The sequence below is a fragment of the Ammospiza nelsoni genome, chromosome 4 (genome assembly GCF_027579445.1).
Source record: "Ammospiza nelsoni isolate bAmmNel1 chromosome 4, bAmmNel1.pri, whole genome shotgun sequence".
In the NCBI taxonomy this organism is placed as follows: Eukaryota; Metazoa; Chordata; class Aves; order Passeriformes; family Passerellidae; genus Ammospiza; species Ammospiza nelsoni.
Genome location: NC_080636.1, coordinates 44,427,243 through 44,499,331, shown reverse-complemented (window position 1 = coordinate 44,499,331; position 72,089 = coordinate 44,427,243). Strand labels below are relative to the sequence as shown.

At 39.3% G+C, this 72,089-nt stretch overlaps 2 long non-coding RNA genes across 2 annotated transcripts; both read right to left on the bottom strand.

Annotated features, from left to right (window-relative positions):
- Nucleotides 1–34,859: 34,859 nt before the first annotated feature.
- Nucleotides 34,860–42,687, bottom strand: LOC132071970 (uncharacterized). The gene is made up of 4 exons (XR_009418273.1): nucleotides 42,619–42,687; nucleotides 37,006–37,071; nucleotides 35,257–35,344; nucleotides 34,860–34,967 (listed from the first exon to the last, which is right to left on the bottom strand). It is a non-coding gene; the product is annotated as an uncharacterized LOC132071970 (long non-coding RNA).
- Nucleotides 42,688–58,719: 16,032 nt separating this feature from the next.
- LOC132072834 (uncharacterized) lies at nucleotides 58,720–64,459 on the bottom strand. Its single transcript, XR_009418407.1, has 3 exons — nucleotides 64,403–64,459; nucleotides 59,345–59,477; nucleotides 58,720–59,087 (listed from the first exon to the last, which is right to left on the bottom strand). It is a non-coding gene; the product is annotated as an uncharacterized LOC132072834 (long non-coding RNA).
- Between the last annotated feature and the right edge of the window lie 7,630 nt (nucleotides 64,460–72,089).

Here is a 72,089-nt window from a genome sequence, read left to right as displayed (position 1 = left end):
TATATATATTTATAAAACTGCTTGATTTCATTCAAAATAATGAATAATAAATAATTAAATAATGAATAATAAGTAAATAAAATAATAAATTATAAAATTTCATTATGTTATAATTTTGTCTGACAATGCTCTGCAATGTGAAACATAAATAATTTTAATATATCCTTTAAGTCATGATAATTTTAATTTACCTTTTCTACATTCAAAAGATCACGTTTTGTTGCAGTGCACTGAAAATAGTTTCCTGCTGAGCTGAAAAATGTGAACAAGTGCTATTTAACCTTTGTTTTCATTTTTACTCTAAACAAGCCTTTCATCTTCCTGGTGAGTTTAAAAATGATGACTAATACTTATTAAAAAATGGGATTTCTTCCAAGTTACAGTGCTGCTGGTCATTTCTTTTTGGCTTGACATGCTACACTTCAAATAATGCTCAAGGTTCTGAATTAGTCCTTGGTAAATCATACAAACTTGAAAGTAAATCAACAACACATCCTAGAACAACCCTGCAGAATGTCAATTTCTGGAAAAGAAAAAAAAAAAAAAAAAGAGAAAAAGAGGAAAAGGAAAAAGATAAAAGAGACTTCCTCTCCCACATACTTTTGTCCAGCCTGGTAAAATTACCATGAACTGAAATCCATCTCTTGGCTTTAGTCCACCTGAGAATTAGCAGTGTTTGTCACCTTGCACTTACCTGTTCAGCCTGGGGAAAAGATGGCTCTGGGAGGACTTTAAAGTTCATTCCAGTACCTGAAGGGACACAAGAGAGCTGAAGAGGGACTTTTTACAAAGACACTGAGTGACAGGATGAGTAGAACAATGGGGAATGGCTGGAGAATGTAAGCAGCAATGTACCAGTTGTTGTCATTCCTATGGAAGACATTCTCCAGATCAATTATAGCCTTCCTGTTAAACACTTTTAGTCCATCTGCTCACTTAAATAACACTGGCTACATTTTTAGGATGTGCAGAAATATGTTATTTTTTTTCATAAAGGAAAATGTTTGCTTTTGTAACACAGCCCTATCAGCACAACACATGATTTACTTTGTTGTTTGATAGGGAGAGGAGGCTATTGGTAAAATGTTTAAAAACAGTAGTTTGAAGAACTCAAGTGGTCTAAATACACCTCTTTGAGTGTAGAGAAATGCTGTTTTTCCAAGTTAAAACAGCACTGCAGATTTTGTTGAGATGGTCATTGAGGACTTTAAAATACAACAGAATAGAAAAGGAGGAGGAACATTTGGGTTTAGAGGAAGAAACAACTCCTCAAGTCTGCTCTGTGTGGATGTGGAATATAAAACCAGCATCTTGGTAGGGCTGCCTCATTCAGTTTTCACTTTTCTGCTATAGTAACTTATTCTGACAATACTTTTAAATTATTTTACGGCTTTAATTTCCACAAATTTTGGAAGGATTGCTAAAGAAATTACAATCTAGAAAGTATAAAAATGGAAAAAATCAGTGATATGAAATTACTATTGTAACATGAAAAGCATAGCATTGGTTTCAAGACTATTAGATCATTAGAGTCACAAACTCTCAAATGAAACTGAAAAATTTGCCTCAGAAAAAACTTATGCCCAAATGTATGGGAGAATTCTGTATAACACAAGTGGGAAAAGTAACACTGCTGTTTTACACAAACATTATTCTGTCTGACAAATAATTTTGTTACTATGCAAGCACTTTATGTACCTACAGTTTCTGCAGATGTGCAAACAACAGCCCAAGATGAAAGGCAACATCACACAAAATTTCCAGCCATTCTGGATAGCAATGGAAATGTTCCAAATATATTGACTATAGACCTGGTATCAGAGCAGCCTCACTAGATTTAAAGTCCTGCCTACACCTACATGCTTACTTAAAAACAAGAGAATTATGTGGGGGACACTGATTTAACTGTAAACTGAATACTCCAGACTAGTTTTGGACCAGGTTTGTTGGCAGGTCTTCTTCTGCTAGCTGTCTGAAACTGTTTTTCTCATATTTGTTTTGCTTTTGTAAGTGCATCTCTAGGAAGAGCTTTAAAAAGTGGTTTTAAGATATCAGAGAGTAAAATTAATCTCTTGACAGTATTGGCTCCCAGAACATCATGATTTGTTGCTATATTTTACCATCAGTTTGGTAGGGAATACAATTGCTGTCTTTCCTCCTCTCAGAAACATGTAGTAGATGAATTAAGGCTTTTTAAATGCAGAAAAAAAAAATTAACAAAAAAGTAACAAAAACATAAAGGGAAATTGTGGCTGTTGGTAGTCTTAACAACAACCAAAAAAGGGGAAAAAAGTCTGTCAGCATTTCTTAATGTCTACATTTCTATGAATCCAGTGGGTTAGAGGAAAGGCCATATCCACTTTCATATCCTCTGAGTGCCACCCTGCGCGAGGGCGTATTTGGCCCGAGTGTCCGGCTAGCCGCTGTTACGAGGGAGGTGGCCGACACCCCCGGCGCATATACTTCCAGCCCCCCTTGGCGTCTTGGCCTCGGGCTGAGCTGGCTACGCGGAGCGGGCAGAAGCGCGACGGAACGAAGTCAGAGGTGACCACAAGCTGGGGGCTAACTCCGATTTATTGAAGGTTCGGTGACAGGAACAGGTAGGGAGGGTGCCAACCAGCAAGTGGCCCGGAATGAGGGGGGAGGTACAGTTTTAAAAACAAGGGGTGGAGAGAGGAGGGGAGCCCAACTAGCCAATCGGGGAAGGGTACAAACATAATTGGCAAGGAAAACGAACCAATAAATACAACATAAAGGAGGAGTCCCGGGACCACAGCCAACCACAGCCCCCAGAGAGGAGAAGATTCTGGAAACCTGGGAGGAGTGGGGGGTGATTGACTGGGCCCAGGGAGGAGGAAAAACTTACTTATAAGGAGTGTAAGGGAGGGGTGATTACATAACAAGGGGAGACTGGCAGTTGAGGGGGAAGGGGGTAACCAAGGAGACCAACAGTCAGGGGAGGCAGTGGCGGGAAAATCAGGGGAGGGAGGAACCATTTTACAGAAAATTGGGGGGAGAATACATAAAATGGGGAAATAACTGAGGAAATTAAACAACACACAACAACATCTCCCCGTTTCTTAACAAATAAAGAAAAGGAACAAAAGAGTCCATATAAACTTAAACTTCGAGGACCCGCGGCTGGTCCGGCCAATCTTCGCTTTCTTCGAGCTGGGGCTCGTCCGCCCATAGGTGGTCAGCGGGCGGCACGATTGACCCCTCCTCATCCGCAGCTACTTCGGCCTCCGAGGAGAGGTTCCCCAGCTCGATGTGCTCCTCTGCGGGCATTGTGGCATGGTTGACACTGGGCGAAGTGGCTTTTGATATCAGTCTTTGGACCAGACCACGGATCACCATGATGAAAACTGAAAAAGCAACCAAACTCAAAACAACCTTAATAATAGATTCAAAGCGGGGGCCATTAGGGAGATGTAACTGAAACGACAAAGAAAGGTGAGAGTATATCAAAACTATAAATATGGTTCCTCCCCGAAAAGCCAACTTAAATAAAACATACGAGGAGATAAATCAGGGAGAGGGGGAGAACAGGTGGAAACATGGAGGAGAAGGTCCAACGGTGGAGGAGAGGCCGGAGGGGAAGGCTCTTCCTCTACGGAGGGGAGATCTGGAGGAGCAGATGACAGATGGTGGGGTCTCCTCCGTCGCCGCCAACACGCCTGCCGAACTTGCGGTACAGTTCCTGCTTTTGTCCCCTGCTTCGGGACGAAGGGCCTTACCCACTTGGATGGAACCCACTTGGGACCTGAGGGAGTAGACACACAAGCGTATCCCCTCCCCCAGGTCACCAAGTCGAAGGGACCCTCCGTCCGCCAGGTCTCCGGATCCTTAACTAGAACCGGAGGCCTGACTTTGGGCTGCAGCTGCTGGTGGCTGCCGAAGTGCCGAACCACTGGAGGATTTTGGCTGTCGAAAGAGCAATTAAGGAAGTTCAGGGTATACAATGCTCTCGACAGCCGGACGTGGGGGGTCTCCACCTTCATCGCCGGTTGTTGTCGGGACAGGGTCTTCTTAAGGCTCTGGTGGGCCCTTTCCACCATGGCTTGGCCTGTCGGGGAATAGGGGATGCCGGTCTTATGGACTATTCCCCATTGCTGCAGGAAGCTCCGCAGCTCCTTAGAAACATACGCAGGGCCATTATCGGTTTTTAGGGCCCTAGGGATGCCCAAGACAGCGAATGCCTGAAGCAGATGCTTCTGAACATCCGCTGCCTTCTCCCCTGTGTGGGCAGAAGCGTAGATGGCACCGGAGAAGGCATCCACTGAGACGTGGACGTAACACAACCGGCCAAAAGATGGAACATGTGTTACGTCCGTCTGCCACACCTCACAGCTCGCCAGGCCTCGAGGATTAGCCCCCGAGACCACGGTGGGCATTTGATCTCGCTGGCATTGGGGACATGTGGCCACAATCGCCTTGGCCTGGTCCTGCGTCAGATTGAATTGCCGAACCAGGCCGGGCGCATTCTGATGGAAGAGTTGGTGGCTGATCTTAGCCTGGCCGAACACATCCGGGAGAGGGCCCTGCGTCACAGCAGCCGCGGCCAAAGAATCGGCACGACGGTTGCCTTCTGCAATAAACCCAGGCAGATCTGTGTGTGATCTAACATGCATAACGAAGAACGGATGCTCGCGGTGGGAGACCAACTCGACGAGCCTATTCAGTAAATTAAATAAATTTTTGTTAGAAACCTCCTGAAGAACTGCACACTCAGCTCTTGACACTACACCGGCTACATACGCAGAATCTGTTACCAAATTAAAAGGTCCTGGGAATCTCTGGAATGCCCTGACGACTGCGTCCAACTCAGCAATCTGTGGAGAACCCTCCACAACAACAACATCGGTCTCCCACTGCTGAGTCTGAGGATCCTTCCAAGTCATCACTGACTTGTGGGATGCTCCAGACGCGTCAGTAAAAACTGTCACGGCATCCAATGGTTCCCTACTTTGGACCTTTTTGAGAGACAATTTGAACTCCGAATTAAATAATTTGTGGGCCGGCCGATCAACCGCGATGCGCCCAGTGTAGCTGTCGAGTGCAAACTGAAGGTATTCATTTGTTTGCAGCAATTCTTCGAAGGTTCTCAATTTTAATTGGCCCGATTCCAATTTAATTGGGATGTGTATGCATGAAAAATCACACCCTGCCAACTCCCTGATCCTCGATCTTGCCTTGAGGATCAGTTCGGCTACCAACTCCTGTGGCCGTGTCATCCTTTTGGACCTGTTGTGGCTGAGGAACACCCACTCTATAATTAAGAGGGGGTCACCCAGGCCCTGGTCCTTTAGGTCTTGGTCCCACTGGTGTATTATGCCATGGAGGTGTGGCAGCTTTCCCAGTACAATAAATTTGAATGGCAGGCCCGGATGGTACCGATGGGCCTGCCTGGCCGAAATAGTCTTTTGTACCTTCTCCAGAGCCACCTCTGCCTCTGGGGTGAGAGTCCTAGGGGAACTAAGCCCCTCTCCCCCTTTCAACAAATTGAAAAGGGGGGCTAGGTCTTCGGTGGGGATGCCTAGCCAGGGTCTCACCCAATTTAAAGATCCACACAGTTGATGGACATCCGCTAGGGTCTGGACTTTCGTCCGAATAGCCAATTTTTGCGGAACAATGGTCCGCTTTGTGATTTCGAGGCCCAGGTATTTCCAAGGTGGCATCCGCTGAATCTTATCCTGCTGGAGCTCGAACCCTGCAGCAACCAACGCATTGGTTGTCAGGTCAAGCGCATGGGCAAGTAGACTGTGGTCGGCCGCACACACGAGGATGTCGTCCATGTAATGATGGATGATGACGGCATCCCCGAGGGCTGTACGTAAAGGTGACAGCAGCGAAGCGACGTACCATTGGCAGATCACAGGGCTGTTCTTCATGCCCTGTGGTAATACCCGCCAATGATAGCGCTTGGCCGGGGACTCACGGTTGATTGACGGCACCGTGAAAGCAAAGCGCGGGGCATCGTCCGGGTGAAGGGGAATTTGGAAGAAACAGTCCTTTATATCAATGACGGCCAGATTCCAATTTTGGGGGAGCATTGCTGGGGATGGCATCCCTGGTTGGAGAGATCCCATGTCAACGATTATATCATTAATTTGGCGGAGGTCGGTCAGGACCCGCCACTTATCCTTATTGGGCTTTTTGATAACAAAGACCGGGGAGTTCCATGGAGACATGGACTCCTCGATGTTGCCCTTCAGTAGCTGCTCCTGCACGAGCTCGTGGAGCGCCTTTAATTTCTGCTTGTTAAGTGGCCACTGTTGGACTTGTACTGGTTTATCCGAAAGCCAATCCAGCTTCCAAGTCCGGCGCTCCTCAGTGGCCACTGCCCGAAAAACCTGGGGAGCCTTTGGCAGGTCAATTCTGGCCCCCCACTGGGCTAGCAGATCTCTCCCCCAGAGAGGCTCGCTGTAATCCAAAACAAACGGGCGTACTGAAGCCAATTGCCCGTCTGGCCCCTTAATTTGTACAGTGCTCCTTGATTGTTTGGCCAATTGTAGACCCCCGACACCAGAAATCGTGCCCGCTGCACTTTGCAAATCCCAATGTGACGGCCACTCCCGAGAGGGAATGATCGTCACATCTGCACCCGTGTCCAAGAGACCCCTGATGACCTTACGATCCCCGCCCAACGAAAGCTGGCATGTCAGGCGGGGCTTCTCCCTCCCTACGAGCTGCGCCCAGGCCACCGACGGAGGCGATGTCCTCTCCGCGCCGCTATCCCAGTGGTCTTGGTCAGGAACGGGGATGGCCTGGGCGATGACCTGTCCCTTGGGAAGGAGAAGTGGGGGTCGGACACAGTACAGCCCTACCGCGAAACGATCCCGGTCGGTAGTGACCAGCCCGGGGATAATGTGCACGTCTCGCGGCGTGTGCTTTGTGTCACCGATGACAGTCCACCTGCAACGTCCTAGTTTCCTCCAGCGACCCGGATGATGGAGGTCGACAGACACCAGCTGGATATTACTATTAGGGATGTAGAAATCCCTAGTTAGCTGCAGCCTGTAAGGGGAAGCAGAGGACAAGGTGTTAAGCGCAGGAACTGCACCAAAGGTATTTGTCACGTCCGATAGTTGCGTCAAGTCCGGCAAAGCGAAAGTTGACGGCGGTCTCTCCTCTCCTCCCTCCCCGCTTGATGTTGTATTGCCCGCCGTATTTCTGTCCGCGCGCAGGGAGGGGCTGCGCTCAGGGCCTAGTTTTTTTGTCCCTGCTTCTCTTTCTCCCTCTGCCTCCTGAAGTTTAGGTAGTCCGCCCTCATGGGACACTGGGGCATCCAGTGCCCCATCTCGCCACATAAATGGCAGGGGTGGGTGTCTGTCGTTCTTCTGCTGGGCCCAGGTGTCGGTGGCCCAGCAGCGGGGGCAGCCTCCAGGTCGAACGGCTCGGGCTCTGGGAGGTCGGCAAAGGCTACGGAGCTTCGGCGTGGGCGCGCAGAGAGTGGAACGTGAGCCCTTACCGCCTCCATCATTGCCTCCACCGTGGGCTGGGGGGTCCGGGGGAGAGTGCGAATTGCCTTTCGGCACTCCGCATTGGCGTTGTAATATGCCATTTTTCTTAGCATGCACTCTCTCTCCCGGTCCCCAGACACCTGCGCTTCCACGAAACGGTAGAGGCGTTCGATGAAGGCTAAGTAGGGCTCCTGCGCGCCCTGCCGCACTTCGTCCTCCTCCCATTGGGAGGTGACTACTGCCAGCCTAAAGAAGGCTCGCTCCGCAGCCTGAGCCGTCTCCACTAGGTGTTGGGGGAAAAGAGCCCGAGCCTGGGCTGCCCCATTTGCCCATTGCCCCTCGCCCAGCAGGTGTTCCTCCTGCACTATCTGACCATCCGCATCGTGAGATGTGGCAGGATTCCCCCAAAGGTTTGGGAGAACCTCCAGAATCTCCCTCTTCCACTCCGCCACCCATATCCGGAATTCCATAGGGCCGGTCAAGCTGGAGAAGAGAGCCCTAAGGTCAGCGGGCACAAGATCTCCCCGTGCAAGGGCATCTCGGAGCAACCCCCGGAAGTATTCAGACTCCCGGGAGTAGTCCTTCTGCGCCTTGCACAGTTCTTTGATCCTGACCGGTGCTAAAGGCACCCACTGAGCCAAAGAACTCCCCTCTCCGCTGAGGGTGTACGAAACCGGGGCAGCTTCCAACAAGGGCGCTTGTCCCAGCCTCCGGTCATCCACTCCCCCCCCCCCGGAACACAAAGCGTGGGAACCGGAAGGGAGGGCGTGGGAACCGGAAGTGGAAGAGGTTGAGGCGGGGCCAGACAGTGAGGCGGGATGAGGGGGCGGGCACAGCACACCACCCCTTTCCGCCCCCGGGGTGGAACATGGGGGCGGAGCGAAACATGAGGGCGTGACAGAGGAGGGGTCTGAGGGGGGCTGGACTGGGGGAGGAGTTACAGGAGGAGCAGAGGGGGGAGCCAACGAAATAGGAGGGACAGGGGCGGGATCAGCAGAGGGTTGGACCGTGGGCGGGGGAACATAGGGGGTAGAGGGAGGAGCTGAATATGAGGGAGGGGCAGCCGGAAATGAGGTGTGGTCAGGAGGGACAAAGGGGTTGGGATTAGGGAGAAAGGGGTTCTGGGGAAGAGAAGGGGCCCTGGCGGGAACGGCCATGTGGCCGGCGCCATTTTGGGCACCCTGGGAGCCATCTTCATAACTTTCAATAAACCGAACTTTGGGTCTAACAACTGGGGAATTGGGGGTTGGAACAGAGGGGTCGGGAAGAGGAGAAGCCTGGCCAGGGCTCCTCGAAAGGGAAGGCCGAGCAGGTCGAGGGGGAGCAGGGGCAGGTGGAACCCCCTGCTTCTTTTCGGCCTTTAAAATCCCCCTCGAGGGCTCCTGCCTAAGGGATGAGGGAGCGGAATGAGGGACAAGGGCAAGCGAACGAGGGGAACGGGGGGACAAAACAGAACTTGTGGGCCCTTTCTTCGGCTCCCCTACTGGGCGGAGAGTGGCAAGCACAACTCCAGCCCAGTACGCCACGTTAACCAACTTTGCCTCTCCGGACTTCACTGCTTCGTTCAATTTTGCTACAACGGCTGTCCAAAAACGTGGCTGCTTAACAACTTCCGAGGAGGCATTGGGGAACTTCGAAAAGACCCATCTAACTAACAACTTTAATTCTGGTTTGGGCGCCTTGTGCCCACCAGTCAACAGTAAACCCTTAACATAATAATAAACCTCTTTTTGTTCCTTTCCCAAGCCTGCACCCATGGCACCTTTCTAGCAGCAAAAAAAAATTTTACTACTAGAAAGGGGGAAAGGAAACCGATGGCACTCCCCTCTCGCCCGGGGAAAACGCAAACAAAAACAACAAACCGCCACCAACAAGCCTTCGCCCTCCCACCGCCCCGAAGTCCGGGGGAAAGGTGTGAGGAACAGGGAATTAGGGTGGTGGGTCCGGCCCCCGCGTCCGGGGAGAGTCCGGCTCCCACGGGAAAGTTAAAACAACAAAATCTGGGTGATGGGGAAAAGGGTGGGAGGCAGGTCCCCAGAGCAGGGCCCGTACCCCTAGGGAAGCGTTTAAAAAGGCGAAGGGGGAAGCCCGGGAAGTCCCCAGGGAGAAGGGGCCCGGACTTACCACACTCGTTGGGGCGGAAACACAAACCGAGGCGAGGGGGTCTTCGTTCCAGGAGTCGTCCCGAAGGGTGCCTGGGAGTCCCGACTCCAATCCCCAGGGAGCGCTGCCCTAAAACGGGCCTGCTACTACCTTGGGGTAGGCTGACGGCCAATAGGATTTGTAAGTCCCACTCCGAGGGGTCCGGTCCGTGGTCAGCTGTCCAGTTGTCCACTTCACAGGCCCCACGTTGGGCGCCAACCTGCGCGAGGGCGTATTTGGCCCGAGTGTCCGGCTAGCCGCTGTTACGAGGGAGGTGGCCGACACCCCCGGCGCATATACTTCCAGCCCCCCTTGGCGTCTTGGCCTCGGGCTGAGCTGGCTACGCGGAGCGGGCAGAAGCGCGACGGAACGAAGTCAGAGGTGACCACAAGCTGGGGGCTAACTCCGATTTATTGAAGGTTCGGTGACAGGAACAGGTAGGGAGGGTGCCAACCAGCAAGTGGCCCGGAATGAGGGGGGAGGTACAGTTTTAAAAACAAGGGGTGGAGAGAGGAGGGGAGCCCAACTAGCCAATCGGGGAAGGGTACAAACATAATTGGCAAGGAAAACGAACCAATAAATACAACATAAAGGAGGAGTCCCGGGACCACAGCCAACCACAGCCCCCAGAGAGGAGAAGATTCTGGAAACCTGGGAGGAGTGGGGGGTGATTGACTGGGCCCAGGGAGGAGGAAAAACTTACTTATAAGGAGTGTAAGGGAGGGGTGATTACATAACAAGGGGAGACTGGCAGTTGAGGGGGAAGGGGGTAACCAAGGAGACCAACAGTCAGGGGAGGCAGTGGCGGGAAAATCAGGGGAGGGAGGAACCATTTTACAGAAAATTGGGGGGAGAATACATAAAATGGGGAAATAACTGAGGAAATTAAACAACACACAACAACACCACCCTGCTGCTTCTTTGCACCTTTGTTAAATTACCCTTTGTCACCGTCAGGTTTTCTGGAAAAATCCTCTTGCCCAGGATTGTTCTCCTGGGAAGATGAGAAGCCTCAGAGAAAAATGAAAACAGTAATTATCTCATTTTCTTCTCCTGTGTTTTGCTGCTTTGGAATGTGGCTTGGAGAGTGCTTATCCAACTGGTCATTGTTTGATTGGTTTCATGTGAATTGTTTTAACTCAATGACCAGTCACTGTCCAGCTGTGTCAGGGCTCTGGAGAGAGTCACAAGTTTTCATTATTATCTTTTAGCCTTCTGTAAGTATCCTTTCTCTATTCTTTAGTATAATTTAGTATAGTATTCTTTCATATAATATAGATCATAAAATAATAAATTAGCTTTCTAAGAACATGGAGTCAGATTTATCATTTCCTCCCTTCAACGGGGGTCTCAGAAAATACCATAACCCTCCTCTGCCCATAGAGGACACCCTATGGATGTCCCTGGAGTTTAGGCCCAGATAAATCAGCATTATTTATATTCACTGCACATTTTCACATGTGCTCAGGTTTTCTCCTGCATTATGCATCGAGAAGCAAGCTGGAACTTCAACCCAGAGAGAGATTTGCACTTGATTTTGGGGTGCCAGAGAGAAGAGAAGTGCTCTGTTAACACCTTTGTGCGCTCCAATGCTGCTTGCCATTGGAAATGACTGGAAGCATGACTTGCTTACAGTGTTCTCTGGTGTGGCAGCAAAGTTACTTTTTCTTGACTCTTTGAGTTGCTAAATACTGGAAATCCCAGGAAAGCTGATAAATTGTTTCTTACTGGAAGAACAGGAAAAGATAAAATGCTTCCCAACAATGAAGGTCTTGCATTCCATGAAACATGCCACAAACCTTATTAACAAATAAACCCAAGGAAACTAAGGCTTCTGAGTCTCAGTTTCTCTCTCTCCCTTTCTGTTTTTCTCACATGTACCTTCTTTTATCATCACATACACACATGCCTAAATCTCATTTTAAGGCAGATTTTTCTAGGGATAATATAAGCAACATCACTCATCCACAAAAAGACAGACAATTTTCCGCTCTGAAGTGCAACTCCAGCTGCAATATTTGCACCTGCTGGTACATAAAAAAAAAGTTATTCTGACTACCTTTTCTATGCAAAGCTACTTAGCTTGATATAGTACTTTTTTAACAGGAAAGGTATTCTGAATGTTTACTAAATGTTCACACAATAAATTCAGTGTAAATTTGCCATTTATGCATGAGTTCACAGAATACATTTATTCCTAGAAGCAACCAAAGACCTATTTGAACTGTTTTACTGTGTTTCATTCTGCAAATTTGAAAAAAAAAGAAAAAAAAACCACAAAATCATAGACCCCCCCAAAAAAAGAAATAAAAAGCCCAAACTCAAAATCTGTGATCGTTACATAATTAAAAAGACAAAAAAACCCACCAAAAACTTCCTGTGCATCTTATTGTACACTTGACAACCAAATTAATCTATTCAGATTTCATTTCAGAAGGTTTTTCATTAACCATAGAACCAGCATTTCCAGAGTACTGTTTTACACACTGCTCTCATCTTGCTTCCAGTATTATAATTCATAAAACAAAAGACAAAGCTGCAGACAATATGAATGCCTTTTTTTCTCTGCATTACTGCTGACATCAAGTGTATTAATAGGAAGTAAATTACAAAGAAAGAAAAAAATAAATTCAAAGTATTCAAATCATTTGTGTTTGGAGCTCTAAAAATAACTTACAGTGGAGCAAAAGGACAGTTCAGTTGACTGATAAATATTTTGGGTCAAAATCTCTTTTTCAAACCATATTCCAAATATGAGGAATAACTAGGCAAAAGAGATCCTGTGGCTGAGCAAGGAAATCATAAGTCTAGAAAGCTTGAAAACAACATTATTTCAATTTCCCTTACAATAGGACTGTATGACTTTTAAGTTTCCAGAAGAAAGGTTTATAATCTCTTATAAGGGTATAAATAACAAGAAGTCATGGAGCTAAGGAAGGAGTAGCAGGCATGAAGGAGAGTGCAGAGTCTGGACATGGAGAGGATGGATGGATGGATGGATGGATGGATGGATGGATGGATGGATGGATGGATTGGATGGATTGGATGGATTGGATGGATAACTTGTCTCCTTCAGTCCAAACCTTCTAGGACCCCTCACTCCTATGAAAATGTCCAAGTGTTTATCTAGCTTACCTGGAGGAAGTTCTCCTGCCTAGGGAATCTTGGTTCTTTCCATACAAAGCAAAGCAAAAGCAAACCCTGGCCTCACAGATTTCTTACACAGGGCACTGAATCAGAGAATGGATCAATGCTTGGGGCTGAGCACTCACCTGTGCCTGCACAGGAGAACCCTGCCCCTGTGTCTGCAATTATTTTGGTAGGAGAACATGATGGAAATAATTTTTTAAGTGCAAACTGTTATTTCAGAGTGTTTGAAAGAGAGGTTTGCAACAGGAAGAGTTACGTTTACATATAAGATCCCAAACTGCATAACCTGAAACTTACTGTTAATTAAAGTGGATTCTGCTGTAATTGCTGTAACTGCATGTGTCATAACAAATGGCTTGTTATGTGATTTCTAACACACATCTGGTTACTGAGTTAGGATCTTAATACAGTTTTATGACAGGTCCACTGATTTGTACAAGAGCCTTGACGTCACTCCCAGCAGTAGTGACATAAGGTGAGAGTTACAAACCTCTCCACAATGTGGTGACTTAATATAGGCACAAGGAACCTTAAGCTGCTTATATGATACTGGTTACAAAGACCATAACAAAAGGCTTCATCTGTAAGATTATCTATATCATGCAGATAAACGACACAGCTGCCTGTTCTGCACACCAGCTTATCCTAAGGGCAGAGTTTAAGGACAAGGGAATCTTTAGATAGGATGTCCATTTTTAAATATGTGTCAACCTAGCCCCCTCAAAGTGTCAATTAATCACATCTGGCAAACTACTTGTCCTCCTCAGCAAATAGTCAAGAGTACTCACTCTAAAAGGGGCTATTTAGCAAAAGGAACATTACTGAGTGCCTTTTATACCAAGCTAAGAAGCTTGGTTTTTCTAGGTTTCCTTACTCAATTCATCCAGTTCAAGCCTATTTACGACTTCAAGAAATTAATATGTCCACTAATATCAGCCTCTGAAACCAGTGTTTCTTGATGGTCAGTTTCCTGTATGCCTAAAGTCAGAAAGAAATAACTAGAGGACGGATTTAGCTTGATTACTTTAGGGCAATAGAAGTTTGACACATTTCTTTTTAGTATCTTAAAATCATACAGATATGAATCACCACTGTAGACATAAAATGACATCATTATAAATGAATAAATTCAATCCAGAATAAAAAAGCTCATAAAATCAAACTGGAGCAGTCAACTTTTAGCTCCTGATAGAGACACTTGTAGTATTTGTTGTTTGTCCCTAATGGTTACTTCTGTCTGTACAGCTACTAACCTTGTAATTTTAGTGGTTGCAAGTTCATTTGTAGAGTTTAAAGTGTCTTCAAGTGGATGTTCACTTTACAGAGTGATGTCTAGTCATGACAGAGAAGTGTTGTTTCTCTTCCAACATTTTTGCCATGGAAATCTTTCCTTACCACCCATATCTTTCTCCACATCTATATCTGAACTTTGATATTAAAGACATTTTTCAGAATTTTCAGCATTTTGTCTTGGAATTTCAAGGCTCAGCTATTTCAATTACTAACACATCATAGCATGAAATACAACAGTGCTGCAGGAAATTATGTTTGCAAGATGCTGCTGGTCTGTGGTGCAGCCAGTGCTGAGCTCAGTACTCAGACTTCCCATCTAAGTGCCTGTTTTCCAACTACAGCAAAACTCAATATTTGTGCATGGAGCTCCTTCCCATGTGCACTGTGGACGTTGCCTGTTGCTGCTGGGCACTTCACAAGGACATAATGGATGAGATTGCTCAGCTTCCAGTGCTCTCCCAGTCTGCACAACTGCTGTGTCACTCTAGGCCAGTTCTAACCTTTATAGCTCTGACTGACCTCAGTTTCCAGTTTCCATGGCAGAGAAGTGCCAAGGGAGAATGTAAGAACTGCTGAGCTTAATCTATATAAAGTGTGAGCTCTTAAATAACAATTTTTAGGCCTGTCCTGCAGCAGTGGAAAATAACATTGCATAGTAGAAATTAAATCTTTATTCTCTCCTACTCCATCACCTCTCCACTCATATAGAGGATATAATTTTCTGCCCTGTTACCTAAAATATTCAGCATTTTTAGAAATGATATATAAATCAAATGCACTCCATTTTATTTGGCCAAAAGAGAGAAATGTAATTTCCCATGCAAATGAGTAACTGGACTCACATCTGAAGCTTCAGACCTCAAAGAGAAAAGAAAATCACAAGCCCCTTAGCTAATGTAAATAAAACTTATGCCAATTTGCAATTGTTTTTGATCCATTCTTACCATACCTATTTATTTAATGGCTATGCACAATATAGCATTGCACACACATTGTACTGATGTTTTTCCTGCATTTTTTTTCTTCTCCTACGGCAAATTAATGAATCCAAGTATTCAGACTTGATCTGTTTCAGATTGGCCATGCTACAACTACAATGAATTTTAGGCCTGGATATTTATGAAAGATACTTTAACAATAAACTTTCTTAATCATCTAAACCTAAATGCAAAATATGTCTACATCCTGTAGGAGTCAATGAGCCTCAAATTATGTGCTATATTTGTACTAAGGAAAATCTTTGTCAGGTACAATAAAGGAAGTTGGACTATCAAGTTTCTTACAAGTTTATAATCAATTTGAGTCTTAAAAAGGATGAGGAGACCTGTTTAGCAAAACGAAAAGGTTATAAATTATTTAAAACTGGGGAAGCAAAGCCAAGATGAGCCAACAGAGATTTGTCAAGAACAAATCATGTTAAAATTGGCTCATTTCCTTCAGCAGCACAGTATCCATCTATGAGGTTAGAGAGAAGCAATAAGCATCATGTTATCTTTCCTTTAAAACATGACATTATTCCACAGTACAATCTTTTAAGCTAGGGAAACATGGTCTAGATTGAATGCTATAAACTGGGCGCAGGAGTGGTTGGATGGTACCTCCCAGAAGACTTGCCAAATATACTCTGTCAGAATGGAAGCAAATATTAAATGTCTTCCCCACAGGTCCCCAGCCTTCACACAGCTCTTTTCAATCCTTAATTAATGAAAGAAGAGAGAGCTTCTGTGCAGAATTAGAGAAAACATGAAGACAGGAAGGACCATGCTGAAAACTGGAACTAGCCATCAAAGAGATCTTAAAAAAAGTAAGTATTCTTCTCCATGCCTGCACCAGATACGGAGAAAATTACTCACTTCCCCATCTGCAGTCACTTTTAAATAGTTTGGATACTGAGCAATCAGTTTGGTCAAACCTCTGTCAAAAAATGACACTAATAGAGTAGATCCCACTTTGATGAAGGAAGACATTTCTGAAGGTCCCTCTCAGCTAGATGTTTTTTATAACAGTATAGAGACACATATTGCCTAGGGTTTGTCTGTAACATATATAATTCACTATTGAAAAATTATTCTTCAAAGGATTCGATGACACCAGCCAATGCTTTGCAGTCAAACAGGATTGACTCATATCATAACCTTTGCTTGGAACAAAGACCAAAAAGGATATGAAAAACTCTGTATTATGAGTGGGTATTTATGCAAAATTACGTTCATTATTCTTCTCATTTATTTGCTAATTGTTGAGATAGTCTGGTAAAAAGACACTAAGAGTAGACACGGGTATTAAGCTGGGTGTTCAACCTCAAAGTGATACTGTGTAAACAGGTGCATTGTAAACATTTAAAATTCTATGACTAAGCCCCACATTAATCCTTATTAGCAGACTTTGAGTGTGTAGAACAAGAACATTACCCACACTCCTTCCATAAGCAACGTCCTTTGAGAAGGGATGTTGATAAGCCCAACCTCAGAAAGAAAAACCAAGCGTGTAATCTTTTTCTGCCTGTTTCTGCAGAGTGGGTCACTGGGTTACATGCTAGAAGCTGAACTGGAATTAGTTATTTTATTTATTAATACTATGTACATATAATTTCATTGCTGTGCTACAGTGAAAGATGCGAGGTATTAAAGAATGCTGTGTTCCAGATTTACAATAAGCATTCAGGTGGCTGGAGGGACATGTCATAACAATCACCACAGAGGTCTGCAGATGTTATTTTACCATGCCTTTTTTAAAATATGCAAATGGAAACACAAATATTTTAAGGTTCCTAAACTTTACTCTGCCTGTACTTGAGAGATTTAACCATTTGTAAAATTGTTACATTTTACGAGATTCATTTTCCAGAAGGAATTCTGAATTAAACAGTTTAATGCATAAAGTTATAACTTTTTCTTTCTCCTTTTTTCTTTTGACAAAGGCAAATATAGTGGTTAACTGTTTAGTTCTCTTAGGTAAATATGACCCTAATGTCCATACAAGCTTATTTCAGATATTGAAAAACAGAATAGGGCCACATGCTTATATTATTGCTGAGACACCAAAATGGCTTTTCATTCCAAGCCTTGGAAAAAAAAAATCCAAGTGCCCATCAAGATTCTCTATGACTCCCTTTTCCAGAAGAACATGGGAGAGAAGACAATCACAGAATCACAAGGTTGGCAGAGACCTTTAAGATAATTGAGTCCAACCTGTTCCCTGACACCTCAACTAAACCGTGGCACCAAGTGCCACATCCAGGGATGGTGACTCCACCACTTCCCTGGGCAGACCATTCCAGTGCTTAAGATGGAAAACAACTAGTAGTTTGAAAAAGGACAGTTTACTAAAGCAAAAAAAGAAAGGCAAAAGTTTGCTCACCTATTTCCCGAAAGGAAAAAAATTAATCTCCATTTTGATGCCAATACAGACCCATCATCAGTGAAGGAAGAGTATAAATAATGGTATAAGAGATTGAGCCCTACAAGTCAATGGGCCCTGGAAATATCCAAATGAGGGTGTCAACAGAGCTGCCTGTTGTCCTTGGCTGCTCTCCATAATGATTGAGAAGTCATGGAGATCAGGGGATGCTCCAAAGGACTGGAGGAAGGCTAAATGTCACTGCCCTGAACAAGAAGGGCTTAAAGCAGGGTCAAGGAAACTACAGTCCATCAGTCCTTTCCCAGAGAAATCTATCCATTCCCAGAGAAAGGGAATCTACCCATGGGCTAGGACAAGTCAGATGAAGCTCATGCTTGGGAAAACTCAGCTTGAATTCACCCAGGGGCGAATCATCTTTGACAAGCCTTCTGTGATGAATTAACCTGCTCAGCTGATGTGGGACAAGTGATGGACATTGTCTGACACTTGAATTTCTCCAAGACTTCCAATATAGCTTTCCACAGCCTCCTCCTAGAGAAGCTGATGAGTTATGGTCTAGACAAGTGGTCCATGCACTGGATGGGGAAATCCTGGCAGGCAGGACCCAGTGGGTGGTGGCAAATGGCTCCTTTCCAAACTGGCAACCTGCCACAAGTGATCAATAATGGCTCCAACACTGTTTGGTGTCTCCATAAGCAATCTGAAAGATGGGATAAGCTGTAGCCTGGAAAAGGTTTGCTGATGGCACCAAACTGAGTGGGGAAGTGGGCCCCCTTTCCTTAGGATTTTTCCTCCTCAGAAGTTGGGAGGCCTCAGGAACAAAAAGCAAACATTGATTATCTGCTGCTGTGCAATGCAACAGGTGCATCTGTGATTGGCCCATGCTGGATGTTTGTAATTAATGGCCAATCATAGCCCAGCTGTCTCAGACAGAGAGCCGAGCCACAAACCTTTGTTATCACTTTCTTCTTCTATTCTTAGCCAGCCTTCTGATGAAATCCTTTCTTCTATTCTTTTAGTATTGTTTTAATGTAATATACATCATAAAATAATAAATCAAGCCTTCTGAAACATGGAGTCAGATCCTCATCCCTTCCCTCAGCCTGAGACCCCTGTGGACACCATCACAATATCCCAGGCTGGGGAGTGGCTCTTTGGAGAGGGTCTTGGTTACTCCTGGTGGGAAAACTCATTATAAGTGAATGGCGTGCTGCTGTGGCAAAAAAATTACCCAAGTGGGTGTTGGGTTTTTTTAAGAAAACATCACAGAGATAAAGAAGATATTGTTCCACTGTACTCAGGGCTTTACAGGCCATACCTGGAATACTGTGTAGCTTTGGTCCATGCTGTACAAAAAAGGCATGGACAGGCTGGTGAGGATCCAGAGAAGGCTGTCAGAAATTAACATTTTTAGGTCTTTTAAAGAATCACTGCAGCGGTATCAACAAAACCAGGTTTAATATAAGAACAACAGGACTGGGAAGTCTGCCTTGTGAGAAAAGGCTGTGAGAGCTGGGTTTGTTCAGCCTTGAGAAAAGAAGGCTTGGGGAAGACCTTATCACCAAGTTCCAGCTCTCTACAAAAAAGACGGAGAATACCATTTCCAAAGAGTGAATCAGTCACTAGAATAATCTCAGGAAGTGCTGGAATCCCCAGTGTTGGATGCTTTTAAGATTCAGCTGGACAGAGTGCTGGGGAATCTCGTTTTGATCATGTTTTTGCCAAGAAAGGTTGGACCAAGTGATCTTTCCTTTCCAATCTGTTAATCTATGATTCTATGATTTTCCTACTCTTACTAGCAAGTGCTAAAGAAATAGAAAAGCATAAAAAAGCCCAGGCTAGCTTAAGGAATCGCTGCAACAGAGACACCTCAATGGCAATGTATGAGCTGATAATGCATAATTCCTGTTTATGGTGCATTTAAGCTCTATCTTGTGATTTACTTTTATTTAACCGGATAGATTTCCCATTAATGACAAACTTTCAAAGGTAGCTTTAAAAAAAAGCAAAGCTGAGAGGTCTCTACCAAATGAGAAAGAATACTTTTTTTACTGAGCAGCACTTCAGTTCTGCAAAACTATTATCATTATTTTATCAGGAACATTTACCAATGGACAACTATTTGATATCTGCACTGATGAACACGTGTCACAGCCAGCAAGCAGAAAACTGTGTAGGTAAATTATATTAATTGTTTGACCCACTAGGTCAATCCATTACCATTCAAAAAAGGAAGGTGATTATATTTGTGGAAAAGATGAAAAATCCAGTTTGCTGGGTATGACAAAAGACCATGTCTTTGAGATGCTTTGTTTTCAATTCATAGGCAAAATGACTGCTCAATATTTGTTCAAAGATGTTTAATTTGAACAAAATTATCCATGAGCCATAAGGGTTTCCAGTAGGAAAATACCTACAATTTACCTAAAAATCAGCATATTTAGAATCCAGCCTATTTTGTTGGTTTCTTTTTGGTCAGATTTTTTTTTTTTTTTAGTGGTATGGCTAAAAATATATATATTTTGAGAGTTCTGTGCTTTCTAATTATGAAAAGGGTTTTTTTCCAAATTCACTAAGGCATATTTCCTGTACGAATCCCAGTGACTGCCTGCCAAAACAAGACAAGCTGTCAATTATTTTTTTTTTTTTCTTATCCACATTAGCACCTAAAATAGATGCTGATGAACTCTGTACAGAACATGGACACTGGGCTCTCAGTCATGCTAAGTGTTTGCACCATCTCATCATGCATCTTGGTTGACATCACACAAAATTACCAATATCTAAATAACTGTTACATTCAAATCAGAGTGAAGTCATCACAAGTCTTTCTGTGTCTTCAATGAACCTTGGATTTGGCAGCTGAACGATATTTATTGATGCAAACAGGAAGAATGAAGGGAAGAACAAGTGCTGACTTGTACACTGTGCATCACTTACACTGAGAATCAGATTACTGAGGCAACAAGGGAAATTGAGAGAGAAAAAATATTAGAAATCTGGATATTAAAATAGAATATACCCTGTGCCAAGCCACAGTCTAAATGAGAGAAAGTCATAACAAATTGTTATGCTTTATATCCCATAAAAAATATCCCAACTTTATTATCAGGGACATTTTTCTATGATCTCCTCATGACATATGATTCTTCCCATAATAAAAAAAAAATAATTTGTGAGCTTCTGAAGCAATTGTCAGCAACTGACAGCTACTTTCTAAAGTGAGTTATCGGGCATGCTGGACTCCATGTCAGATCTCATTCTCACAGAGAGAGCTGGATACCACAGCATTAAAGACTGCTTGCTCAAGTACCATCCATGCAGCTCAGCTGTTTTAACATGCACAAAGCACAGGTTTAAGCTGTTAAAGAAAAGACTCATGGCTGAGGAAGTAAGTAATTATCAAAAGGAATAATTACTATCAAATAAACCATGAGAAAAACTAGATAAGGCCAAAACACAGCCATGATATTCACATGGAGTTTTGATCTTCGTCTTAAAATTCTGCAGAACAAGAGATCAGGCTAACGCAAGCAGAACAAAATCCCAGCATTCTTAAATTAAAGAACATGCATTAAATGGGAAAGGGGAAAGCAGACAACAACAAACAATATTAGAAACAGAGGATTTAGCAAAATACCAAGGGGGAAAAAAAGGAAGGAAAGATGATCTCAGCAAAGAAAACACACTTCAAAACAGCTTTTATGGCATATTTTATGGTTAGAAAATATCTTAATTATTTGTTTGTAGGTGGGGGCTGCTTCAGGACAGCAAATGAAATCATCTCTCTGACATTGATTTCTAGGGTCAGATTGAGGCAAAAAGAACAAAGAGCTGCATGTACAGAGGACATCAGGTAGAAATACAAAAAATATTTTCCTACCATAGGAATAACCAGTACTGACATAATCTGTTTGAGTCTACATTTGATTTCAGAAGATTCTGTAAAATTGAAAAAATAAAGAGATACAAGAATAACACTAGAAGCCACATTTTGTTTTTAAAAACCACTGGTAAATCAGAATCTATTTATTCCATCTTTTCAAACAAAAAGTTAAAAACTAACTTGAACTGTAAATAACTTGGCTGTATTGATTTGATTACAGAGAGATGTACAATCTCCCAAAGTTTTATGTAGCAGAAGCCAAACACGACACATTCAAAAAGGGTGGCAATTGTTAATCCAGACAACTATAGCAATTTTCTAAAATGCAGATTTATGGCTGAGGCATATTAATAGTAGAATCTGCACCTTTTCCAGCTTTTGTGAGCTAGAGGAAAAATATCTTATATTTGCAGCCAAGAATTCATCGTTATTCTGAACTCTTATGTGCCTATTCAAAGACTTACTACTCCAGTTACAACAACACTAATGCTGATTGTTCAAACTACATTATTATACAAAAACTCTCATTAATAGGACATTCTAATTTTTTATCTGTGCACTTTGTGTATATATATATATATATACACACACACAAAGGTTTGTGTATATACAAGCCCTTCATGTGTGTTGCGCTACCCCTTCCCCTGCCTGTCCAGATCCTAAAGTCAGAGATGAGAACTCCTGCAAGAAGAAAAGGTGGGCAAACTGGGATCAGAGGTCAGCCAGAATTCTACACCACAAGGAGTAGGATGCTGACAGTGGGTTTTCTCCTTCTCCCAACTCTAAGGTCTGCATCACTTTGATTCTGATTGGTTTTAATCCATGTTGTACCTTGATCTACATTAATCTACACCTCCACATGATATCCGTATATCCTGTGGCACACACAGTGTGTGCTGCACATTCTAGACACTTGCTCTTCCTTTTGTTTTGCCCTGGAATTGGTTTAGTCCAAGGCTAGGTTTCTTGGCAACATTGGCAATTTGTTTATTGCATCTTTATAACATCTGCTGTCATCCCAAGGCTGAGCCTTTCAAGTTAGGCCTTTGCTACCATCCTTTGCCTGTTTCTCCTCAGCTCCATATTATTTTTTGAGGGGTCAGAGGTATTTCATTCTACAAAGAACAGCATATTTCACCCTACAAAGAACAACAATATGTTGCTCTTTATAGAGTGAAATACCTCTGGTATTACTGGTTATTGCTTACCGAAAGGCAACAAAATTATTATAACACTGCAACACACAATTGCTAACATAAAGAAAGCAAGTTAGGAAATGTTCAACTGTTCACTGGACAAAAAATAAAAAGCTTAAGCACATCTTTAGGCAAGCCAAATAAGGGCAGCCAGAGCAAGCCAGGCCAGGCTCAGCTCGGGTGATTTACAGGGCTAATGCAACATCTGTGTCTTTTGGCTAGCAGTGGCAATACCAAAATTTACTGCACCACAGAGCTACCAAACAACCAACCTACAATATAGGGAATTCTTCAAAGCTTCATCTAAATCTGAAATTATATATAAGCTGGTTTAAATTGGAACTAATTGGGGAATGTGACGGCTACTGCCATATATGCAGTAAGTTTAGGTGACTGTTATGGTTGCTTTCTGGATTTAAAACCTCCAACTGAATGTTTACAGTGTCCCGTGTCTTGAAGAGCTAATTAACTCCTCCTCAGGATTTTTATTTGTAAAATACAGCTGGTACAATGAAATATGCTTAATATTTTCTCTATCAATATTTTGCCTTTTGCCTTTGGATTGCATGCACTACTTGAGACACCAGAAATTAACAGCAGTATAATTCTCTTGAACTTTGTATTCAATGCTCCAGCTTTGTCCAGGGGAAAAAAAAAAAAAAAAATCCAAAGTTCTAAAAATTGTAACATAGCTTTGAAAGCAGAAGAGTAACTTTCTGGGGATTTTTCAGTGGTCAGTGATCTTAACGACCTGTAACAAAAGGTGATGTGATATACAGATCACCTGCTCACGCCTAAAGTTCAAATCAAGACCAAACAGATAGAAAAAACAGGGTTTGGGTCACTAACTTTCTGCAGAAGGACAAATTTTCTTGCATATATGGGTTCTTTTTACTACATTTTATTTCCCTACTTATTCCACACCTGTTCCCCTATGTACTGGCTGCTGCGTTGCAGCCTGCCCTTAGCTGATGGGTGATACCTTCTGGGGTTTTGGAAAGAACTTCTGCACCAGGTGGCATTGCAAAAGTAATTCCACACCAGGGACAGGTTCCTCTTTTTTTGGGTATTTTTTTTTTTTTTTGTTCTCATTTGTATTTGCTGCTGGATGACCTGCTAACCTCTCCTAAACATAGTCATGGCTCTGAGCCACACTTGGCTTTTTCACCAGCCAGAAAGGCTTGGGTTTATTTACTAAGGAGACTCAAGGATGTGTTTAAAGTTAGGTTAATGCAGAAGATAAACTAAGCTGCTCTCTTTTAGCACTGAACCTGGGGAAGGGGCAGTGCTGCATTTAGTTGGTCTGGAAGATTAAGTCAGTGCAAATAAGTGCATTAAAAACTGTCGTATTTACAAGAGCTGAATTAATCAGTAGTCACATTACTATAAAATTTATTTAAGTAATGGTAAAAAAGGCTACTACATTGGGAGTGTGACTCTACTTCTGATGTACATTAATTACCAATAAATTAATAATTGCCTGGATACCACAAAAGGCTCAAAATTTGTTTCTTAAGCACAACAAAAGTAAACTAATGGAATGTTACTTTCTTAATATACACTTGGTGCTGTTCACACTGCTCCAAAAGTATCTCTACCAGCATATCTTAATAATATCCATCAATTATTAGAAACACTGCTGCCTCCCAAGGGGCAGGAGTTTCTTGGATATATTTATCTGAAACAGTTTTCTGCATGGCAGCAGCTTTCCCACCAGGAATCCTTTTTAGAATTTCTTATGTCAGGGATCTTCCTTTGCCTCTGATGAGATCTCCCAGGCATGTCAAATGCTGTTACTTCAGGACCCTTCTAGCCACTGAGTTATCAACTACAGCGCCTTCACCCTATGACTGCCAAAGTTAAACCAGCACTTCAGTGTGTCAAACAAGTTTATTATTTTACCTTTCAATGACTTTTACTTATGCAGACTTCTTGCTAAAAATCTTTCCTTGGCCTACCAGCTATTCCTGTTGTTATGTATACTAGTGTTAATAAAATCCATTAGTTATTCACAATGCTTCCCTCATTAATGAAATATTATAGCATTGATGTTTCTGGTCTAATGCTTGGTTAAGCAATTTCCAGGATTCTAATTAGTCTGCTATAAAATTGAATACACGTAACATAAAAAGAGTTAAATTATTTTTATCTAGAAATTTTGAAACTAAATCCACAAAAGAACTGCATTCACAATGGTTTTTAGCACATTTAACCATTAATGGTTAAATAGCCTTCATGTTATTTTTCTTTAAAATACTGCATAAAAACTGTATTTCGAGTTTTTGGCTTCTGTTGTGTTAACGATTTAAGGTGAAATCTCTCTTAGCTTTGCTTAAATCAGATGCACTGAATATTTGTAAATACAAAAGTAAATATTGTGGCAGGCTGACAGCTAAACAAGCCTTAACTCTTCCTGTGCTTTGCCCAGAGCACAAAATATTCAAATCATGGTTTCCAGAGGGAGTGAAGAATTCTTATTTGCTAGTGTTTTATCCCTGTGCACAGACATACACACAAAAGCAAACCAGCACTGCTCTGAAGACAGCACGAATTGCTGACATGCCAGAACCTGGGGATTCCTCTTCTTCAGACCCACCTAGCCATGAAATCACGCACATATTTGAAAGACTTTCCAAGTCCAAAATAGATTTTTAGAAGAAATCATGGAAGGATGGAAATCTTCAGATATTTTATTTGTAGTATTCCTCGGTAATCTCTCTTCTCCACACCAAGAATTTCAACCTTTTCAAAAAGGAAGGGAGTACTGGAATTCCACAGGAGACCTGGGCAACAGCTAGGAGCTAACTGCAAGAGAAGTCTTGGTCATTGGTGAAGGGAAGGTGACCCTGCCATCCAAAGCCCTATGGACTACATGAAGGACATAATAGCTTTATGTAGAAGTTTTACTGAGTGCATGTTTTATTATGCATTTGGTAAAACTTCCACATGAAGCTATTCTTCTACATGAAGGATCATAGAATAATTTAGATTGGAAAATACCTCTAAGCTCATAGACTCAAACTGATAACCCAACACTGACAAGTCCACTGGCAAAGGAGTCAAAATGCTCCCAAGGTCCACACCTATCCATCTTTTAAATACCTCCAAGAATGGGGACTCCACAACTTCACTGAGTAGATTCTTCTAGTGTCTGAAAATTCTTTCAATGAAGAATTTTTTTCCCTAATACACAGCCTATATCTCTCCTGGCATATCCTGATGACATTTACAACAAATTAATGAGAATGCACCTTTATGTTCCACTTAAAATATCTTTTGAGACCATGTCATACACTCTCTGTTTCACAGAAAAGAAACCTACAAAGACTTGTCTGAATAAGTTCCTAAAGTTATGCATCCCTAGAAATCCTTGGGGTTCATTCTCACATTTTGAAGACCTCTGCTCAAAATAAATCACATTGTGTTCAGATACCTTGTGAATGTCCATTTACCCACCTTGCCTTCTAACTTTATTTTTCACCATAGTGTAAATTGCTACTTCATTAGCAATTGGTACCATTCCTTCCTAATAGCTCACATGGCATCCAAGTATTTGCTGCTTTCAGATGCTGCTTTCCTCAACTACCCTTTGAAATCAGTGTAAATGCTACCTTTGCATGATACGAGCAGAAGATATCATGCCATTCTGAGCAGATTCCTTTAACTGCTGTTGCAGTCTATAGATGACACCTGTTTTTCTCTTATCCACTTAAAAATATTTTGTACTTTACCATTCATCTCCTGTTGAAGTGAGGGGGAGAACGACCATCCTATAATGCATCGAACTCCGAATTTATTGATCGATCAGTCACTTTAAATAACAGTGTTAATTAACTTCATGCATATTCCAAAATACAGCTTTATGATAGGCTAACAGAGAAAACTCTAACCACTCCTTTTGTTTTACAATACCGTTGATTGTTTACATCAAACAAAATCAGTGTTCTCACTGTGATACGAACGGTTCCCAAAACTTCCATAACTGTTCCCAGGGTGCCATCTTTTCCCAGAGAGGATGTTACCTTTGTTATGGGAAGACTGCCTGAGAACTTTATTGTTTATGCAAGGATGCCTGAGAGAGACTAATTGTTTATAGAAGTCAGGCTGGAAACTGCTTTGAAACTGCTTCACAGCTACCTGTTACTTTTCTCTCAGCTGCATGGCTTCGTGGCCTTTTTCTTTAAGCCATGCTTGAACTAAACTCCCGACAATCTCCCAAAATTATTATTTTTTTCATTTAGTCTCACACCAACAAGCTCCAATAAAATGCCAAGTTGAACACTGGCAATGCTTTAGCTGGTGAGGACAATCCTAACTCCTCATGATGTACTCCTGCACGTGCCCTGACAATATCAATCACACAAATAAAAGGAACTTTCACTCTTCTGAGGTCACAGAGCTTGCTGCCAAAGCTTTCAGTACTGATGTTATGAACTTCTTACCTCTAGCTGGTGCCAAGGATGAGACCAGACTTCCCTTTTGTACAAGATACCCTCACAGGAATGCCTTGACTCTTTAGTGCCACAGACTACTAACATTTCTGCAGAAGTGATTACGGTTTTGGCTTAGTGGATGCCTAGGTGCAATGCTGATTCCAGTTGCATTTAACAGTGTTTGACAGGAACTAAGCCCTAGGATGAATCAAAGTTGACATATTCAGAACAAAGCAGTGGAGCACTTGACTAAGCCAATAAATAGTTCCAGCTGGGACTTGTCCTGTCGTTGGTGATGAGGACACTGGGGGCAGCTTCTGTGGCAGTTAACTTTAGCTAAGGATATTTGGCATTTACAAGGAATAGCAAATAATTTTCATAAGTTTTTTGTTTTGTGGTTTTTTTTTCTTTTTGCGACAATTTTATCTCACTCCTCCCAAAGTGTTGATTACTATGCTAAGCCCCAGCATAGATCTGGTTGAGAGTCATTAAATGAAAAATAAACTTAATTCAGAAGTTTAACTGAAAGAATTTGTGCAACATGTTTGGGACACATGGATTTAAAAGAAACAGAATTATAGTCACTCAGCCTACACATTGAGGGCATTTCCCTAGACACTAAAAACACAAAAAAACCCAATCATCCTACTGGAACTCTGAACAGTCTATGAAAACTTAACCAACTGCCAACTAGTAATGAGTATTTTAATATTTTTAAGCAATTTCTGTGATAAATATAACTAGCAAGCATTTAATCAGAGTTCTAGAATATCTTGTTCCTATATTCTTTCCCTTCAAGAGAACCTGACCACCTTTAAGCCCTAGCAGAGAACAACAGAATATACAGAAACCACATACTGTTTGGGAAATTGCATGTTCTCACTTCTCTTATATAATATAGATAAGTAGAAGAAAAATGTATATATAAGAAGTATATTTTAAGGTTTTCTAACAATTTACACAATATGTAAGTTAAAAAGTAACAGGCAGAAGAGGTAGTTTCCACTAGAAGTGCAAATATCTTGATGTGGGGGGAAGGTTACTGAAAATTTTCTGTATACCACAGTTATTACCATGAGCAAGTCATTGGTACCAAATGTCAAGAAAACATCATTCTTCTGCCATGGCTCTCTCCTTTGTTCAGGACTCTGCTTTTGAAAAGTAGGCATTTTGGATGCTATGAGTTTACTGGTTTGATTTTCTCCTCTAGATCTTGTGCTGCATATTATGATGCATTCAACACAGTACAATGTCTGAAAATAATGACATTTTGTAGGACACAAGAAAAACATTCTCTGTTTTCAACCTCTTCTTGTGCTGATTATGTAATCTGTATTCAGATGGGCAGCCTTTTGCACAAACATTTTCTTCTACCTAATTCATATTAATCTGCATTCCACATGCAGTCTCACTACAATATCACCGAAATTCCCTTTTTCCTCTCTGCCCCTGCGAGAGATTATTATTAATATCACTTTTATTATTATTGTCATTGTTTTGTCCCTTCCCAAATTCCAAATTAAATACAGAGAGCATGAAAAACACATCTTTTAGATTTTGAGTCGCAGTGAAGAATAATGCAGCTTATATAAAATCATGTAGTTCATATTCCAAACTGTCTTTGCCATGATTTTCCTCAGTGTTCTTTTATCTTCCTTCATCTTAGAATCACAAAATCATTACAGTGGGAAAACAACTCCAAGGTTGAGTTCATATACTTCAAACATATACCACTATGCCCACTAAAAAATCAAAATAAAGACCATACCTATTCATGTTTTGAACACTTTCAAGGGTGGTGACACAATCACTTCCCTAGGGAGCCTGTTCCAGTGTTCCCTGTGTGAGTCCCACCAGAAATGTGTCTGTTTTTCAGCTCTGACTAATAAAATGTCACCAGAACAGATGTAAAAGTCAAAAAGGATGTGCTTTTTTCATCAAATGTCTATCAAGGTTTATAGGGTCGTGGTTTGGGTTGGAATAGACCTTAAAGATGATCTAGTCCCAACCTCCCTCACCATGGACAGAGGTACATACATTCCAGTAGATCAGGTTGCTCAGTGTTCCATCCAACCTGGCCTTGAATCCTTCCAGAGATGGGGCATGCACAACTCTTGGCAATCTGCTCCAGTGCCTCACCACCCACACAGAAAATATTTTTTTCCAATTATCTAATCTAAAGCCCACTCTCTAATACTGATTCCCACCAGTGAGGCAATAACCTTTGTTACCAACCGCGTCTATGTGCAAGCCCTAGCAGAATGCAGACAGATCAAAAACACCATGTAAAGAAATCTTGCTCTAAACATCTGTGCCCCATGAATTTAGGACTACATGGACACTGAGAAGAGATTTATACCATGTCACACAAAGAGTCTTGAAAACTACTGAATTAGATCTCTCTAAAACACTAGTAGCTATTGATTCATATAAAAGGGCTGTGTAGAATGTACACAGTAGGATGTGATTCTTCCTGACCCTATTTCTTGTTTACTTCTTCTCTACCACAACAACTGTAGCTACAACAGAGGTCTGGTCTGAAGTACAAAATTTTCCAGTTTGTGAACACTGGAAAGAATAACATAAGAAATGTCACATAATTTTCTACCAGCAGATGATTTCTCCTGAGAGCATAAACTTTGTTCAATCTGGCTGAATCTCTTACTACTTCAGGGAAGGAATGGAGAAAACAAGGCTGCTGAAGGAAAAAATAATTATCCATTGTGTTTTAGGGTAGAATGTTAAAAACTCTCTTTTTCAATTTGACGAGCTTCATATAGCAGGATCTTTTAAACCAGCTATTTTCTTACACTCGCTGAGCACATGCAGCATAGTACAGATCCTGAGGTTTCTGCAATTGTGGGAATTTCAGTCAGTGGAGGAGGCTGAGGAAAGTTGTCCTGAGACCAGAACCAAATACACTTTGATAGCAATAGCTTTAGTAAGATTTTGTTTGAGCTTAACCTGTTAAAGACTTGATGGATTTTCTATAAGGCCCCATCTGACATATTTTCAATATACTTTTACCTACTCAGAAGCATGCTTTGGTAATTACAAATCTGAGGATGTCTCAGCTTCAAATGAATCCAACTTTCCCTACTGAGCTGAAATATTATCTCCATTAAACAAGTTTTCAGCATCATGATACAATATTCTTCCAATTAAATTGAAATGTGTTATATAGCATATAATAATTTGGGGACTAAAAGTGTGAATACTTTTAAATGTGGCATATAATTTCCTAATGTGAGATACTTTTCAAATATCATCTCCTGCTGAAAGAGTTCATTGTATCAAAAAGTAGAAACCTGTCAATAATACCCATATGTCCCATAAAATGTTTTCATTTCTTTCATGGTACGTTATGCTTCATCAGTTTCCTTAATCCTAGCTGCAGTTCACATTGCTGTGCTGAAACAGCTCACTGAGCAGTAATTTATCTCTTGACTGTGGCATAACAACCACAAATACAGGTTATTCTGGGAGCGAGGATTTGCATTGCATAAACTGTATTTTTAAAATCATTTTCAAATGAGATTAATTCATGATAGGGAAATTTTTCCTCTATTTTTGGATCTGGTTTCCAAGACACTAGAGGCTGTCTTGAGTGTTTTGTTTGGTATCGAGCAGAATCTTTATTTGGGGATTAGGGACTTCTGTAAAAACGAAATGATACCGCAAGAGAAATGAGAAGATGCTTCCCCCATTTACTTTAATACCTATTTAAAATTGGCATTGGAAAGATAATGACAGATTGCATTTAAGTTGAATTTTTCAGCTGTGCACTAGATGACTTGTATTTCTTTTCAATTAGGTTGACTGGCTTTAGCATGGTGGGAGATTACTTCTCCTGCATGCTGAAAAGTTATTAACAATTAAAATGGAGGGGGGAGCAAGTAGCAGAGGATTAATGCAGCTTTCTTTGCCAAATGACTGGGATTTCTCTTTGCAAGGATCTTGTTTTAATATTTGCTGCTGAGTGAGTACGGTAGGCATTGAATAGACATAATTATGATGAGAAAAATTATTTCTTACAAATGTAAATATTTACATAACAGTGGTTCTTGAATCGCTTGGCCTCACGCACCAGGAGGAAGCAAAGTTTTCTTCAGGAACAGCATGGCGTGAAATGCATTTCTCAGGTTTTCAAGGCCCACATGTAGTAAACAACACTTTCCTTCCTACCTCTTTTCCCAAAGCTGGGACAGAAAAGAAGGGATGCACAAGTGTCTCCCTCCTCTCCAGCACTGGAGAAACAGGATGCTGCAGGGGGCGTGGGTGACCCTCCAGCCTCAGCCATCTGCTTGGACACACTTTTCTCCTCCTCTCCTTTGGGCAAACCCCACCTAAGCTCCCTTGGCCACGTCTCTGCATCACTGAGATACTCCTGGCAGCTTTCTTACAAATTATTATTGATTTTGTCAATGGTAATGAAGCTCGGAATAATAATAGCAAACAGCCACTTTAGGCACCACGCAGTTAACCTAACTCTGCTCTCCAAATCGCCCTCCTGAGAAAGCAGTCAGAGATATTGCAGAAATCAGTGTGATCCTGTAACTTTTATGTTCTCCTTAGCTCTGTTTTTTTCCCCTCTTTTGATTACTGAAGTACTTTTGACTGCAGAGATATTTTACATTACCAATGCCCTTTAAGAATCTCTGCCTACCTGGCTTACCTTGATGTGCTCTGTTTCCACCCTGCTGATTTTCCCATAAAGGCTTATATTAATCCAAACCAACATTCATTTAATAAACATCTCAGCAACCAAATGAATATTTAGCAATCATAACTCCATTTCCATCACAACAGGTAGTGGCACAGCTGGCTCCAAATGATGTCCACTTTTATACCAACTGCACACACATAAATCCCATTGTTATTGCTTATATTTTTCATGTCTAGGTTACATCTGTAAGGAGGTATTTAAACAAACAAACAAACAAAAAAATAGAGGTGTCTGGAGACATGCCTACACACAACATTAAGTCAAAAAAGCTCATTTTGGTTTTGTGGAAAATTACCAAGTCTCATATGCAGCTATATTTTTTCAGTCTAAACAAATCCCCTCAAAATCTTGGTGAAGGACACCAAAACAGTGGCTTTTTCTTCCAAAGCTAACCAGCACTATTGAGTTGCTACTGTAAAATTATTCCTAGAGAATCTTCTGCAATATTATCCAGGAGATGTATTCATAACTTTTTTGATTCATTGACTTTTGAAAACAATCTCTAAGATCCAGATCTTTCATTTCAGAAAATTTGCACAGTGCAATTAAATAATTTTAAACACCAATTAACAGGGTTTGAAAATGTAATTCTAGACTGTATTAACTCTGGTAACAGCTGACAAATTTTTGTTCATGTAGTCTAGGATAAGCAAGTATAATTACATTTGAAATCTAAATAGTGAAGTTGAAATGTAAGCAGATCAAAAAAAATATGACCCATGGTGTTTTACCTGGGCAACACCTTCAAATAATTCAAAATCAAACATTTTCTGTTCTAGACTAATTTCTTTTTTTGTTAAACAAAAATTGTCTTGCAGAGAATTCTGAAATTAAAAATATCTTGATATCTATGCATACACAAGTAAAAATACAGAAAATTTATATTAGTAATGGATGGAAGTATAGCCTGATCTTCCCACATCCGTTTGTAGACTAATACAACTCTGCTAACTTCAGAGCAGCTATTCCTGATTTATATCAGAGCCAACACTCATCAGAATTACACCTATCCTCACATTTCATATGGAAATGTTCAGGATCTAGGTCCTTGTGCCATGGGAAGGTCTCCATCTTCTATCGGTTTTTTTCTTTATGAATTTGGGCAGTCCCTATGTTACATGGAGTTTTATTTAACAAAACACAATCCAAATTTTGGCAGTCAAAATCAAGAGATAGACAAAGTGCATAAGCAGCATGGATTGGGGACAAAACTACTCAAGTCTCATTTGAAGCCAAAATGGGCCAAATAAAATGCTCTCTGAAAGTACTAGGGAAGAGAATTTATGAAATAGGATGGAGAAAACCTGCCCTGTAAGGTGGTGATGACAGCAGTAAGTCTTAACCATCTGAATAGACAACTCTTGTGACAAAAGCTGGGGTTTAAAAAGCAAGGTGAGGGTCAGCATATGTGAATCAGGTTTGTCTCTGAATTTGATGCTTTTTACCTGCTAATAGTAATTCATAGTGTCTTGGTTTGAAAAGAAAGGTGTCTGCTAAGGAAGGCAGGATCCCCCTCTGAAATGGAAAATGCAAACCCACTCCCTGCAAATGATTATAAGTTTGAAATTAAGGGGCAAAGATATGGAAGTAGGAATACAGTTCTTATTTGGGAAAAAAGCCAAAAAATAAAAGAAAAATGCAGTAATACAAAAAAACACTGACCTGTGTGTCAGGGTGTTGGCAGCAGTCCCATTAAATGGTGGCTGCAGCCCTCCTGCAGTGACAGGGGTGGTTCTGCTGGAGCAGGGATCCTGTAGAAGAGTGGAGTTTTCCTCTGAAGATCCAACGGTGGGGTAGATGAGCCTGGTCTTCCTCTGGGAATCCAGTGAGAAATAAAGCTGCTCCTCTGGGAATCCAGTGGGAAAAGGCTGCCTGTGGTGTTCCAAATCTCAGATTATATCCAGGTAGGAATGTTTGGCTCTTCCCCCTGGGTGGAGCATCTCCCAATGGATGATGGAATTTTATCAGCCATGCAGTGACGCTCAGTGGCCCGCTCAGTGGCACTCAATTGGTTGTGGAACAGATAAAGCAAACCTGGTTTGAACAGGTGGCCTCAATTAACAGAAGGTAACTGCCCCACCTCTAACAGATGGCAATAGAATACAGAGCCCCAGCTGTGTCTTGCATTTCCAGCCTGAGACAAATATCTATTCATTATTTTTCATAACAGTCCCACGTCTATACACGGCCATGGACAATGCTTTGTCCTTCTCCCAGCTCTTCCTCAAAGGGCACAAACTCAGAGGCCCAGGATCAGCATCTGGAGGAGCACAGTACTGATTTCTTTACTAAGATGACTCAAGTAACAAGAAACATTAAACTGGAAGTGTCAGCTGCGGGGTTTTCTTTTGTTCTGCTACCACACAGATCTCTGTGAATTCCTGTAAGAAGATTCCTCTGTATCCTTACAGGATAAAATGTTTAATTAGTTTTCTGATTAATTATATTTCTCACAATTATTTTTATCTCTTAATGATAAAAATAGCCTCCATTTATGCCAGTTAAATAGAATTAACATTATTTTTGTTAGAATCCTAGAAAAGGACTAATCATTTGTCTTAAAGGAGTGAACCTGTACTTAAATCTATTTAAAGAATAAAAATTAAAATGGCATGAATTCAGGGACTATATTAGGATCTGAGATATTAACAAATAGACCATTTCTGTGCAGGAAGTCAATAATCATCCACAGTAATCTTCAAATATCTAATACCTAAAATATATTCCAAATATCTTATATCAAATATCTAAAGTGTGTTTGGGGTTAGTTACATTTTTTTTTTTACTCATTAATAGCCCTGTTCCAATCCTTAGTTCATCTTTCTTAGAAGTTTTTTAATAAAAAGATTATTGTACAGGTATTTACAGTGAGGATCAATGGTGCAAGAGGATTTTAAATGTCAAGTTCCCACCGACAGTCAATATTTTTTACTTTGAAATGGCACTGGGCTGTAAAAACAGATGCCTAGAAACATCCAAGCCTCTAACTTGGACATTAAACTTGGAACCAGTATTAGGTGAGTTCTCTTAATAGTCTGAAGTCTATGATAAAGAAGAATAGGAATTTTTTTAACATAGATATATAAATACTTTCATATATAAGTGTGTGTGCATTTTTGTTCAGATGAGAACAGGTTTGAAATTGTTCTGATACTGGATGTTTTGGAGCTTTTTATTTCATAGACTAACAAAATGAAAAATTGTCTTCATGTTGGTAGGGCATTTAAAATCATTCAGGGAGGGGTAATGACAGAATTTCTCTCTTGGACAGTTTTTAAGGGAGACTTCTCAGTGGTTTGGTGCTATATCTTCTTTTTCCTTAAAAAAAAAGAAAAAGAAATCTGCAGTCATCACTAAAAATTGTAAATAAGGCTTTCTGCAGAAAAAATAATTTCATAAATATTTCTTAAAAAACAACTTCATGAACATTCCCTTAAGCTGGGAGTAGAGAATAATTTTTTTCCAAGGATTGAGCAATTAATTTATTGACTACTAAGAAACTATTTAAATTATAAGACATTGCAGGGACAGGGGAGCAGAGACTTCTCACCCACCTTCAGAACATGGAACTAGGATTTTTTAAAAATAAATAAGAAAACAAACCTACTTTTTTTGCCTTTATAGGATAGGTTCAGATGACATTGTTTTTAGATCAGGCATCAGCTATTCAGTGAAGAGAGTCCAACTGTTATCACCTAAGTACAAATCAGCAGTAGTAAGCAGTAGAGATCTGATAATGATGTATAAATGCAGTTTTCTAATAATGATGTATATATGCAGTTTAAATTACACTGGGGACTAAATTAAAGATCTTTAACTGGGGACCTGATACACTATAAATGCACATGCACATTTATGATTAAATATATAAATAGAGAAATAAAATGAAGAGAGGTAACATTATGTTGAGATAAAGGGAATCATTGAACTCCAGTGGTACTTTCTAGACCTCAAAAATGTATTTTTAATTCTTTACATTTCCAACCTTTAAGGCTTTACAAAATGGCTTAAATAGTAGATATTACAGCTCTTCCTGCTTCACTTTTCCATGCCTAATGTTTATAATGGCACTTACTTTCAGTAAAAATGTAATAATCAAAAGTAAGAAGTCTCAAGAAAGGGCTTCTTCTAGACAAAGAATTTTGGTAGCAAGAAATTCCAGCTATAGATTTAACTTCTTCACCTACAGATCTAATAGCACCATCTTGGCCAGTACTAAACTTTGTTCCAATTTGAAAATATTGCTTCAGGTGACAAACACCTGGCCTCCTCTGCTCTGCCAAAGCCAACACTGCATTGGCTGTGAGAAATAAAGCCCTTTATTACTTTATAGTACCTGCAGATCAAAATGTTCTGATGTCTTACTGAAAGAAAACCAAAACTCAAACACAGGCATTTGATAAATCTTTGTCTACTGTTGAGTTTGCTGGGGTCCTTAGGACGAGGTGAGAGAAGAGAATCTGACTCCATGTCCTCAGAAGGCTGATTTATTATTTTATGTACTTATATTAAATTAAAGAATGCTATACTAAAACTATACTAAAGAAAGAGAATGGATGCAGACAGAAGGTTTAACAAGAATGATAATGAAAAACTCTTGACTGACTCTTCAGAGTCTGACACAGTTGGACTGTGATTGGTCATTAATTAAAAACAATTCACATGGAACCAATCAAACCCGTTGGTAAATTTCTCCAGCCACATTCCAAAGCAGCAAAACAGGGAGAAGCAAATGAGATAATACTGGTTTTTCTCTGAGACTTCTCATCTTCCCAGGAAATGAAATCCTGGCAAAGGGATTTTTCAGAAAATGTGACAGTCACAGTCTACCATTGCTGTCCTCTATCTTGAGCATTTCAGAAATAGAATAGCTGCAAACATAAAGGATTTTTACACATATGTATGCACACAAACACATGAACATTCATACACTTCTCAAGGAAGTCAGTGCAAATTCCAAAGCATGATAGTCATGCCTGGAGAATGGTGTATTGCAAAAACTAAGGAAAAAGAATTCAGTTCTCTTGCAAACAAGTTCAAGATACTGGGCTTTACTCCAAAAGAAGCTTCAATAAAATATGCATTTTGCTCAGCTGTCCCTCAGAAATAACACTGCAATTTTCCCCAGTACAGCTGAATTGAGAAGCACATTATATAATTTTTACTGCAGAAACCCAGTGATGCTGTTTGATCACTCAGTTTCTGTAGGCCACACAGTTTCTACTTCATAGAGATCAGAGGAGACACAAGTGAAGGATTCTGCCAGCTGCTTCTGAAGTGCTGCAGGCTCAGGCTGAAGTGCTGGAGATCCCATTTTGTTGAGGTGCCTCAATTGCAGCAAGTCACAAACACATACCTGCTGCTCTGAGGCCACGTGCTGCTCCTGCAGTCATTGTCTGGGTGAAGACTTCCAGATTAGGCCCTTACACAGAATAAAATGCATGTCAAATCATAGAGGAGAAAATGTTGTTGAGAACAAAACCAAGGCAGTCTTGCAAAACTCTTATCTTGATCCAATCTCATTTTCCATTTATGTTAACAATATAGAATAGGCAGCTTGGAGCTCTTTATCTTTTCACTGATTATACCATTCTGTATTCTGTATGCACTTCATTGTCCTCAGTTATAAATGAGCTATAACAGAATTTTAATAAAATTCAGGAAACATTTTCTGATTCATGCTTGCTATTAAGCACAAGTAAAATGAAATTTATTATTTCAGTTGGGATGGTACATTTAGTACTGATATATCACCTAAGATATTAACTCCTAATAAGATGCTACAGAAATATATTTCAGCTTGTAAACACTCAAGTGTTTTGTTGGGCTGTGCCCTGGTTTTTTGCAGCACAACAGAAAGTATAATCGAATAACTAGATTTTCTATACCGCTACACATTTTGTTGAAGTCATTCAACCAAGAAACAGCAGATTCAAGAAATTAGTTATTTCCTATCAAAGTGTATGTCAGAGTTACATGATGAGTGTTTCCCACATAAAATGGAAGAAAAAAAGAGATTTCACTTTTACAAGCTTTCTTTGTTGCAGGAATTTCCTCCCATTTTCATTTCAGCTCACACAGGCTGTTGAATCACATTGCCTTGAGCAAAAGATACCTGGAAATATTGGGCACATGCTCATTTACAGAACATTACTTGTATGAAATATATAGACAGATAATATCCATATATAACTCGTTCTTATTGGATAATTCTGTAATAGAGGTTGCATTTAATTAATCTTGATCTGGTAGCCCATGTAGCTTATTAGTAAAAAATTTACTTTAATTTTTATAAGTCAATTTTCTATCCCATAAACTTTTGTTCAATCCTTCTCTCTGAATTTAGGCCACAGTGTTGCCACTTTACTCTTGATTTAAGAACATACTCTCTTGGTCTACCTTGTCCCTTGGAGGGATAATTTGCAGCAGTTATTTGACAAGTACTGGGGGAAAGCCATTTCCTCTCTCTTTGCCCAGCTGTTCCAGGCAGTGAGAGTAAAGAGACCCTATAAACCATTTTACCTTCCTAAAAGTCCACAGAGATCAATAGATACTGCTCCTTTACTCAAATTCCTCACTCTCATATCTAGGTCATATTTTTACATCACAATTCATAGGTTGCAGACAGAACTTCAAAATATCATTTTGGCTTTTTCAGCACCAAAACTTAGACACCTTCCTGGTTACCTAAGACCATTTATAATAACTCCAAAGAGAAAATTCAGACTATGAAACAAATTCGGTGTGGGTAAAATGGCTAGGAAAAAATGGACACATTCAGGAGTCTGCTTCATAGCAGACAGAAAGTGTTTTCTCTCCTCGAATGTCCACAGGGCTCAGCTGGGGACAATGAGATGCAATATTTTAGATTTGCTCTTGAGAATCCTGAGAATTTGCTAAATCTCTGTGTTCAAATGTTTTCCTCTCTGTAAATGTCACAGCTCACTGTTATTGAATGTTTATCTATTGTAATGCTTCACTGAAACAAAAGCCAGATTTGAAATTTTGTCCTTTTATTTGTAGAGAAAAATCATGATCAGCTAAGGCACAGAAGCTTTTTCCTAATACTCATCCTAGCTAAATACTGATTTAATGTTCCTGTTATGGCTAAGGGTGAAAGACTTATGGTAGCAACATGATGCAAGATATTTAAGTATTGAGGTTGTTTTCTTTTCTTGCTGGAGTTTTAAAAGAGAGCAAAAACAAAAAGAGAAATAACGCTGAACAGAATGGGATGGAGATCTTATCACGTACAGTCTGAACCAGGACAAAGGATAATTTGCCTCAAGGCTGTTCTAGCCCTTGAAATAAGCTAGCTGTATGAAAATGCTAGGATTTTAAATATAGCCCTCTGTCTAAGCACTTCAATTTCCCACTGTTCTACAATGGGCAGCGATAACTTCACATGCTGAAAGAGTCCATTTAAAGTCACCTAAAGAACTTTCAAACACAGTTCCATCTGATGTGGTGCCAGAGCCTGGAGACTTCTGCAACAGGCTTAGAGAGAACACAGAACTTGCAATATCCCTCTTCTCTGTGAGGCAGTGGGAACTTTGGACACTGGCAATCAAAGAGCAAGTCTGTTCTCTGGCCCACATTCCCCCTGTGTGTTCCTCTTCACAAGTCCAAAACTTTCACCACCAATGAGCCTTTCCAGCATATTTGCTAGGATTGTAAAGCCCCAAATGTGTTAAAGAAACAGCGATTCTTAAATGAGGTCGATGATATTATTTAATCTTTAAAGGAGGAACTAATCCTTTCCAAACTGCAGCCAGTCCATTCCTATTAAGTTAACAAGCAGAGAATATCTTTCCCAGCTTGAACTATATGGTGGCTCCTGGTGCATCATTTCATGGAACTCAAAGACAGATAAGTCACCCTGGGGGGGACCCATAAGTCTATTTTGTTAAAATAAAACATTTCTTTAGTTACTCTTAGAAACCTGGGTTCTAATATATTCTTCGTAATTTGCTTAGTTTCTCTTAAACCCTGACTTTTAATGGGAAAAAAAAAAAAAAAAGAAAAAAAGGCAATTTGCTCTTACAGGTCACTACCTCTTGCAGAAACAGTGAGAATAGGAGGGCTTGGCAGCTGCATATTTTAGCAATTTCCAACAGTGTGACAGGAGAAGGTCTGACAACAAAAAAAAATGATTCCTTGCCTCGGTGACCAAATTCCTTGCCTTGCAGAGGTGTCATCTTAGGGCATCTGAACCTCAAACCTCTAACTTTTCAATACTCTGTCCCTCTTCTGTGGAAACCCAGGGCACTGGGAATATTTCTCTGTCTGCTCTGGGGTGCTCTGACCCTCAGGGGAGCACTGACTGTGACCCTCACTCACGGAGAAAGTTTCCCAGACTTCAAGATAGACTGGAATCCACAAAAGTGTGAAACAGATTATAGAGAGCAGGGTAGGTGTATCACTTAGTGAGAAATTGAGGTTTTGGGATTTTTAGTGTGTTGTGGATGACAGCAAGATGGAGGGCACAGGGTGTTGTCCTGGGTTTCTTCTTCATGCTGCTTCTTGCTTCTTCTTCATGAGTTTGGGTGGCATTCTGCTGCTGTGGGCAAAAGCCAAAAATCTTCTTTGGAAAAGCAAGGCTGTGCATTAACCCACCTTCTCCTGAGAGAATATACAACCAAAATCTTTCTTGATAGGGCACTGACAAATTCAGGTTATTTCCCAGTGGGGTTGTTTTCAGTGTTGTTGACCCCTAGTATGTGAATCTGTGTAAATACAGGCTCTGCCTAAGGGCAGTAGTGGTGAAGTCTCCTAACCCAGGAGTAGAGAAAAAAGATTATAGAGGTAGTTCTATATAATAGTTCAAGAACAATTTTACCTGAAGTAAAGCATATTTTATTATGACTGCCCTCAAAACTTACTTGTATTACCCTACTTCCCCACTTTTTCCACTGAAAATGAAAAAAGTCACTCTAAAGTGAATCAACAAGGAGTACCTTAAACATTTCTTTCTGTATCAAGTTGATTGTGTTTATAATGCTTAGCTAAAACTGTTCATAAAAATTCTGACCTAGATGTTGGTTTTAAACAGGATTTGTTTAATGTGTTTTAATAGAAAACAATCAGTTAAATGTATAGTTCGGACAGTTCTATTGAAGAGTGCTGCAGCAGAAAAATATGTGTTGTAAACAGTTTGTGTTTACAATATATTTTCATTAAAGAGATCTGTGTTAAAGGAGTTGTTTTTAGGAACAAACAGTAAACCTTTTTTCAGTATAGAATGTGTTCCCATTAACACCCTGCATAAGGAAAACACATTTTAAAATGCAATACTTTTGGTAAACACCTAAGATGCAATACTTTTGGTAAACACCTAACTGTGTTAGAACTACGTGTTTTTTTCCTGTGGTTAAGGTTTGGGACTTTTTTTTTATTCTAGCTCACAAGACCACATCAGTTTTTTTACTGTAACATTCACAATTTCAATTCAACACACTTGCCAGAGGTAGCTATTTTTTAAGAGGTTTTAAAAGGGTTCACTCACTGCACTCAAAATTAATAGACATATTGTGACACTACAAGGCCCAACAAGCAAGTCAGAGCTCATTTACACTTTCATAAATTAAAGAATTCCATTCAAGTCATTTTGCTATAATGATTATAAGCCCTCAGGAATTAATGCAAAAAGCTAATATTGTATCAAGAATGTGAATAGTATTTTCCAATTTGCATTTTGTTACAGCATTAAGATATTTACATGCTAAAGAGTGCATATTGTATATAGTATTAATACTCTTAAATCAATTTAATATTCAATGCAACTACATTAATGTAACATTATGGCTAAGAATTTAAATGCAAAAATGACTAGAAATTTTAAAGCTGCTTCCCACAGCAGACATAACTCACTTGTATATAAATTTCAATGTAACTGGAGTAGTAAAAATATGAAAATTAATTTTTCAAAAGAGCTTTTTAGGAATTTATCACATTAGTGATTGTTCAACGACTTATAAGCATTTTCCTGCTCAACAGCCACTCAGAGCCAAGAAATCTTGAGTCTTGCTTCATCCAGGTCTTAGACAACTCCTGCAGCCTGCTCAGAACCGCTTCTGACTTCATTTGTGAGGATTCTATCAGTTTGAGGGCACAATGTCTTCATTGTCCTCAGAAACAGACATGGGACTAATAGCAACAAGACTTCAGATTGTTCTACACTGCCTTCAGCTATCATTACTCTTCATTAAGGTTTTCCTGAAAATTAATTTTTCCCAGTGTTTGTTGTAGCTAGGGCAGACAGAATTTTTTCTGTGGTGTCTTCTATTTCTATTTGGCATGTTGGATGAAAGAGGCTCCTTTCCAAGTAAGACAAACCAGAGTTAGTAATGTGAAAGTGAAGCTGTCTGTAAGGCCCCAAAAATCTCTCTTGACAAGGCTTGTGAAAGGGCTTACAGTTGTTCATGTAGTCTGAGTTAGACACACGGGACAAATACTGGCAAGATATTCTCAACAAAGTAACAAAAAAAAGCTTTACTGGCCAATTTAGAGAATCAGAGAACTTTGGCAAAAGTTTCGAAGCAGCATTCAGCCAACCTGAAACACTTTCCAAAACATTAACTTAGTCCATTCAACTTCACCATGTATCTAAGTAAAAATTATTTGCATCTGCACAGGAAATCTCCCCAAGACCTTCTCTCCCTACCATTATAATTTGCTAAAATCTCCAGTTTAAGGAATACGTGTTTTGGAAACTTAAACAAGGGTGGTTGATCAGGTGTGTGAAACAGGCACCTGCTCATCCATGGAAGCACATGAAGTGGCACATAAAGGATGTAACAGGAAAACTTGACTTTCAGGTCAATGGGATCAACCCATCAGACCATGTGCACCTTTTTGGATGGCACCACCCTCACACGGCATCCTCCATGTTCAGGGGAAGTCAGAAACCTCACACCTAGGCTCAAAATCCCTAGGAATTTGTTGTCATCTTATTGTAAATCTTCCATACCTTCTTAGTGATTTCTCATGGTTATCTCCTCACAGCATTGACTCCTTCTCAGTACAGACAACAAACTCCAACCCTCTTCACAGCACAACCAACCCACCCTTTTGTAGCACTCATCTTCTTACTAGACACAGCTGTGGCCTATTAAGGGCAGGGCTGTTCCTAATCTTTGGTGATTAGTACAGCTGCAACTCCTCTGGTGAGTTTACCTTCTGCACTATATTTATTTTCTTACATTCTATCCCTCCACAGGAATTAACCACACACTACTTGTGTGCATTGTGAAGGAGCAAATCCCTACCGTGGCTGACGAGTCTGTGTGTCCAAATTGACAACTGGAAAAACAATCAGCCTTGTAAATCTAGAGAGGAAACCTTATGAGGAGCAGCTGAGGTGATTTGGTCTGTTCAGCCTGGAGAGGAGGAGATTGAGGTGAGACCTCATTGCTGTCACAACTTCCATGTGAGGGGAAGAGGAGGAGCAAGCTCCAATCTCATCATTCTAATGATCAGCACCTGAGAGAAGGGCCTGAAGCTGTGTGAGGGGGGGTTTAGGTCGGATATCAGGAGAAGGTTCTTCACCCAGAGGATGTTTGGGCACTGGAACAGCTCCTCAAGGCAGTGGTCACAGCACCAACCTGACAGAGTTCAAGATGTATTTGGACAATTCTTTTAAGTACATGATATATTTCTTGGAGCTCTCCTGTGCAAGGAGTTGGACTCAATGACATCAATGTGTCTCTTCCAACTCAGGAAATTCTAGGATGCTCTGCATTTTAATGGCAGGATTTCTACAAGCGTTGTTTGTGTACATTCTCGCACCATCTGGAGCTCTTCTGTACTTGTAGAGAAATTATTTGTCATCTTTTCTCCCAGACGTAAGCCTATATATATTTAAACAAATGTCTTCAAAATTAAAGAAGAAGGCATAATTGAGACAGTAGGTACTAATTTAAAAGTTAGCATGAGTGATTTTTGCAGTTCTCCCTAAGCACATCAGATGGAGGATACCTCTTCCTCAAACAGCTTCCTTGTCCTCTTGCAAAAGTGGACCATTGATGGAAGAAAACTATACTGCTGGAATATTTAATTATTTGTTTGTTGTTGTGATCCAGAGCCCAAGGAAGTCTGTAATCATAACCATACTACTCAAGAGAAGACACAGGTTGACCCTTCGAGGCAATGTAAAATTTGTACCCAAAACATTTCCAATATTTTATGTTGATTTCAAATTTTATGAGTAAAATCCCTTGAGGAAGGGAAGTGAACATACAACCAGCTTCAATGCTCATGCAAACACTTATCTTGTGGTCAGCCACATCCTGAAAGCAAATTGGTTTTGTATATTTTAGCAGACACCTGAAAATATCTTTAGAACTACTGCAGCTTTACACAGTTATTACAGTACCTCTCAAAGATATTTCTTTTACCTTGGAAAGGTCCTTGAAAAAGCAGAATTCCTTTTGGGAGGGTCAGGAATTAATTAGAATTACTTTATGAATAGGAATTTTATTTAACAAAACTCAGCAGGTTTGAAAATTAATGCCCCCAAAGAAGGCACATACTTTAGGAATTATAGGAGTTGGCAGAGTTTCTAGGCAAAATCTCAGGCACAGAAAGGTCCTTTTTATAATTATCATTGTAGAAACATATGGAAAGTGGTTATATTAACGTCTGAAAGTATGTACTTAAACAAAATTATGTTCTTTTTACACAACCTAGTTGTAAGCCAATTCTTTTTAGATAAGACTAATGAATTAAATATTGATGTAGTTTCTTTCTCTTATGCATGTAGTCAAATGAGCTTTTTAATCTTGTCCTTTTATATTGTTTTACACATTATCATATTTATGTTCAATATTTTAGGGATCTGTTATGTTCAGTCTCCAGATTCAGTGTTCTATTACAATTCTTTTCTGGTTTAAAGGTGTTAAAGACATAGGAGAGGTTTTTTGTTTTTTTTTCTTTTGCTACCTGTGTTTGTGTCTACTGAGGGTATCTGTGTCAACAGGCAAAAAATCATCATGGATATGATGATATGACCTTGAGTCATTGGATAGGGAAGATCTATTTTTCTTTATTATTATTGGGATACAAAGATAACCAGAGGTGTTTATTTATTGCCATGCAGTAACCAGTTTAATCATTATTACATTTTGAAAGTAATGGGACCACTAATAAGTTAGGACCAGTAATAAGTCCGAACTTATTAGCGGTTTGGTTCCTTCTTAAAAAACAGCCGGTGACTGTCCAGCACTTTATTACCTTGCAATTCCCACACATGTGCACACACACACCAGAGACTGCAGCTGTGGCGGTAACTTTACACTAAGAAAAAGATGCAGTTTTTCCTAGGGACAAAAAAAAAAAAAAAAAGATTGAAAATTCAAGCTGACAAAACCTATTATTTCTACTTTCACACCCAGCCATGTGCACAGTCATTTGTTGCTGCAGAGAGGTGGAAAAAGCAGAGCTGGCAGAGAAGCAGGGAATAAAATCATCAGCCTCACCCAACACTTGTCCCAAGCATGAAAGTCTTTGGAGAGTGAATTCTGTACTGCACCATGGGAGGGACAGTGCCTCCTACTCAGCCCACAGTCTGCTGGCTAATCATTAGGCCACTTTCCTTCTCATGTGTATAAATTACTGAATTGAGATTACTAAACTAACTTTGTAAAAATTGGGGATTTAGATGACTAATAAACACTTCTGTGGATTTTGGTGATTTTGTCCAAAAGAGGTAACATAGACAACAGACTATTTTGCTCAGGTTATGCTGCCCATAAATAAGCACAGCAGCAGTTTTGACTACACAAAAGATTACAGGCTCATGTGTCATTCACCACAAGGCCCAAAGAAAACAAAATGTGCCATGAAATTTTTCATTTTGTCCTGCAAGAGCCAGATTAGATGTCAAAGGCCAACATCTGCAGCCCACAAAACCATTCTACAATTGTGTTCTTGGGATGGAATTCCACTCCATATTAATGCACAAACCTGCAGGATCAGTCAGAGACAGCTGTACAAGCAGACAACAGCATTGTTACTTACTGAGACATCAACTTCTGCAGGGATCCTGCACATGGGGAAACTTTATTATAAATAATGTTCCTGTTCCATGATAAGAAAGTGATATGGACATCCTGAGTAGGCAAAGATGTCCATTAGAAAATAAGCCCCACCATCTCATCTCACACTCTGTATTTCATGTTGCTTATCAAAATAGCTGCATTATCTGTTATTTCTGATTTTGACACATTTTGTAAATAGATACTACAGAAAGAAATTATCCCTCTAGTTGTAGCAACTGAACAACAAAACCTCAAATCCCAAACTCTCAAATTGGAAATGGAAGGAAGAAGAAAGCCTACTCCTCCTCCCTAACATACACACAAGTGGCAGAAGCGATGCTACTGTTGCCAGGCTGAAATAAATTTTCTTCCTTATTTGTGTTGTCTTATTAACAGTAATGCATTTTCTAACAGATGAACTCACTGTCACTCCAGAGAATATGTGTTTTATTGATGAAAAGAAGAGAAAATCATTAGCAGTAATGTTGGTGAAGGTGCACATCTTGGTAGAAACAGAATGGAAAATACAAATAGAATATTAAATGAACAAGTATCAGGAACATGAAATTAGTCAAGTGCAAAGGCACAATACAAATCACTTAAGAAAAAGAGTCATACAGCTGAAATATTTGCAAGCAGCCCAGCCCTGCTAGCTACAGTCAGCTCTGTCATACAGGGGGACTGAAACAGTCTGGTTAATGAACACTCCAAGGTTACAGACATTTGCAGGGATCTAAATGGCTCTGCAGACTCAGCTGGAATCAAGCAGGGCTTGCAAGCCACGGCTCAGATCTGTCCTCAGCTGACCCGAGCTGCACATTTGCACTGCCACCAAACTGCCTCCGTGTCCCTTGGCTCTCTGCTCCTTTAGGATATCTCTGCCCTGAGCCCCAGGGTGCTCCTGATCCAATTCCCTGAGCTCCCATGGAATGGCACTGCCCAGGAGCAGAGCTTTTAACTGTGCAGGATGAAACCAGCTGGGGCTGCGGCTAAGCTGCCACTGGCTCCATGCCTGCAGGGCCATCTGGTGCTGCTCTTCCCTGGCTCCCTGGCCATGGCAAGGGGCCTTGCCACCATCCTGGAAGCACCTGGAGCTGGGGATTAGCTGCTTGTTGTGCCACCTTTATCCTGCCATGCATTTGTTGTGAATCAAAAAAGTGTTGGATTTGGAGTGCCCCCAAAGAAGGGAGGAAAATGTATTTGACTCCATTGATATTAGAAGGTTAAAATTATATTATATTATGATATAATATTATTTTATAATAAATTTCATATCATATAATATATAGTATATAATATATAATAAATTGTATATAGTATATTGTATATACTATATTGTATATAGTACATTGTATATAGTATACTGCATATAGTATACTGTATATAGTATACAGTCTATTGTATATAGTATATTACATTTTTGATTATATTTTATATTATAAATTATATTTTTGCACTGTATTTTACACTATATTACACTATATTGCACTGAATTTTAATTGAGTTTGCACAAGCACTTAATTTTACTGCTCAGAATCTCGTGACTGTCAGCCGACAGTCCCAACACAAGCGCACATGGATTTAATTGGTTAATGAATTAAAACACTCATGCCAGAATTTAATCAAGCAAATTCTTTCAGGTAAATAATCTTCCACAATGCCTTCCACTTGTGAACAACAAGAGGAGCAGCAATTGAGATAAGAATTGTTTTGTGTTTTTGGGTTTTTTTTCCTCTGAGGTTCAGATTATGTGAATTGTAGAAAATATCTTTGGGAACTTGTGCCTTGCTTTTCTCTGTGAAGAGAAATGTGGCTACAAAAAGGAGAGATGGGCAAGGCATGAGCTCTGAAATGATGTATTTTAGTCTAGTCAGAGCATGAGCACTTTATTCCTGGAATATCTCAGGTGTCCAACAAACACCATATTTAAGAACAGGTGTAATTTTAGGCATGCAACTAATCTCTCGGTGTTTTGTGCCTGTGTTAAGCATTTGTCAGCATACACACAACTCTGCAAAAATTAGAATTATTTTTGCTAAAAAAAAGTTTAAAAAGAAAAAAAAAGCTTGAGAAATAAGCTAATAAAGAGATACATGAATGACTCTCTATTGTAATCTATTAAAATCTTCAGGAAAATGCTCCTGAGCTTCTGAACAGACCTTTTGCCCACCGAGTATAGCTTAAAGGACATGTTTTCCTCAGACACTTAAAATCAAACTAAAGTGAAGTGAAACCTGAAGTGAGACCAGAAATCCTAGTGGAGTCCTCTGCTGGAGCTAATTAGTGTGTCCTGAAGCTGCTTCCCAGGTGGGAAAAGCTGAGGGCACTGGAAGAAGCTGCCTCTGCACCCAGGCTTGACTGATTCTTCACACGTGCTGGTTGTGCCTTCCAGGAAACTACTGTGCATAGTGATCAAAAAATGTTGGAGATGGACAGGAATTTTCCACTGAAATCTGTTCTTCAGCAGAAAAACCCCACAGTCACTTGTAACAGCTACTGCCTCTGTCCCTGACACAAAGCAAAAGTTGGGATTTTCGTCTGCACAGTCTCCCTGGTGTGGGAGGATGTGGTGGTAATTGATAATGAAACCAGTGCATCAGGGAAAGAAGTGAAGAATGCATTTTAAAGTCTCCCATTTTATAAACAGGTCCATGTATTATTTCATATATGCATTCAAAGCTATAAAGCATGTTTTACACTGAATTTTATTCTATTTATTGGACCATAAGTCACTTGTGTGTATAGCATACCTATATTAATAACATCATTGGGGGTTACAGGGTTCTTATAAATATCTTGTTGTACTTGCAGAGGTCAGAAAAATCCAGCCTTGTAACTACTCAATCAAAACATCCATAATCATCTAGTACAAACTTTCCAAACCCATGTGTCAGCATATCACAGTGATCAGAAGAATTACACACAGGAACAAAAGACAAACCACTGCAATGCCATCATTCTCCTCTACTCTGCCATTATTATTTTTTTAAGTTGTATCACTTGCAGAAACGAGTTGTTTTGGGTTTTTTCCAGCAAATTCTACTTCTTTATGTTGGAATGGTGTTTGCTTCCTTCCCTGTTATTTCATTTAAAAAGAAAGTCACTCCAAGGTGTTCTCCTACCCATGTCCTGAAGAAAACTCCTTCCTTCTTTTATTGCATTTTGTCCCCCATGGCCTTGACAATCAAAGTTTTCCTTAGGGAATTCTCCACTCCCGTTCATGCAGGTTGCACCTAGGGAGATGCTGTCAGTTCAGGGAGCCATGCAAGGAGGGTGAGTCCATGAGATTTTTGAAATGCAACTCACTGGGGCACATCAGTAGCATAGCAAATGCAATTTAATACTGAAAACACACAGAAAATATGTTTTACTGTTTCTATATTTTTGTTTTGTTTTGTTTTGTTTTTTCCCAGGTGCTTGATAAAAAATTGTGTGAAATTTCAGTCTTTCAAGTCTGACCACATTTGGGAAGAAAACCAAGTGCTGCAATACAAAAATTTCCCACTAGATAGAAATTGTGATTTTTGGCCAGCTCTAACCAAGAGAATTTTCTCTGAAATGAAGGAAACAAAACACTCCAATTTCAGGTTCTTCAAAATGCTTCTTGCTCAAGGAAAACATCAATCAATACAAGATGGACTATGTCCAACTATGTTGAATAATACTGCTATTTATATGTCATTTATTTTTTAATAAGTGTGTTTTAAGACTCAGTTAATTCCTGATTTAAATACATACAAGTTCCATTGGCTGAACATATGCTTCTTGCTGTGATAACTCAAGATTTTCAAAACCAAAGAATACACTTCTTTTTAATTACTGTGCAAAAAATCGCAGAAATTGGAAAGAAGTAACCTAGATAAATGGTAAAGCACTGATTTAATGAGAAGCTATTTGTACTTAAGCATAAATTAACTATTACGAATATTTTTTTTAATAATTGCAATGTGTGTCTAGCCCAGTACAGTTCTTTGAAATGCTTTTAATTCCCCTGTATTATCATAGACAGAAGAAAATCTTTCCTAAATAATTCTGGGATTAAAAAAGCCAAACAAATCAGAAATTTTCCATTCTATTTTAGAAAAAAAAAAACACCAAAAAACTTTAGGAATTTAGGGTTCTGGAAATTATTTTGGTTCATTGCCTTTTTTCTTCCAAATTAATTCTCAAAATTGTTAAAGCATTCTCCAGTGTTTTGGAGTAAATAGATGTTCACAGTGGATTATATTGAATTAATGGCCAGATTTGTCATTTTACAGTTGGCAAAGTTGGCACAGAGCTGATTTCAGGTGTTTATGGAAGAGAAATACCCTACTTTCACCTAAATTTAGTACCTGTAGGTACCTATACATAGACAACTGAAGCATCTAGCACCTGCCCACGGGTAGCTAAGTTTGTTATTAAGAGCAACTCACACTGGTTTCTGTCCAGAAATATTAAAAAAAAAAAAAAAAAAACAACAAAAAAAGCCAAATAAAAAAACCAAAAACAAAAAACCAAAGAAACAACAACAAAACAAACAAACAAACAAAAAAAAAAAAACAAAAAAAAAAACCCACAGAGAGAGATATGAGAAGATAATTAGACATTTCATTGCAGAGTGTATGGCATTATGAAGAATAAGTGTAGCTTCATGGGGTCTGGGGGACAGTAGTGGGCATTATATTTTGTGGCATTTGCTGAGAGACAAACGGAAGCAGAAATTGGTTATTTGAAGCCCTTTACTGGGAAACTTTGAGAGGCTCCTTTGGTGTGACACTTTTCAGGCTCAGAGCAGACACCTGTAAGCCTTGCAGCAGTGCCTGAGACCAGAATATCCCCAGGCATCACATCTCATGTTGTAGTGTCAGGGCAAGTACTGTGGTCAATGTCTGGGAAAAAAAGGTGCCTGGCAATGGCAGAATACATCCTGGCCTTTAAAAGGACTAAAATATAAACTCCTGTGTCACCATCATATTTTCTGGAAAAATCTCTTTGCCCAGGATTTTCTCTTGGGAAGCTGAGAAGCCTCAGAGAAAAAGGAAAACAATAATTATCTCATTTGCTTCTCCTGTGTTTTGCTGCTTTGGAATGTGGTTTGGAGATTGTTTATCCAACAGGTGGTTCTTTGATTGGTTTCATGTGAATTTAACTTAATGACCCATCACAGCCAGCTGTGTTGAGGCTCTGTCAAGAGTTACTAGTTTTTCATTAATATCTGTTAAACCTTCTGTAAGTATCCTTTCGCTATTATTTAGAATAATATATAATATATTAGCCTTCTGAGAACATGGAGTCAGATTCATCTTTCCTCCCCACGACAGGGGACCCAGGAAATACCACACTCCTGGTTTATTATAAACTATTATATTTTTACTCCTGGTAAAATAGAAACTAAAATACAAACCTGCCTCATGGTGCTTTCTAGCCTGCTGACAGAGAGGATTAGGCATGAGTTTAGGTCTGCTATGGCTAAAGGTGATGGGTGTGGTGAGATGAACAGCATCCCTCTTTCCCTGAATTTAGGGATACCTAGGACATTAATATTTAAAGCTGAGGGCATGAGGGTAGCTCAAGAGAGATTAAAGGGGAAGAGGGCAAGACTGGGGAGGTCGAAGCAAAGATAAACTTTTTGAATAAGAGGACCACAGCTGGATACAGCAGATGTAAAACTAGGTGCTGATTAAAGTTGGGACAGATGCTGCCAGTTTTACCCATTTACTAGTACAAGATACTGGTGCATTGCTTGGCCTGAGGAACTGCTGATAAAAGGCAATTTTATCATTGCAAGTTTGAGGGCTGAGCAAACATACCTGGGTGCATGATTCCTTCAGGATGAAGTCTGATCTGGCTGTCTCCACAGGATTCATTATTGCTATTGCACACCTCTCTAAAAAACAGTAATAAGATTTATTTCTTTGAGTTTTCATCTTGTTTCTAATACTTTGGGTTCTTTTCTCTTTTGAAAGCATATAAACTGCTCCATACCTAATATTAGCTCTGGTAGCTTACCTAATAAATAAAAAGTCCATAACCACTTGGTGACCATATGGCATTGCATATGTTTGATGTGATCTGCAGATGTAACACTCCAAAAATGTCATCCTTCAGCTCATCTGGATGCTGGTCCACAAACTGAACAAGTGGAGAGCCTCTCAACCTTGTTATGCCTCTGAGCTACAGAACAAGTGCTCTGTCAGGTACGTCCTTATAAATGGTTGCCACAATCCCCAAGACAGTATTTGAAGCAGATTAACTTTTTTTTAAACTCAGATATTTATTTTGACTATAAAAAGGAGGTTTCAGACGTGCATTGCTCTGCCATAACCCATAGTTAGAACAAAATGAGCAGAGCTAGCTCTAAAAGGCTGCTCTGAAAACTCCAGTATGAAAAATAAATTTGCACAAAGCTGTCCTCCAACACTTTTGACCCACAACAATTTGTGGGTGCTGAGCAGCAATTCTGGTCAGTGAAAAGGAAAACTAATCCACCTTGGGCAATAATCTTACCTGCAAGGTCTTTATCAAGAATCAGGAGATCCCATATTGTAGCCTTATGCTCAAGTAATCCAAGACTAGGTCCATATACTCTGAATATTTTATTGAAGTTTTTTCTATTCCATTTATTTTTCAAACAATTAAAAAAGTTTGAAATGTCTGATGAGAAAAGTTTAGAAATGAGATAAACATTTTCTTTTGATATAATGTCATAATATTTGATACTGTGCATTTTTCATTATATTCTAGGATATAACGGTACTTCTTCCTCTCAGTTCCTAAATTGTTGTTTAGCTCCCCCCTTCTCTTTCCATTTTATGGGCATTGATTCTAATACTGTACTGAGAAAATGGAAGTTACTAGGTTCTCAGTAATGTGGATTAAAGAAAAAAAGATTAATACAAAGTATGACAAGAGACTTCTTTCTGGTAAAAATAATACCTAAAAATAATTGAAAAAAATATATCCAGAAAACCACAGCCCACACTCATTGAAATTTTGGACAAGCCATAAGAAATTCTCTGATCCCTGGAGCTATATTTTTTGAAAGTAAGTTCCAAAATTTGCATAAAATGTACCTTTAAAGAGACTTTAAGTGCTGAGAGTATACCAGCTTCTTGGGAGGGAGGGTTTTATGATTTATTAATCTCCATGATGTTTTCTATTTACAAAAATGATCAAAGAAGTGCAAAAATTAAGCAAGAGAGTACAAGCAGAATACTCTGTATACCACTCAGAGAAAACATCATTGCAAAATTAAATTAATTATCAGTGTTCCTCGAGGAGCAGACCGAAGCTTGAACAGCCACAAACACAGCCTGTCCAACAAAGGGCACAAAATTGCAGCTGTAGCACCAAACCTCATAGAAATGAGGTGTTTGGGGTTTTTTTCAGCTTTTTCCTTGAAACATAAGGAAAGGCTCTACCAGAATCTGCATAAATCATCTTCCAAGATTTGCCTATACTGCCTTGTACTGGTCACATCTGAGTATATTTGTGATATATTCTTTGAAAAAGAGACACTTCTCCTTTCCTTCCTATTTTCAGTTTTCACTTTTTTAATTAGACAGAACAAGCAGGAGTATTTAAGTTTAAAATCTAACCAAAGATGGCTCAAGTGTCTACACTGCTATTTTGGAAGAGACATAGCACAAATGTATTAATTCCACATCTGCATCACCATGTTCAGAGCATGTCTAGGAGCTCTCCAGTGTGATTCCTAGATTTTGGTACCTTTTTCTGCAATGCCAGAACAATAAAATATAAACTTCTACAAAGGCTTTCCTCTGCTGTAGTCAAGGATTGAGGTTAAATCACTTAACAGAGGAACAGCCATAACCCAAGCTACCCTCCTGTGATTATCAAATAGATATAAATAGAGAGTGATATTTGTCCCCACTCTCTCAGGTAAAGCTGTAACTATGGATCTTGCGCAATAATTTTAGCAGGGATTCAGTAATAGAACACATTTATCTAATATAAAGTTCACAGAAAACACAATAGTCAGATTGTAAGGATTAATTCCCCACATTCATATCTCACTTCCCCCAAGAAATCTGCATCTTGGCAATGTTAGAAAAAAAACTTAATTCATCACTTGAAACACCTTCCATTATTGTTCCTTTTCTCCAATTTTTTTTCCATATAGACCTTTGAGAGTTCATATTGTGGTTTTGATCTATTTGGCTTAGTGTTCTAAGTCATATTGAATTTAATCATGGGGTCACTTGAACCAAGTGGCTTTGCTGTTTCTAATCTACTAACTGCACATTTTTGCTGAGATTGGAAAGGACAAGTCCTATTAGTACTCTGACACTACAGGTCAATAACTCTTTATTTCTTCTATAATTTTATTTTTCATTGTGCCATGCTTTTCAGCTTTCCCAGTTCATACTGGGAAATTGAAATCACCCATCACTAGAGCCTGTTTGTTTTCTTATTTTCCTCATGTTGTGCTGAGGACTGTTACTCTTTCCCTTACACTGATGGCTTGTTCCAGGAGCAGCCAGCATTCTTTTATTTTACCTAGTCCACAGCTAGGTGTGTATGTATTAAACTATAAAGAGTTATTTTAGAAGAAAACATAGTTTTTTTCAGGTAGAAAAGCGATTCAGCAGATTCCTCACATATTTCTAATCTAATTCTTTATATTTAATTAAGTTTAACCTCCCCAACAAACTCTTCAAGGACATCACAGGAACAGTTTAAGGACATCATCTGCATCATGCTGCAGCCAAATTCCCCATCCCCACCAACATCAACTTGAGGAAAAAAATTCTCAAAGCTGTCACTTCATATTATAACAAACATTAAGGCTGGGTCTATGCAAGCCAAACCTCTGATCAAAGAAAAGATTAAAAGGCCTGTCCTGTGACTTTCAGGCTGCTATCCCAGGATGGTTTTAGGAGCAGAGCAAGTCTTGTCCCTCCTACCCCACAGCTACCCCCTTGTCAGTCAGGTTGTGCAAAGGGGTGATGAACCATTACAATCCAAATGTTCCCAATTTAAACAAAACATTCAAAAAGGGCTCTGTATGTGGCTTCGTTCAACAACAGAAAGAAAAATCCAGAGCAGAGGGTGAAGTTGTACTTGGCCACACATTGGTTTGTCCTTCACTGGTTTTGCTGTGCCTGTGGATACTGCAAGTGCAGCCCTAAATACACTTTTGTTGCTACTCTGACTAAATGCTATAAAGCAGCCAGTCTTCAAGGGTAAATACCCATGAAGCTCTTTATTCACTTTCAGAGAATAACAATTCTTGATAACACACAGAAAAAGTTTTTTTCTATATAAAATGTATTAAGTAAATAGCAGTGGAAGTGCAGTACTGCCTTTTTCTTATAAAGGCTAATCAAACTGCTTCTTCCTTATGGCAACAATGGTTTCTAACAGAGATATTAGTAATAGTAATAAAAAAGAATAAAAGTAATAAAACTTTTTTTTACAAGTTCATCAGAAAGAAACATCAAAATACGCAGACTGTGCTGTGCAATGAAGTTTTCTGTTGGTACTTTCTTCCTCTGTACAGCCTGCTTAGGTACTGCATGCTCATATCCTGCAGCTTACATTCAAAATCACTATCCCCCTATTTATCAAAAAAGTAATGACCGTTATTTTATATATATCAATTATATACAAAATAATGATCATTATATATATTGATATATATATTGATATATATATATTGATATATATATATTGATATATATTATATAAAATTATATATATTGATATATATCAAAGATATAATTATATATATCAAAGATATAATTATATATATCAATTACATATATATCAATTATATATATTTTATATATATATATATAATTTATATCAATTATATACATAATGATCAATCTAGATCCTCAGACATATTTTTTAATGGTTCCTGTACTAATATGTTCTAGTGATGTTACCAGAAGTGATGATCCTTATTTTGGAAGTGTGGAAGAACACTCAAAATAAAAAAAAAATAACCCTCAGGTAAGTCATCCAGAGAGAAGAGAAACTAATTTTATTTTCCTCTATTATTATCTGAAAAAAAAAAATTAAGAAATCCTCTTTTTTATATCTTCTTCTTTTCAGATCACATGTCTGATAATTGTTGGGGTCTGAAAATTGAGAATGTCCATTAAAAGAACCTACAGGTAATTTCTTTCCTGCTCACAAGGCATGGATTATCCTCAGTCCCCCCCATATCACACAGAGGCAATGTTTACCAATATGGGCCCTTGAAATCAAGAGCAAAACACACTTTGACTTCTGTCACAGCACAAGTAATAAAATGTAAGTTACTCAAATGGAGACAGATGAATTTATATTTTTCAATGATCTGATTCATAACACAATTTACTTCTTCTGGCTTACTCCCTAAATATGGTAAAAATCACTGGTGGAAAGTTAAAAGTGTCGCCAAATATACAGCACTGAAAGAAACAAATCCACAGTAATGATCTGACAATTATTTTTGTTCCCTTTCTCCCAGCCACTATGTAGAGTTGAGATATTTTCCTGTATTTCAGTCCTACAGATGATGGTGCATATCTTTATAAATATTTGTACATGTATATATATACACTACATACATAAGTATATATATCAGTTTCCATATATACATATATATTCATAAAGAGGGAAAGCAAGTTATCATGGTTTTATATAAATGCATTGAGTTGAAAAAGGAGAATAAAATTAGCTTGGAATGACTATGTGAGATTAGACACTAAAATTATCCTCCTGCAGTCATATTTAATTCTCTAAACAGCTTTAACTAATTTGCTTAGGCACACTACATTTTAGTGAAACTAATGAAAAAACATGCAGCCTCTGTGTTCATTTTTGGTGAGTACTCAAACCTCCAAATGTAATAAGACCGTTTTTTAAATCTTTGTTTTAATCATTTCATCTCTATAACAATCTCTTTGCTTACTCAAGCTGCAATATTAGGCAAGAGCTTGTGCTAAAAGTGCTCATATTCCCTAAATTTATTAATTTAAGGAACTTAAGTGATATTACATTGCTGTAGCCACCTATGGAATTAAACAAAAATGGCCAATATCAGACAACATTTCCTCTCAAGTTAAAAACTAAACAAGACAAACAAATAAAAAAAAAAAGAAAAAAAAAATGAAACAAGAAGCAAGTAGCACTTGTTCACATTAATTTGACCATAGAAGAAATAAACAAAAAAACAATAGCCAGGCACCTAATTTATCACAGGTGGGTTTTTTTCAGTTCTGTTTTCAGTCTGTTCCAAGCGTTAAAAAGTGCTGATTTGAATACATACCTGTCCTCATGTTATGTCTTCCTGAAAATTCAGGTAGTGTACCCAGAGCTACAGAGCAAATTCCCGAGAACAGCAGACCCCACATTGCTACTAAGAAAAGAACTGGTTTTTTTTTACTTGTTTGCTATTATTTCACTCTATCAAACTATTTTTCCACAAGCAAATCAATGGAAACAGCTATTACTTAATCAGGCAATGAACCACATACAAATCAGTCAAAGAGTCACTTCTGGTGGCCTTGTGAATTATTTTCCCTGTCCCATCCCATCAGCTTCTGTGCCTCATGGAGACCAACCAGCAGAAGTGCCAATAGCAATTAGGTTTTCAGGTAGGCCAAGTGCTTTACCTTATTCTTTGTTTAGGTTTTGTGCAGGTTTTCAGGTAGGCCAAGTGCTTTACCTTATTATTTTCTCCCTAAAAAGTCATATACAAGGTTTGCAACTCATGGCTTTGCCTCTGCTCACTGTCTGGTGGAAATCCAGCCCAACCCAACCCCACCCTGAATAATTGCAGACATTCTGGCTATGAAAAAGAGTGCTGAATAGTTGGGGGGCTTAGATTTAAGTATACAAGCAACTTCCCAAAAGAGTTAGTGTGTTGGAAATGTGTTTAATGGTTTCTCTTAGCAAGCAAATACTTTTCTGTTTCCTGGTAGAACCAGCCTTCCAAGGTGGTTGCTGCATTAAAAAAAAAAAAAAAAACCAAACCTTACATTCTTGTTACCTGCTGCTGGGCAGCCTGATCTCTCACTGCCATATTTACAACAATTTTGTCAACAGTGATTCTCTACCATTTTATTTAAATGTCAAATGGAAAGGTAGAATATACCTTGTGAGATGGCTTAGATGAGCAGTCCAGACATGCCTGGCAGGTAAACAAAACATTTTTAATTATAAGTAATACCAGCCTTCTGGTACCTTTCAGTAAGGTACTTTCTGTAAGGTTATAGCTTTTTCTCCATCCTACTCATCCCATCATTCTCAGTCTGTACATGTCCATGTGACAGGCCCAAATCACAGGAAACTTAATATTTGCTTTGATAAAATCAATATTAAAAAAACTCTTTCATTAATCTAACTAGAAGTAATTTTCCTGTTTTACTCACTAACTGTTACTTTGTGTAAACCAAATACAGATTGCTCACAGAGAGCTCTTAACAGCACTACAATTACATTTGGCAGACTCCTGGCAAGTTTAGATATTTTGTCTAAAATTGCATGTGAAAAAAGCAAATGCAGCCTTTGGAACATTTGTAGTATATTAACACAGAATTTTGTTTAGTGTACAGTTGCCCAAAAGTTCAAGGATTTCAAAAGCCTAAATATAATTTTGCATTGTAGAAGATCTATGCCATCCTCTGCTGCCATTAAAATCAATCCAAATTTCATAAAATATGTTTAAACTGGTGTCATTCCATCCTAAATGCAAAAATCTAGACCATATATTTCATGCTGCTGCTAACACTGCCAGAACCTGAACACTAATAAGGTGCTAATTAGGAACTGCCATTTTAAGTCTGTCGTGCTTTTGCATGTGAATTTACCATATGCTCTAGATCACATTTCCTGCTGTGAAAAAGCTGAGATGCCTCAAGCATATGATGTCCAATAAACCACTGCTTTTCAGTGGTCCTCTTCTCTAAAAATGCCTTTTGTAAGTGTGGGGTTTTGAGAGGATTGTTAGAAGTTCTTGTAACTTTTTCCATTTATTTTATTTGCCAAAGAAAATTATTTTGCTTTGGGAAATCATGATATAGTGCTAGAGAGCTGTCCATGATTAATACCAAGAGCTACCCATGTGACTGCATTTTTCAGATGTATCACAGAGTCTATTTATTAATGTTAGAGATTTGCAGCAAAATAAATCACATAATCAATGCTGTTGTCTATTGTAATATGTTTAGATTATTTTAAAGCTACACTTTATTCCACTTTTTTTGTGGTTTCTTTTTGGTGTCCAGACATCAAAGGCAGAAGAAATAGCTGCTATTACACATGAGCCACCTGTCCCATGTGCCTTGCATTTGTAGCTTTTCAGTCCTAAATTTAATCACAGTAAACAGGAACAGTCTTTTTCTTGTCACAGTACACAGACTTTCCAAACTATGCATTTATCAGAACACAGGTATTGTATGCAGAGCTGAAAATGAGAAGACAGCTTTAATTTGTAAAAACACCAAATCACAAAAAGTTCAGTTTGACAGTCAATTCCATGACAGTCAATATTTCATCTTCTTGTTACAAAACTAAGCCATTATGCCATAACAAAGCCTAAAGGTGTTGAAAACTGAATGCCTTTTTTTGATTTTTGCAAGGTAAAAAAAAAAAACAACATGATGTGGGCAACATCAACAAGAGTGCAAGTAATTGTGATCTGACTTAGATTTGTTGACTTACTGTGAAAATTCAATGCTCCTCATAAATCAGGATTTTTTTCTTTCTTACATGTGTTGATATGGGCATCTGGTAACATCACAAGAAATGTAGCCTGCAGCTCTTCATCATGTGTGGACATAGTTCCACATGGGTCCTTTAGGAGGGAAAAAAAAAAAAAAATTAGGGGAGAAAGGAACACAGGGTCAGACCTATTAGAAACATTTAAGATATTCCATGTGTACCTGAAATTCAGCCTGCCACTCCTAGTTGTCAACAGCTTTCCATAGAGTATCTAGACAAGGTTTTTATCTGTCACAGTTGGAAAAACAGATTTGATCTGCACCCTTGTGATACAGAGGTATCACCTTGTAGGAGGTGTTTCACAGTGTCGTTAGGGTGGAAAAGACTTCTAAGGTCATCAAAGGCAACCATCAACCTAACAGCAGCACCACTGAGCCATTTCCCCAAGCACCACATCCACACAATATTTCAACACTCTCAGGGATGGTGATTTCACCCCTTGAAGTGTCAGCCTGTCTCAATGTTTGGCCGCTCTTTCACTGATGAAATTCTCCATAAATGCAATCTAAAGCTCCTCTGTGTGCATCCCAGGAATTTGAGCAGGGTGGTGTTAGCCCCACAGGGGCTCACAGGCTGCACTTCAGCAGAGGTGAGGCTGATGGAGCAGCACAGGACAGACAGACAGACACAGGACTAACTTACCTGATTATGGTAATCCTTAACTGATTGTGACGGTGTTCACAAGGGTTTTCAGATGAGGGAAGAGATGAGAATGTTGACTCCATATTTCAGAAGGCTTGATTTATTTTATGAGATACATTAAATTAAAACTATACTAAAAAAATAGAAGAAAAGGTTTCATCAGGAGGTTAGCTAAGCTAAGAATAGAAAGGGACGAATAACAAAGGCAGCTGTCCTAGACTGTCTGAGCTAGCCAGGCTGTGATTGGCCATTAATTACACAAAAGCACATGAGACCAATCACTGATGCACCTGTTGCATTCCACAGCAGCAGATAATCATCATTTACATCTTGTCCCTGAGGCCTCTCAGCTTCTCAGGAGGAAAAAAATCCCAAGGAAAGGATTTTCATGAAAAGATGTCTGCGACAACTGATCACCTCTCTAGCTGCATGCAGGAGTTTGAAATCAAGTCCACAGGCAGAAAAGCATGTAATTGCACAGCCCCCAAAGCAAATTGGCAGAGAGGCAGTGTCTTAAAAAGCCATAATATCCCTCACAGACTGTCCCTAGTGCTGGATGGAAGTGATGTGACATATAGCTCCACCTGGGGTGATGCATGAGCCAAGAAACACCAGTGTCATTGTGCCATCAGGTGTGCTGGCAAATTGTGCTTCTGCTCATTCTTCATCTTCATCCATCTCCTGCAACTTGTCTGCACAAAATGGGTTTTTATTGGTTCCTTAGAGCTCGCTCATGGATTGCACATAAAGCTATGAGAACTCTCCTGAGCTTAAAAGAACAGAGTGACCTCCTCCTCCTCACACTTTTAACCTGAGAGGCAAAAGGTTTTCATTTTTCAAATAGGAATACACCTTTCTCAAAAGCAGTTTATATGTTTTTTAGCATATTTAACCAAGAATTCATTGACACACAAGAGGAAATGATGAAAAATGCCATCTCAGAAGGGAAGATTTAACAAACATTTATTTACAAGAAGCATTCAGTGGATATTATTGTACATTCCAAGTTAAAAGTCTTTATCATAATTTCTATATGACATAGTGAAAGTGAGAGCATTAATATTAAGCTCCTTCTATGTAAATTACCAGTAAAAAAATGATAGCATGGAATTAAAGATTAACAGGCTTGCTAATATCTGAATCAATGTTGCAAATCATGATAGCAGAGCTGGCTACTTATTTCTTGAGGAAAAAAAATCAGCAAACCAATAGCACCAGAAAGAATACTCCAGCTTTTTCTGGCTGGTTTACTTAGATTTCTTTTTTTTTTTTTTTTTATTTTTGCCTGGAGACATAGAAGATCCCCACAGAGTGAGAGACCATCACCTTTTAAGAGAAAAACCTGAAATATGAAATGAATGTTATAAATGCAGATCTAATATTCAAACCGATGGTATTTTAAATAATGTTACAAAGTTAAAGAGCACATGGCACAGAAGAAAAGTGGAAGAGAGTCCTAAGAGAGCTGCTTAAGTGTTCATAGGCCCCTGGAATGGCACTGGAATACTCTGGGGGAGTACAGCACATAAAACTCCAAACTTCAGGGTAGCTCTGCTGATCCTTTAATCACTGCATCCCCTGATGAAAACAAAAGTACAGCAAGAAGTGAAACACCAGTCTTGGAATTCCTGTGCTTCTCTCAGGGCTGCACTGCTGAGCAGCAGCCCCAAACCCAGACCTGAGGGAGGAGCCCTGCTGATGCTGGGCAGTCATTGAGTTGTCCCTAGAATCCCTCAGAGTGGGAAGCCCTCTGGTCCATGCCAGTGTTGCTCCATCCCTGAAAAGCATCCTCCTCTCAGCTCACCAAAATATCTCCCTGCAGCTGACAAATTTGTGCTAGCAGACAAAAATAACTCTGCAGGGGAAGTTTACAAGTACTTGTCGGCATGTGTGTATAAATAAGCGCTGCTCTTTCCAAATTTACCCAGGATATTCACCTTTCACATACCCTAGGGCCCACCCATAAGTGCAGAGTCCCAAAACACCTCAGCGTACAGCAGAGATTCAAGTTAACTGTGTTAGAAAAATGGCTAGACTTGGCATAAGAAAAGGGTGGTGATTTTGGGCATAAGAGACTGGGCAAGGTTGGGGAAGGGTAAGGTTGGCACAGCAGCAGAAAGCTTTGGTGAACTTGAACAAGGATTTGCACCTCAAGTCCTCCTCCCCTTTATAAAACAATTTTGTAAGGTCTGCTCCTTACAGAACACTGAATAGAGTGAATGCCTGTCCCTGTGCGTTGCTGTTCAGACTGCACCTCCCTCAGACTAATTCCTTTTGTACTCCACGTAAAGAGACACAATCTGTAGTAAAAAATATGCATTATGTGACAGAACTGGGTAGATATTGTAGGGAGTTAAAAGGAGATTGATTGTCTTCTGTGCAAGCAGGATGGTAGGAATCAAAAAAGACAGTAAAGACCTCCAAGTCCAGCCATCAAGTATTTCTTAATCTGGGCCTACTCACTCAATTCCAGACTCACTTGGACTCATCTTTGTCATGAACATGTTTGCTTGGATGATTTTCAACTTTATTTGAAGGACCTTATGTCCCTAAGTTTCTTGGAGAAAATAACCTAATATGAGGCCTTTCATAGCTTTCCATTGGCCATGGAAAGAAAACATCAGAAAATTAGTATTCTGGATGGTGGAAAAACTCTCAGAGAGAGTTTAATATGTTAGAGGAATGAGAAAAGCAGAAAAACTATCAAAGTAATATCATGGTAGAGATGCAATTCAGGCAGCATATCAAGAGAAGTGAGAGCAAAAAGAGAGAAATGTTGCACTTTGAAAACCTCATAGGCTGAAACACAAAGTGCTTTCTTTCATTTGCAGTTAAAAATTCACCCAGTGTCAAAGCAAAAGGCAAAAATTGCCTTCATCCCCACACACCTCAGTGTTTTGTATGCCAGGACAAACTCCGAGGTTGAAAATTTCCTGCAGGGGAAAGGGAAGGAAAGGGGAATGCACAGAAAATGCACAGAAGTGTCCAGGTCTGACCTTTCATTCTTTCTGCCTGAGAACCCCAGTAGTTTTTTCCTCTCTCATTATCAGCAGACATTTCAGCTGCTGCCATGAGGAGTGGCATTCTTGTTCTCTGCAGTCAGTCAGTTATTTATGGAGCACAAGTTTCTTCCTAATTTACAGCAGTTTCTCATGGAATACCTAGCTAGCCACCTGCTTACTCTGGCTCACGTTGTTTTCTCTATATAAACTCTTGTGTTAAATGCATACACACCAACCCTATAATCTTTTATACCAATTTAGACCTCTAATTCCAAGATAAGTCAAAGAGAAGGAATAACAGCTTGGTGTTAGTGAACTCAGGAGCAAATCTGAATTCTTTTTCTTGAAGTTCATGCAAGCTATGTCTGAAGAGATCAACTAGTCCACAGGCATGTGACTCACAGGACATTTAGATAACTTCACATAAGCATGTCATGTGTTAACCTTGTTTTCTCCAGGCCCTTCCTGTGCCCCAGAAACACAGCAGATGTGGTTTTAATTTTATTTTTTTTTCATGAGAGACACGGCTGCTGAACTCTTCAGTCATTGGTAAACACTCCCCAGAGTGGGTCCATTTATAAAAAAAGTTACTGTGCAGGCAAGGGTGTTGCCTTATATATCAAGAGTTCTATTATCATTATAGTGCAAGGAATCCATATCACCAGAGTTTCATACCTCCTCAATGTTTCTCCTAAGAATCTCCTCCAAGCACTGACTGTCCCTGGTCCTCACAGCAGCCATCTGACTCCAGATCCCACCAATCCACTCTTTTATACCACTGCTCTTATTGGTTACAGGTGTGGCCTGTTAACATCAGGCCTGCTCCTAATCTTTAGTAATTGGTTCAGCTACAACTCTTTGGGGGATAAGATTACATTCTACACCACCTTCATTTACCCGCACTGTATCCCTCTACAATTCCCTCTTTTTCTTTTAATTACAGAGTATCAGCATTTCCAGAAGAACATATTCAAATAATTTAAGATTATGGCATATTTATACATTTCACTCAGAACTAAGAGTTATACAAGTGCTCAAACAGCATATTATAGTACAGATATATATATTTCTAAATTTTAGTTCAGTTTTTATAGCTTACAAAGTGCTTATCTTCATATTTACCAAACACAAAGAGCTGTAATTGATATATTTTGTCAGTAGTTTAGTGTTCAAACCCTGTTTCCCCAAATCCACTGGGTTATATTGTCTAGTCCCAAATCCACAGGTCAATATATTTTAGCATTTAAAACCTTTTTCTCCTGAGTCATGTTGGGGGTCACCATTCGTTTTCTAACATATCAAGAGTTTTGTTATCATTATAGTGCAAGGATTCCATACCACCAGAGTTCCATACCTCCTTGATGCTTCTCACAAGCAGCTCCTCTGAGCACTGACTGTTCCTGGTCCTTGCAGCAGCCATCTGGCTCCAGATCCCACCAATCCACTCTTTTATACCACTGCTCTTATTGGCCACAGGTGGGGTCTGTTAACATCAGCCTGGCCCTAATCTTTAGTAATTGCTCCAGCTGCAACTCTTTGGGGGATAAGATTACATTCTGTACCACCTTCATTTACCCATATTATATCCCCCTACACAAAGTAGCATTAATGACAGCTGCTCCCTGCAAATAAATACTACCTGAAGGCTGAGAAACCTGGTGGAAGCATTGCTTACTTGAATAAAGAACAAAGCTTGTGTTTAAAGTGTGAATATTTTGTTTGTTTATTCAAGCAGCATTTAATCCAAGCATGACAACAATAAAACCTTTTACTTCTGTTTTCCCATGACTCCAGAGCCATGGTTTGCAAAATGAAAAATGACTTCTTGCTTTAGTAGTTATTCCCATTTTTCCTTGTGATGGCTGGTTAGTGTCCATGGACCTCTGTCTAGCACATCTTACAAGGGATGCAAGTTAATAATCCTTCATCTGTTTTCAGTTTCTAGGAAAATTAGTTTCTTTACCTGCTCCTTGTTTTAAAATGTCAACAAAATTCTCATGAAGCCTCAGAGAATAACTTAGCACCAGCTGATGATATTCTCTATTACAATACAGTAAGCCTCTCATGTCACTGCTCCAAACCCTATTTTTTAAAAATCTAAACTTTGAATGCCATGGAATAAATGGGAAAATGGGAAATGTTCACTCACTTGCAAGTAATTTGGTATTCATCATATCAGCATTTATCATAATGTATTCATTTGGCATTCCTGTGGCTCTCACATGTAAGAGAGTTCAATTACAGTGTACACAGCTAATGAGTATATAAAGAGTTACTGAATCAACATTACTCTGCAACATTTTCTCATTTGCAGTATTCACATGCTTCAGGTTTTAATGCAAACCAGGGAAAGAATAAAAGAGAGGCTTTGAAAGGAAAACAAAAATTATATACACATGTGCTTTTCCACTATCTACTGTGTAATACCAATTCTTTCTAGGCACCTGCTGCTTCCCACCTAGTTTGTGTGCATTGCTTTATACAAAAGTCTCCAACTCATCATTCTCTACGTTTTTGGGGTTTTTTCAAGGTGCATTCAATTACTCTTATTCTTTTGCTTGCATGCTACTTGCCTCCTTCCAACAGTGTTCCTGCAACACTTTAATTTCTGCATTTTCAAAAGAGGAAAACTGAATTCACACTTATCTTTTCTGGGTGGGATGAGAAGGGGAGTAACTTTAGTTTACAGAATAATTCCTGTTTCAGGTAGATTTCCAACTCTGTTGTTCTTAGTGAGTTTTTAATGTGGATCCACCTCAAGTCCTCATTCCTGAATTTGTGCAGAAATTCTGAAAAAAAATCAGCAAATGCTCAGCAATGATAACAAGCATTTCAAAGCATATTGTGCATCTTCTTAAATCCTTTTACTATATCCACCCTTTCCACTAAACTCTGCAGCACGAAATTGTTTGAAGTTAGAGGAACAAGATTTTGCTGCAGGTATTTAGACAGCCTAAGCTTAAATCTAAATTCTATATAAGCATCTACTCTAAGAAATTAGATCATTTACTTGCTGTCTGCACTGAAAACTGCTAAAACAATGGAAAAATTATAAAAGCTTGCAATTACTTAAAATGTGCCAAATGGCTTTGTAAAAAAAAAAAAAGGATTTTGTAAGTGTAACTAACTCATATGTAGTGATTTAGGTGAGTGCAAGAAACACTGCTTCATTTATATTGTAGTTGTTTTCTTTCTCCTTTACAGTTTTCATGCTCCCAGGTGCGTTTGCTTAAGCACTGAAGCATATTTGGGCCTGGTAACCAGCTAAATAACAGTATTTCTTGTTTGTTAGAATTTGGAAGCAGCATAATGAGAAGAGGAAGTCTTTATCAGACAGAATTATCGAAGCCTTGCCTTCATTGAGGTAACAAATATTTGTGTGTGATTGAAGAAAAAGAAAACAGAAAAGGCTGCAAACACAGATTCTAAAGAGAGACTATAAATAAGATACAATAGTAAGAGATATAGAAATTTAAAGGGCTAAGGCTTCTTCTTATCAAAATGAAAGTCCTACATAAAGGGAGAGCCAAAACTGCATCTAAAATCACTTTTCAGTTTCTAGTATATCAGACATATCTATTACAATTTTAAAATAAGGATTGGATGTAAAAAATGCTGATATAAGACACTACTTTGGTTGTATTTTAAAATAATTTGATATTTGTTTCTTTTACTGCTTTACTTCCCCTGCAAAATTATGAGTATACAAAACCTGAGAGATCTCTGAATCCTGAAGTCTGGTGAGGTAATAAGGTTGTAGAGAGCTGGAACTGCTAAAGCTGTTTCCAAATTAGCAGGTGAAATGTTGGTCACAAATTAGATGTACCAGCTGAGCATCGCACATAATGTGCAAATATATAGTGGGCTTTAAATGAAATAATTCTTACTGTGTCTACTAAATCCCTTCCCTGTCCCAAATATATTGCTTTCTTGGAAAACATTTCCCCTTTCACACCAGTGATTCTATTGCCAAGTTCTATCTGCTAATCATCTGCAGTTCAATTTTGGGGAGCATGTTCAGCTGCTTAAATTCTCTGCTCAGCAGACATGCACTGGGTTTTGTTTTCTACCAGAAATTAGAAAAAGTGTTTGAAAGGTATTGAACAAGAATGGAAATATAGCTGTTAGCACTTTTAAATGTTTTCCTCTAATCACATAACTGGAAGAGCATCCATTTATCCAAAGGCTACTCCCAAGTCAGCAATACTCCATATGACTCTTCTATTACTTACAGATTGTTATTTGCTCTAAATAGCAATCTAAATAATACCTGCAGCTCTATTTTATTATGATATTATCTGCTGCTGCTCTTTGTTCCTTCAGTGCTTTTAGTAGAGGATAAATGACCCATTTGATAAGAGTTAAATACAGGAATGTAAAACCAGGTCATATTATAGTGCAAGAAATATGTGTGCAGCACATGACATAAGCTTCATCACAGCAGGGGTTTAGGTTTTATTGACAAGCCTGAAAACATTATCTCATAAATTCATTGCACATAATTCCTGAGTAATCAAGGATTTTGAGCATTTTTATGTATTTTTCAAAATGAAATATGCATATTACAGATTGAAAATAATGAATGTTATGATTGGGAGAAATGTATCACTTATATGTACTCAAAGCCTTCAATGAAACTGTTTCATTAAAGAAGAATAATTTCAAGCTAAATATTAAACAAGTTGGAGACTCCTTCAGGTAGAAATATCCAGTTTGTGCTTTCTGGTAGCAAAAAAAATTACACTGCCATTTGTTTTAATGTAAAACACATTCAAACAGAACATAAAAACATAGTGAAGTTCACCTGAGATCCCAGCAACTCAATTTAAGGATGTACAATGATAGAAGCAGGGCTTTAGAGTCACATTTCCAAGTTCACCATTTTCTTATATAATTCTACAAAGTTCAAGTTTGCTAAGAGAAAAAGGCATAGTCCAGCCCCCATCTAACCCACTGGATCCAAGGCAAAGTGGCACAACAACACCCCTGGAAGAACCTTGGCTAACTCGCCCTGAGTATTCTGAAATCCCATAGCACAACACCAGACCTTTCCAGGAGCAAATTGCCTTTTCTATGTGTTCCCATTGCTGATATAACTGGAAGGTCTCCCTGGGAAGGACAGCACAAGGATGCTGAGCATGGACCTGCCCACCCACCCCTCAGGAAAGTGTAGCCTGAGGCCTTTGCTAAGAGGCACCAGAAGCTTGGCTTTCTTTCTTTTCCACGTTTCAGAGCTCTCCCAAAAGTGGATGTACAATGATAGAAGCAGGGCTTTAGAGTCACATCTCCATGTTCACCATTTTCTTGAATAATTCTACAAAGTTCAAGTTTCCAAAGACAAAAAGGCATAGTCCAGGCCCCATCTCACCCACTGGATCCAAGGCAAAGTGGCACAACAACACCCCTGGAAGAACCTTGGCTAACTCACCCTGAGTATTCTGAAATCCCATAGCACGACACCAGACCTTTCCAGGAGCAAATTGCCTTTTCCATGTCTTCACTGGAAGATCTACCTGGGAAGGACAACACAAGGATTCTGAGCAGGCACAGACACAGCCAGGACCTGCCCACCCACCCCTCAGGAAAGTGTAGCCCCAGGCCTTTGCTAAGAGGCACCAGAAGCTTGGCTTTCTTTCTTTTCCACATTTCAGAGCTCTCCCAAAAGTGGTGATCTTGGATCTCAGCTAAATTAGCTTGGATTACAGGAGATAATTCCCTCTGCCAAGTATTGAACTGTGCAATGCAGGCATGTACATTCAAACTACTTGGCTGAATGCCCTTTACAGTAACCTTAATTCATCTTGAACTAAATTAGGACATCTAAATCACTGCCACCAAACCACCAAACAGCTCAAAGAACATATTTAATTTTCCAGTAGGCTGTACTATTTACTTGTTCCCTCCGTGAATTGCTATGTCTTTCCTTAAACATCATTCCTTGTTCATTAATAAAGTGTCCCTTTATGTCTTTATTCTCTGTCCCCTATAGAAATCTTCCAATAAGATTCTTCAGATGATATTAGCAAAGCATGAACACTGCCAATGTCCACTCTCATTTTCATTAAATGGTCTATGCCTTTTTGTAGATCCTACTCTTCTTATGTCCTTGTGTAATGGTGAGCAACAGGTTTCTTAATTCTTCATGCCATATAGCTTTCATTTATATTTTATTCATTTAAACTGTCCTTGTCTATAGGGAACATGCTACATCCATATAATAGATTTCTAGGGTCTATTGTTTCTACACTGGGCATCAGGATAAAGGACTGGAAAAGACAGTTATAATAAGGATAAAGAACTAGGAAAAGACAGTTATATTTGAAGAACTTATTGTACACACTTAGAAGCTCCTTTGAGAGCCTCTTTTCCTCCACACACTGGACTCACTCTTGGAAGAGCCCTGAATTCAAATGGCAGCTCTGTATATTTGATTGCCTGTAAAACTGATATAATTGCACTGCCTTACTTCTTCACATGGGGATAACAGCATTTTAATCAATATTAAATAATTTGAAAGGTGTACTGTCTGATGAAAAAAAAAGTATTGACTTCAAGTCTCTGGTTCCAAGGAGAGGTGAAATTCAACTTCAAAAGGCAAATCACATAACATGTGAAAGGTCCATGAAGAAGGTCAAATACAAATTTGTCCTGAGGAAAACTGGTCTAAATCACCAAGATTACCTCATGTAGAATGCATCTCTCGGATGAAAGTGTCCAAAATTTCCAGGAAGAATCTCCAAACAGGTGCTGCTGAGCAAGACCCCAGTTGAAAAAGGTGTTGAACACATAGCACAGCTCTGTCAGACTGCAGCTCTGAGGGACATAATGCCTTAAGTCAGTTTATTCAACCCATTTATTCCTATGAAATGAACTGAAGACTGGATGCACTCAATACCATGCAGTGCCAGAACTATTGCATTCAACCAAAACTGGAGTTTTTCTACATTTCTGTTATATGCCATAGTCTTCAAGTCTTCTGTGTTGAAAGCAGCTACTTCCGCTTGTTTTCTTTTTTTTCTTTGTCCAGTGGAGTAACATGTAGTGACCCATAGCATTCTGCAAAATATCTTTGATGTCAGTGGTTAAAATGCAAGCAAATATTAATATTAAAAATGCAATCTAAAAAAATATCCATTTTAATTAGTACATTTGACATATTAAAAATCAATACTTAAGTTGTAAAAGATTCTGCAGTTTAGGCTACACTCCACATAAATGATCATTTCAAAATTAAGAGATGCAAATTTAATCAATAGATTTAAAGCTTTACATCACTTGAAGTACTTGAATTACTTCTAATCAGCTTAGTAAATTGAAAGCATCATTTAACTGTTGTTTCTTCCCCCTCTTTGAAAGGCAAGCCCACCTTCAGGCTAGATTTTGCTCAGAATAAACTAGATTATCTGCAGCCTTTGCTCTTCCTTTTTATTCTTAAAAGTTAAAGGTATATTATAATGTCAAGAAAACAAATAGCTTAAAATCCCAGATATCATTTCATCATTTAAGACACTTGAGCTGAATCAATGGATTTAAAAAGATAATATTTGTAAAGTTTCATTTTCTCATTGGAATACCTTTAACAAAAGATTAAGTATTTTTTTTGCTGATGAGAGACCAACCTTTATGTTTAAACCAACATTTAAGCCTATGTGCATATTTTCCAGAATTATTTTAAAAATTGTTCATTTTGTGAAACAGGCTGTGTGAAGCTCTCATATTTTGCTAACTTATAGTATGAACCAAATTTGTCAAAATTTAAAACTCCTTCTTTTTTCCTTCCCCTCTTTTAATTTTACAATCAACATGTTAACAATATTGTCACAGCCACCTGTTAAAATAACTGCAAGACACCTTGAAATACAATTCATACTGAATTTTAGCAATACATTTTATTTTTACAGAATGTTTGTCAAAAACTTGTCGCATGTACTCTTGAAAGAGCAAGAAAGACTGAAGACCCAGTTTTACATTTTTACATGAAAAGTCACACTAACATTGATAGAACTACTCTCTTACATGATCATTTTTTACATCTGGAATTAGTATTTTCCTGAATTATATCTGTACACTAATAATTACATATGCAGTTGAAAGTATCTTAAAAGTTTTTCAACGCAATATATAGCCTGAAGGTTTTCAGGTCATAAATCCTTTGACAGCATGCATAAAACCTGTATTTCCTTTGAAATGGTCAGGTGGAATTATAATGGAGAAGAATGTGACAGTTTTATTGTTTTTCCTTAAAGTTGTCTGTGGTAAGTGCTGTGTGGGAAAGCCCCACACTTTTAAATGGAGAACAGTAAGCTCTTCATAAATTCTGGTATGCTATGGGGGTGTTCACTGGGCTCCCAGGATGAGGGAAGAGATGAGAATCTTGACTGCATGTTTCAGAAGGCTGATTCATCATTTTGTGATATATATTATGTTAAAAGAAAATTATATATTAAAACTATACTAATAGAAGAAAGGATTTCATCAGAGGGCTAGCAAAGAAAGGAAAGGAATGAATAATAAAATCTTGTTGCTGCTCACAGCCTCGACACAGGTGGCTGTCATTGGTCATCAAGTAAAAACAATTTCACATGCTAAGTAAGCAATTCTCCAAATGACATTCCAAAGCAGCAAAACATGGAGAAGCTGAAGCTTCTCAGGAGAAAAGATCCTGTCAAAATGATTTTTCATAAAATATATCATTGACAGTAAGCCACTACCCAGCTAATTATCCTGTATTGTATTTATATAAAGAAAGTTGTTGGCAGCATACTTGAACTGTAACTCAGTTTTCCTATAAGCCACCAGAATTACATAAATAATGATAACCTGGAGTTACTAGTAGCTTGTCTTCAGAAAAAAAGTCAGCTTCTGAGTCATGGCCAATGGGATGCTTAGACATTGGCATGATGTGAACTGGGCCAGCAATCTTTTCTTTCCACGAATTTCAAGGACAAAAATCATATGACACACTTCAGAAAAAACCCCCGGGCATCAGGACAGAAGCACTCTTGTATCCTCTGATACAGATGAGTCACTCCAGCAGGAGT